The following is a 72,089-nucleotide window of genomic DNA, read 5'->3' as shown; positions in this document are numbered from 1 at the left end:
GCTGGGAGGAGATGATAAAGGGACAACCTAAAAGTGGGTTACACCTCACCATAGACCTACGAATTGGAGAATGCTCATCTGGAGCCTTTTTACAGGACACTGAATTAGCCACCTAGGTAGCTTTACTACATGTCCTTCTGACAAGTTGAACAATAATAACAGCTCATATATACTGAGCACTTACAATGCACCTGGTGCTATGTGCTAACTGTTTTATGTACATGACCTAACAAATACAATCTGCCCTTGCTACTGTGACAGTGTAGGGCTCGCATGATTTAAGCCTGACACAACTTTCTAGTTTTTTCTACCCTACATGCATCCTAACCTGCACTCATACTGCATTACTTTGTTACTTTCTTTTTTAAAATAAAGGTTTACAGATCAAACTAATTTCTCATTTAACAGTTAGTACACATATTGTTTTATGACATTGATTACCAACCCCATGATACATCGGTACTCTCCCTTTTCAACCTTAGGCTCACTATTACCAACTTTCCTGTCCCTTCCTGCCTTCTAGTCCTTGCTCCTAGGCTGGTGTGCCCCTTTAGTATTGTTTTGTTTTATGGACCTGTCTAATCTTTGGCTGAAGGGTGAACCTCAGGAGTGACTTCGCTACTGAGCTAAAAGTGTGTCTGGGGGCCATACTCCCGGGTTTTCACCAGGGAGACTCTTATCAGGCCAGTAAGTCTAGTCTTTTTTTGTAAGTTAGAATTTTGTTCTACATTTCTCTCCAGCTCTGTCTGGGATCCTTTACTGTGATCCCTGTCAGAGCAGTCAGTTGTGGTAGCCGGGCACCATCTATTTGTACCAGGCTCAGTCCAGTGGAGGCTATGGTAGTCTTGGTCCATTAGTCCTTTGGACTAATCTTTCTCTTGTGTCTTTAGTTTTCTTCATTCACCCTTGCTTCAGATGGGGTGTTCAATTTTTGTGTGTTCCATCTGGCAAGGCCCATGTCATCGTTTATGTTGGTGAAAGAAGGTATTTGCAGTGAAGAAGTCATTGCTCTTGCAAAATTCTATCATTCGATCTCTGGCATTGTTTCTATCACCAAGGCCATGTGTTCCAACTTAACATCCTTCTTGTTTCCAACTTTTGCATTCCAATCACCAGTAATTATCGCTGCATCCTGATTGCATGTTCCATCAATTTCAAACTGCAGCAGCTGATAAAAACCTTTTATTTCTTCATCTTTGACCTTAGTGGTTGGTGAGTAAATTTTAATAATAGTCATATTAACTCACCTTCATTGTAGGCCTATGGATATTATCCTATCACTGACAGCGCTTGTACTTCAGGATAGATCTTGAAATGTTCTTTTTGACTATGAATGCAACACCATTCCTCTTCAAGTTGTCATTCCCAGCATAGTAGAGTATATGACTGTCTGATTCAAAATGGCCAATACCAGCCCATTTCAGCTCACTAATGCCTAGGATATTGATGTTTATGTGTTCCATCACATTTTTGATGATTTCCAATTTTCTCAGATTCATACTTTGTTCATTCCAGGTTCCAATCATTAATGGATATTTGCAGCTGTTTCTTCTCATTTTGAGTCATGCCACACCAGCAAATGAAGGTCCCAAAAGCTTGACTCCATCCACGTCATTAAGGTCAACTCTACTTTGAGGAGGCAGCTCTTCCCCAGTCATCTTTTGACTACATCTGTGGAAAGAAATGATGGAAAAGCTCTATATTATCAGTCAGAACAAGGCTGAAGGAACTGTGGAACAGACCATCAATTGCTCATATGCAAGTTCTAGCTGAAACTGAAGAAAATCAGAACAAGTCCATGAGAACCTAAATATGACCTGAGTATGTCCCACCTGAATTTAGAGACCACCTTAAGAATAGATTTGAAGCATTGAACACCAGTAACCGAAGACCAGACAAGTTGTGGAATGACATCATACATGAAGAAAACAAGAGGTCATTGAAAAGACAGGAAAGAAAGAAAAGACCAAAATGGATGTCAGAGAAGACTCTGAAACTTGCTCATGAATGTTAAGCAGCTAAAGCAAAAGGAAGAAATGATGAAATAAAAGAATTGAACAGAAGATTTCAAAGGGTGGCTCGAGAAGACAAAATAAAGTATTATAATGACATGTGCAAAGAGCTGGAGATGGAAAACCAAAAGAGAAGAACACACTTGGCGTTTCTCAAGCTGAAAGAACTGAAGAAAAAATTCAAGGTTCGAGTTACAATAGTGAAGGATTCTATGGGGAAAATATTAAACGATGGAGGAAGCATCAAAAGAAGATGGAAGGAATACACAGGGCCATCAGAGCAAAAAGAATTAGTCAATGCTCAACCATTTCAAGAGGTGGCATATGATCAGGAACCGATGGTACTGATGGAAGAGGTCCAAGCTCTTCTGAAGGCACTGGTGAAAAGCAAGGCTCCAGGAACTGACAGAATATCAATTGAGATGTTTCAACAAACTCATGCAGTGCTGGAGGTGCTCACACATCTAAGCTAAGAAATGGGGAAGACCACTTCCTGGCCAACTGACTGGAAGAGATCCATATTTATGCCTGTTCCCAAGAAAGGTGTTCCAAATGAATGAGGAAATTATAGAACAATATCATTAATATCACACACAAGCAAAATTTTGCTGAAGATCATTCAAAATTAGTTGCAGCAGTATATCGACAGGGAACTGCCAGAAATCCAGGCTGGTTTCAGAGGAGGACATAGAACCAGGGAGATCATTACTGATGTCAGATGGATCCTGGCTGAAAGCAGAGAATACCACAAGGATGTTTACCTGTGTTTTATCAACTATGCGAAGGCATTCAACTGTGTGGATCATAACAAACTGTGGATAGCATTGTGATGAATGGGAATTCTAGAACTCCTAATTGTGCTCATGAAGAACCTTTACACAGACCAAGAGGCAGTTGTTCAGACAGAACAAGGGCATACCGATTGGTTTAAAGTCAGGAAAGGTGTATGTCAGGGTTGTATCATTTCACCATAAATCTGTATGCTGAGCAAATAATCCGAGAAGCTGGACTCTATGAAGGAGAACGGGGCATCAGGATTGGAGGAAGACTCATTAACAACCTGCGTTATGCAGATGACACAACTTTGCTTGCTGAAAGTGAAGAGGACTTGAAGCACTTACTGATGAAGATCAAAGACCACAGCCTTCAGTATGGATTGCACCTCCTCATAAATAAAACAAAAATCCTCACACCTGGACCAATGACCAACATCATGATAAATGGAGAAAAGATTGAAGTTGTGAAAGATCTCATTTTACTTAGATCCACAATCAACCCATATGGAAGCGACAGTCAAGAAATCAAACAACGCATTGCATTAGGTAAATCTGCTGCGAAGGACCTCTTTAAAGCGTTGAAAAGCAAAGATGTCACCTTGGAGACTAAGGTGCACCTGATCGAAGCCATGGTATTTTCAATAGCATCATATGTATGGGAAAGCTGGGCAAGGAATAAGGAAGACCAAAAAAGAATTGACGCCCTTTGAATTGTGGTGTTGGTGAAGAATATTGAATATACCATGGACTGCCAAAAGAACGAATAAACCTGTCTTGGAAGAAGTATAATCGGAATGCTCCTTAGAAGCAAAGACAGCGCAACTGCGTCTTACATACTTTGGACATGTTGGCAGGAGGGATCAGTCCCTGGAGAAGGACATCATGCTTGCCAAAGCACAGGGTCAACGGAAAAGAGGAAGACTCTCAATGAGGTGGATTGAGATAGTGGCTGCAACAATGAGCTCAAGCATAGCAACGATTGTAAGGATGGCACAGGACTGGGCAGTGTTTCATTCTGTTGTGCATAGGGTTGCTACGAGTCGGAACCAACTTGATGGCACCTAACAACAACAACCAGATGGGGTGAGACCAGTGGAGTATCTGAGATGTCCACTCACAGGTTTTTAAAACCCCAAACACTACTCACCAAAGTTGAATGTAGAACCCTTTCTTTATAAACTATGTTATACCAATTGAGCTAGATGTTCCCTGACACCATGGTCTCTACAGCCCTCAGCACAGTAATTTGGTCTCTCAGGGAGTTTGGATGTGCCTACGAAGCTTCCATGACTTTGCCTTGGACAAGTTGTGCTGGCTTCCCCAGTGTTGTGTACTGTCTTACCCTTCACCAAAGTTACCAGTTATCTATTGTCTATTTAGTGTTTTTCTACCCCCCCCTTCATCGTAATCATCAAAGATTGTTTCTTTTTGCGTGTAAACCTTTTCAAGAGTTTTTACAGTAGTGGTCTCATACAATTTTTCTCTTTTGCGATTGACTTATTTCACTCAGCATAATGCCCTCCAGATTCATCCATGTTGTGAGATGTTTTGCAGATTCATCATTGTTGTTTGTTGTTGCACAGTACTCCATTGTGTGTATGTACCATAGTTTGTTTATCCATTTATCTGTTGATGGGCATCTAGGTTGTTTCCATCTTTTTGCTATTGTGAATAATGCTGCAATGAACATGGGTGTTGTGCATGTGTCTATTTTGTGGTGGCTTTTATTTCTCTAGGACTGGGATTGCTGGATCGTATGGTATTTCCATTTCTGGATATAGCAGCAGTACTTAAGAGTTCCAATCTCCCCGCAGCCTCTCCAACGTTTGTTATTTTCTGTTTTTTTGATTCATGCCAGTAATGTTGGGGTGAGATGGTATCTCATTGTGGTTTTGACTTGCATTTCTCTAATGGCTAGTGATTGAGAGCATTTCCTCAAGTGTCTGTCAGCTGCTTCAGTGTCTCCTTTGGTGAAGTGTCTGTTCATTTCCTTTGCCCATTTTTTAATTGGATTATTTGTCTTTTTGTTGTAGGGGTGTTGGGTTTTCCTGAGGATTTTAGAGATTAGGCCTTTGTTGGATTTGTAACAGACAAAATTTTTTTTCCCAGTCTGTAGGTTCTCTTTTTACTCTTTTGGTGAAGTCTTTTGATGAGCGTTTAAGTGTTTAATTTTTAGAAAATTTCAGTTATCTAGCTTATTTTTTGGAGTTTGTGTTGTTAGTTATGGTTTGCATCCTATTACTGCCATGTATTAGGGCCTCTAGCATTGACCCTATTTTTTCTTCTATGATCTTTATAAGTTTGGGTTTTATATTTAGGTCTTTGATCCATTTTGAATTAGTTTTTTTGTATGATGTGCGGTATGGGTCCTGTTTCAATTGCTTTGCAGAATGAATATCCAGTTTTGCCAGCATCATTTGTTACAAAGAATGTCTTTTCCTTATTTGATGGACTTTGGGCCCTTGTCAAAGATCAGGTGGCTGTAGGTGGATGGATTTATATCTGGGTTATCAATTCTGTCCCATTGGTCAATGTATCTGTCGTACTAGTATCTGGCTGTTTTGACTACTGTAGCTGTATATAGTAGGTTCTGAGGCCAGGTAGTGCAAGTCTTACTTCATTCTTCTTCTTCAATAGTGCTTTACTTATCCAGGGCCTCCTCCCTTTCCATATAAAGTTAAAGATTCATTTTTCCACCTCTTTAAAGAATGCTGTTGGTATTTGGCATTCACAGTAGCCCCCAAGAAGATAAAATACTTAGGAATAAGTCTTACCAAAGATGTAAAAGACCTATACAAAGAAAACTACAAAGTACTACTGCAAGAAACTAAAAAGGACCTACTTAAGTGGAAAAACATACCTTGCTCATGGCTAGGACGACTTAGCATAGTAAAAAGGTCTATTCTACCAAAAGCCATCTATACATACAATGCACTTCCGATCCAAATTCCAACGACATTTTTTAATGTGATGGAGAAACAAATCACCAACTTCATATGGAAGGGAAAGAAGCCTCGGATAAGTAAAGAATTACTGAAAAAGAAGAAGAAAGTGGGAGGCCTCACTCTACCTGATTTTAGAACATATTATACAGCCACGGTAGTCAAAACAGCCTGGTACTGGTACAACAACAAGCACATAGACCAATGGAACAGAATTGAGAACCCAGATATAAATCCATCCACATATGAGCAGCTGGTATTTGACAAAGGCCCAGTGTCAGTTAAGTGGGGAAAAGACAGTCTTTTTAACAAATGGAGCTGGCATAACTGGATATCCATTTGCAAAAAAATGAAACAGGACCCATACCTCACACCATGCACAAAAACTAACTCCAAGTGGATCAAAGACCTAAACATAAAGACTAAAATGATAAAGATAATGGAAGAAAAAATAGGGACAACGTTAGGAGCCCTAATACAAGGCATAAACAGAATACAAAATATTACCAAAAATGACGAAGAGAAACCAGATAACTGGGAGCTCCTAAAAATCAAACACCTATGCTCATCTAAAGACTTCACCAAAAGAGTAAAAAGACCACCTACAGACTGGGAAAGAATTTTCAGCTATGACATCTCCGACCAGCGCCTGATCTCTAAAATCTACATGATTCTGTCAAAACTCAACCACAAAAAGACAAACAACCCAATCAAAAAGTGGGCAAAGGATATGAACATGCACTTCACTAAAGAAGATATTCAGGCAGCTAACAGATACATGAGAAAATGCTCTTGATCATTAGCCATTAGAGAAATGCAAATTAAAACTACGATGAGATTCCATCTCACTCCAACAAGGCTGGCATTAATCCAAAAAACACAAAAGAATAAATGTTGGAGAGGCTGCGGAGAGATTGGAACTCTTATACACTGCTGGTGGGAATGTCAAATGGTACAACCACTTTGGAAATCTATCTGGCATTTTCTTAAAAAGTTAGAAATAGAACTACCATACAACCCAGAAATCCCACTCCTCGGAATATACCCTAGTGAAATAAGGGCCTTCACACGAACAGATATATGCACACCCATGTTTATTGCAGCTCTGTTTATAATAGCAAAAAGCTGGAAGCAACCAAGGTGTCCATCAACGGATGAATGGTTAAATAAATTGTGGTATATTCACACAATGGAATACTGCGCATCGATAAAGAACAGTGACAAATCTGTGAAACATTTCACAACATGGAGGAACCTGGAAGGCATTATGCTGAGTGAAATTAGTCAGAGGCAAAAGGACACCACTATTATAAGATCTTGAGAAATAGTATAAACTGAGAAGAACACATACTTTTGTGGTTATGAGGGGGGGAGGGAGGGAGGGTGGGAGAGGGTTATTTACTGATTAGTTAGTAGATAAGAACTACTTTAGGTGAAGGGAAGGACAATACTCAATACATGGAAGGTCAGCTCAACTGGACTGGACCAAAAGCAAAGAAGTTTCCGGGATAAACTGAATGCTTCAAAGGTCAGCGGAGCAAGGGCGGAGGTTTGGGGACTATGCCTTAAGGGGACTTCTAAGTCAATTGGCAAAATAATTCTATTATGAAAACATTCTGCATCCCACTTTGAAATGTGGCGTCTGGGGTCTTAAATGCTAACAAGCGGCCATCTAAGATGCATCAATTGGTCTCAACCCACCTGGATCAAAGGAAAATGAAGTACACCAAGGTCACACGATAACTATGAGCCGAAGAGACAGAAAGGGCCACATGAACCAGAGACTTACATCATCCTAAGACCAGAAGAACTAGTTGGTGCCCAGCCACAACCGATGACTGCCCTGACAGGGAGCACAACAGAGAACCCCTGAGGGAGCAGGAGAACAGTGGGATGCAGACCCCAAATTCTCATAAAAAGACTAGACTTAATGGTCTGACTGAGACTTGAAGAATGCCGGCGGTCATGGCCCCTAAACCTTCTGTTGGCCCAGGACAGGAACCATTCCCGAAGACAACTCATCAGACATGGAAGGGACAGGACAATGGATTGGAGGGAGATGCTGATGAAGAGTGAGCTACTTGTATCAGGTGGACACTTGAGACTGTGTTGGCATCTCCTGTCCGGAGGGGAGATAGGAGGGTAGAGAGGGTTAGAAACTGGCAAAATTGTCATGAAAGGAGAGATTGGAAGGGCTGACTCATTAGGGGGAGAGTAAGTGGGAGTACGGAGTAAGGTGAACATAAGCTTATATGTGACAGGCTGACTTGATTTGTAAACGTTCACTTAAAGCTCAATAAAAATTATTAAAAAAAAAAAAAAGAATGCTGTTGGTATTTGGGATGGGATTGCATTGTATTCGTAGATTCCTTTGGGTAGAATTGTCATTTACACATGTTGAGTCTACCTATCCATGAGCATGTTATGTTTTTCCATTTATGTAGATCTATTTTGGTTTCTTGCAATAGTGTTTTGTAGATTTCTTTGTATAGGTCTTTTATATCCTTGGTTAGATTTATTCCTAAGTAAAAAAAGAGAAAAAAAATCTTCTTTTTCTTCTTCTTTTATTTTTTTAGGGGTTGTTTATAAATGGTATTGTTTTCCTGATTTCCTTTTCATAGTTCTCTTTATTGGTGTATAGGAATCCAACTGATTTTTGTATAATTTTTTTTTTTTTTATGTAGTACCCTACTATTCAGCTGAATCTTTCTATTAGTTTCAGCAGTTTCCTGATGGAGTCTTTTGGATTTTCTGCGTATAGTGTCATATGGGAAATAGGGACAGTTTTACTTCTTCCTTACCAGTTTGGATGCCCTTTGTTTCTTTTTCTTGCCTTATTGTTCTAGCTAATGCCCAGCACAATGTCAAATAGGGGGGATGATAAAGGGTATCCTTGTCTTGTTCCTGTTCTCAAGGGGAATGTTTTCAGCCTCTCTCCATTAAGAAGGATGTTGGCTGTTGGTTTTGTATAAAAAAAAAAAAATTTTTTTTTTTTTTTTAAAGGGTATCCTTGTCTTGTTCCTGTTCTCAAGGGGAATGTTTTCAGCCTCTCTCCATTAAGAAGGATGTTGGCTGTTGGTTTTGTACAGATGCCCTTAATTATGTTGAGGAATTTCCCTTGTATACTTATTTTATTGAGTGTTAATATCAGGAATGGGCGCTGGACTTTGTTGAATGCCTTTTCTATGTCAGTTGAGATAACCATGTGATTCTCTTCTTTTCTTTCATTTATGTGGCAGATTACGTTGATTGATTTCCTAGTGTTGAACCATCCTTGCATAAAAAAAAATTTTTTTGCATACCTAGTATGAATTGCACTTGGTTGCGGTGTATTATTTTTTTCGATATGGTGCTTAATTCTACTGGCTAGAATTTTGTTGAGAATTTTTGCGTCTGTATTCATGAGAGATACTGGTCTGTAATTTTTTTCTTTTTGTGGTGTCTTTGCTTACTTTTGGTATCAGGGTTATACAGGTTTCATAGAATGAATTTGGAAGTATCCCTTCCTTTTCTATGTTCAGAAATAGTTTGAGTAGTACTGGTATAAGCTCTTCTCTGAATGTTTGGTAGAATTCTCCAGTGAAGCCATCTGGGCCAGAGCTTTTTTTCTGTTGGGAGCTTTTTTTTTTTTTTATTATTACCATTTCAATCTCTTGTTATGGGTCTGTTCATATTTTCAACATCATTTTGTGTTAGTTTGGGTAGGTAGTGTGTTTCTAGAAATTTTTCCATTTCCTCTAGGGTTTCAAATTCGTTGGAGTACAGTTTTTATTTTTTTACAGTTTTTCATAGTACTCTGTTATGATCCTTTTTATCTCAGTTGAATCTGTTATGATATACCCCATTTCATTTCTTATTTGGGTTATTTGCATCCTCTCCTGTTTTTCCTTTCTCATTTTGGCCAGTGGTTTGTCAATTTTGTTGATCCTTTCAAAGAACCAACTTTTTGTTGATTCTTTCTATTTCATTTATTTCTGCTCTTATCTTTATTATTTCCTTTCTTCTGGTGTCCGTGAGCTTCTTTTTCGGTTCTATTTGTTTGAATTGTGTAGTTAATGTTTTGATTTTGTCCCTTTCTTCTTTTTTGAGGTATGCATCTGGGCACTGGGTTTTCTGGGTATCTATTGCTATAAATTGACCTCTGAGCACTGCCTTTGCTGTGTCCCAAAGGTTTTGGTATGATGTATGTTCATTCTCGTTTGATTCTAGGAATTTTTCAATTCCATCTCTGATTTCTTCTGTTACCCAGTGGTTTTTAAGCAGGGTGTTATTCAGTTTCCATGTAATTGACTTTTTTTTTCCTTTGCTTTTCCTGTTGTTAATTTCTGCTTTGGTGGCATTTTGATCAGGGAAGATACTTCGTATTATCTCAATGTTTTGGATTTTGTTGAGTGTTGCTTTGTGGCCTAAAATGTGGTCTATTCTGGAGAACATTCCATGTGCATTGGAAAATAATGTGTACTTTGCAGGGTGGAGTGTTCTATATATGTCTTTGAGTTCAAGTTGGCTGATTGTGTGCTTTAGATCTTCTGTATCTTTGTTGAGTTTCTTTATTGACAGTGGTGTGTTGAAGTCTCCTACTATTATTGTAGAACTGCCAATTTCTCTTTTCAGTGCTGTTAGAGGGTGGTTAGATATTTATTATGGTTATTTCTTCATGATGGATCATCTCTTTAATCATTATATAATGCCCTTCCTTGTCTCTTATGGTGAATTCTGTTTTAAAGTCATTTTATGTGAGATTACTATCACCATTCCTCCTTTTTTTTTGGTAGCTGCTTGCTTGATATATTTTTTTCCATCCTTTGATTTTTAATTAATTTATGTCTTTGTTTCTAAAGTGTCTCTTGTAGACAGCATATTAATGGATCCTGTTGTTTTTTTTTTTTTAATCCATTCTGTCACTCTTTCTTTATGGGTGAGTTTAGACCATTTACATTCAGTGTAATAGTTGATAGGTTTGAGTTTAATGCTTTCATTTTGTAGTGCTTTTTTTTGGGGGGGGGTGCTAATGTTTTCTTTGTTCCTCTTATTCTCCTGTGCTGAATTCCTTTTGTTCATGGATTTTTTTCCATTTATTTTGTTTTTGTAGATTTTGTGTTTACTGAGACTTTATGTTTTTCTTCTTTATTTGACAAGTAGGTTTATTAACTTTCTTTGTGGTTGCCTTCAAATTTACCCTTTTCTTTCTAAATATGAACCAGTCTTTGGCTACTTGGTGTTGCCTTGTCTTACTCTTCATTTGAATATTCTATACCTACACCATTCATTCTCTCTTCTATTTTTCTGACATTGTTGTCATTTACAGACTAACCTCTCTGGCTCCCTGTTGTAAATCTTTTTGTATTGATTAATCCTTGAGAGTTCATTACCTAGGTTGGTATACGGCTGATGTGGTCCTACATCCTAGATTCAGGCTGTAGTCTGATATTTGTTCTCAAACCAAAGGACTCCCTTTAATAATTCTTGTAAGTTTCGTTTGGTTTTTACATATTCCCTTAATTTGTATTTATCTGGAAATGTCCTAATGTCACCATCATATTTGAATGAGAGTTTTGCAGGATATATTATTCTTGATGGGCAGTTTTTTCTTTCAAGGTTTTGTATATGTCATCCCAGTTCCTTCTTGCCTGCATGTTTTCTGCCAAGGAATCAAAGCTTTGTCTTATTGTTTCCCCTTTGTATAAAACTTTTTGTTTTTCTCAAGCTGCTCTCAAGATTCTTTCTTTGTCTTCTGTTTTAGCAAGTGTGGTTATCATACGCCTTGGTGGTTTTCTGGAAACCCTGGTGGAGTAGTGGTTAAGAGCTATGGCTGCTAACCAAGAGGTCGGCAGTTCAAATCTGCCAGACACTCCTTGGAAACTCTATGGGGCAGTTCTACTCTGTCCTATAGGGTCGCTATGAGTCAGAATCAACTCGATGGCAGTGGGTTTGGTTTGGTTGGTTTTTGGCAATTTTCTTTTGGGCTCTGTCCTATGTGGCATTTCTTGAGCTTCTTGGATGGTTGGCTTTTCATCTTTCATGATATTAGGGAAGTTTTCTGTCAGCAATTCTTTAATGATCTCTGTGTTTTCCATTTTCTCCCCCTGTTCTGGAACTGCAATCACTTCCAAATTTTTGCTTTTGGTTGTATCCTACATCATTCTCAGGGTTTGTTCATTTTTATTCATTCTTTTTTTCTGATTTTTCCTCAAAGTGGTATCCAAGTATTTTTCTTCAGTGTCACTGATCCTGTCTTCTATTGTTCAGACATGGTCCTCAGACCTTCTATGACATTGTCCATTTCTGAAATCTTGTTGTTTATCTTCTGGATTTCTAATAGTTGCTTTTGTATGATTTCTAGTTGTGAATTTGACATTTTGTTCCTGTATTATTTTCCTGAATTCTTCCATTGTTTTGTCTGTATTTTCTATGATTTTGTCTGCCTTTTCCATGAATTTTTCTATTTTTTACTCATTTGTGTCTGCTTTTTGGTTTAACTCTTTGATAGCTCTGAATATTAGAAATTTTAATTCCTTATCAGGGAGTTCCAGTCCCTTTTCTTCTGCTGGAAAGTCACTGGTGTTTTATTTTGGACGCCTACTAGAACCATCTTTCTTTCATATGTTTTGATATCGTCTGTTATCTCAGAACATTTGGTAGTTATTTTCTTCATTTATTGATTGTAGATTTGTTTGTTTTGTCCTGCTATTTTGTTTTATTTGGTTATGCCTAAGCAGGCAGGGTGCACATTCTTTGTTGTTTGCTTGTCTGTAGGCATGATACTTTTCACCTCCTTGTCCAATGGACAGAGCCAATTGCTCAGCTTTGGTGCAACAGTGCAGGTCCAGCTGAAGGGGAGGGGCTGGGATGGGTTGTTTGTGGCAGGTAGTGGGACCAACAGAGCAGGCCAGGAGCCTTTGCAGGGCAGGTTCCTGTAGGCCATGCCTGTGCTGTTTGAGGGTGCAATGCTCAGTGCATGATGCAGATAGGCAGGAGGGAGGAGAGAGGTTGTCATGTGTGGAGCTAAGTTGGGTATGGGAAAGAAGAAAGGAGGGAGAAACAGGTGCCAAAAGAAGAAAAAAAAGAGAAAAGCACTAAGGGAGATTGCCTTTGGAGTGGAGACACAAGAAACCAAGAAATGAAAAAGAAGAAACAGGAAAAAAGAAAAAGAGAAAATAAATAAATTAAAAGAAAGAAATATCCTTAGGGATCCCACCAGCGACTGGGGAAATGGCTATCAGGCCTCTGGGCACAGCCCATCTAGCAGGGGCAGAGATGGTACACAGCACCAGGTATTCAAGAGACAGGAAAAGAAAGAAAGTAGAGAGAAACGAGAAACCAAGAAATAAAGAAAAACAAAAAGAAAAAGCAATAAATAAATAAAACAAAAAGACCCCTGGGATCCCACCAGTGTAGCAGCACAGACCAGGAAAGCAGTTCCCCAGTCAAGTGGCGCTTCACAGGCTGTCAAGAAGAAGCAAAGACAGCACGTAGAGTGAGGTGTTTGGGATAAAGGAGGGGGAAGAGGTGAGAGACAGGGATGAAACCAATAAAAAAAAAAAAAAAAAAAACTACACCAGCAGCAAAGAAGTGTCACTGAAGGACCCGGCCTGTATGGGCAGGGTACATCTAAATGGCATGGAGCCAGTGTCTTCCAGCTGAGTGTCTGTAGCCTGTTGGGAATCGGCCAAGGCATAGCAGGGGAAGAAGAGTAGGAGGTAGGAAAGCATGTATCTCTGGTTACTGGGTGCTCTGTCTCCTTCTGGGAGCTCCATGAAGCTGCTTTCCTGTACTCCCTGTCTGCTGATTTGTGGCAGGACTCCAAGATGGTGAATCTGTGCTGCGTTAGCTCATGAGGGACCTCACTTCGTATCTCTCCTTGCCCTGTCTTCTCTGTCAGTTTCTTATCCTATTCGGTGCTTGGTTGAGTTCTTTATCTCTTCATTTGATGCTTAGGGTTCCAGGATTGACGTCTGTTTTACTTAGTTTTTCAGGTCTTTGCTGTGGCACGACGGCATGGTGCTTCTGTTTATAGTGCTGTCTTAGTCATCTAGTGCTGCCGTAACAGAAATACCACAAATGGATGGCTTTAGCAAAGAGAAATGTATTCTGTCACAGTCTAGTAGGCTACAAGTCCAAATTCAGGGCACTGGCTCCAGGTGAAGGCTTTCTCTCTCTGTCAGTTCTGGAGGAAGGTCCTCATCACCAGTCTTTCCTTGGTCTGGGAGCATCTCAGCATAGGAATCTCAGGTCCAATGGACACCCTCTCTGCTCCCAGCTCTGCTTCCTTGGGGGTATGAGGTCCCCATGTCTCTCCGCTTGCTTCTTTCTTTAATATCTCAAAAGAGATTGGCTTAAGACTCTATCTAATTTTGTATACCTCTTCAATATAACTGCAACTAAACCATCTCATCACATCATAGCGATAGGATTTACAACACATAGGGAAATCATATCAGATGGCAAAATGGTACACAACCATATAATACTGGGCATCGTGACCTAGCCAAGTTGACAGATATTTTGGGGGGACACAACTCAATCCATGACAAGTGCCATGTTGCTTTCACCCTCCTCTACTTTGTTACTTTTCAGCTTTACTTCCCACTATCTCTTCCACTTGAACGGCCTTCTTCAACTCAGTCTGTCACATTGCTGGCCACCCTTCCAGGCTCAGTTCAGATGCCAACTCTTCCCTGAAAAATTTCCTTGGCAGGGATCTCTCTTCCGTATACCTATAAAACTTCGTACCTCACTCAATGACACTTAAATGCTTTAAAAAAAATTAGTTTTAATGCTCTCAGTTATGATTACAATGGTGAAACATGGCTCATTGTAAATAACTCAAACAATAATGACAAAGTTTTTGTATACACACCACATTCCTCCCATGATTTTAAGTTCATTAAGGACAAGAACTATGTTTTATTCATCATAATATTCCCTCAGAACCTGCCCAATTTGGAGCCAAAATGTCTACCCCATGCTTTGTCCATAGTGAACCAGTTGCTGTCAAGTTGTCCTTGACTCATGGAGACCCCATGTGTGTTAGAGCAGACCTGTGCTCCATTGGGTCTTCAGTGGTTGATTTTTCAGACGTAGATTGCTAGGCCTTTCTTCTGAAGTGCCTCTGGGTAAACCTGAAATTCCAATCGTTTTGTTAGCAGCCGAACATGTTAACCGTTTGCACCATCCAGGAACTCCTTTGTCGTGAGAACTAAATAAATATTTATTTGAATGAATAAATTATGGTTAGGACTTTTATAGCTAAACTAGAGCTGATTTCCAAAAATTTATGAGATTTATGGTAATATTGTTATTTGCCATAGAGTTGATTCCAACTCATGATGACCCCATGTGTGCGAAGTAGAACTGCTCCATAGGGTTTTCAAGGCTGTGACCTTTTGGAAGCAGATCACCATGCCTGTCTTCCTAGGTGCCTTTGGGTGAGTTTGAACTTTCAACCTTTTGGCTAGTAGTCAAGTGCTTAACTGTTTGTGCCCCCCAGGGGTTCCCATAATATTATAAACATGTCTTTATTTCTTATTTTATAATATTTCTTTTCTAGTAAATTCTAATAAAATTATTTTGTTGCTAAACTAATGAAATGCCTGCGCTTTCTTGAAGCGTCAGGCCAACTCCAACTCTGATCATCTGTTATGGCTAAAATACGATTGCCTTTATCTTCAGGCCACTTTAGAGATGAATTATTTAATTCATGCTCAGAACATTTCTGTACCTCGGGTTGTTCACCTTTCAAAATTCCTCAGGTATCTGCAAGAATTTGCGAGTTAAAATATTCCTGGGTTATAGGTCTCAGCTTCATTGAAAATTGACTGCACGTTTTTATCATTAAATCGTGAGCATCACAGATGACTTTCACGTTTCTGCCAAAGGCATGTTTCTTATTAGGCACCAGCTTTTCAGTCTGTCCAATTAATGGTTCATAGCACACGAGGGAGCATTTATTAATTTTCATTTTACTTGTTTTTTGGAGGTTATGAGGGTTAAGGGTTCTAAGCTGAAGTTATTGAAATTTTAAAAGGTGTAAATAGGTAAATACTATGGTTCCTGGAAAAGTGAGACATTTTTCCTTTTAAGCATGTGATTAATATTGCTAATAAAAATGTCATCAGCCTTCCCTGCCAGGGTTATGCAGTTAGAATGACTTGTTGTATGTATGTGTGTGGCTTGCTTTCATATATAATAAAATCTTGCAAGACGCTGCTTGATACTTTAAAAAGAGATGTGCGATGCTATGCTGGAATTCCATAATAATTATAAATGAAAAGTAGCATCTTCCTACACTTTTACTAAAGATTTTGGTTGACTCTATTTGGTAGCTTAAAACAGTGTTTGAGACACAGGGATTTTTCACTCACGCAAGATAAATACTGCTCTGGCTGAAGGCTGAATTTTTAGGAGGCCTCTTTCCCATACTTCTGTGGAGAGATTACTTATCTTATTTTTCAATTTTTTTTTCCATAAGCTGTATTAAGTATTTATTTTCTTATGCTACTACTCATTGTACATGGTATCAGTTGCATACATTAAAATAACTTAATTTCGGCATGTATCAAGCGGTGTCTTTCAAGCATCTTTATGGAGATACAATTCACATACCACACAGTTTGCCCATTTAAAGGGCATTATTCAGTGGTTTTAGTGTATTCACAGAGTTGTGCAACCTTCACCACAATCTAATTTTAAAACATTTTTGTCACCCCCAAAAGAAATCCTGCATCCATTAACAGTCCTTCCCTATTTTCTTCATCCCACCAGCCCCAGGCAACCAAGAATTGTAGACTAAGCAGTGTTTTTAAAACAAATTTTAATTACCTAAAAATGTTAGTGGTTTTATGACATTATTAAAAAACCCAGCATATTCAATTCAATACTCAGGTAATGGCATTTTATTTTTTCAGCTCCTTACAATTTTTATCTTTAAAATGGAGCATTGGGTTTGCAAGGATTTCAAATCCATAGTTGGTAAATACAATAATGCTATGGTTGCTGGGTTTGCAATGATTTCAAATCCATAGTTGGTAAATACAATAATGCTATGGTTGCCTGTGCTGCCTTTTTGGTGAGTACGATAAGAGTTCTATATCCACACCTGCACAAATGCAAAAGGTTAAGTAAGAAAATGGTGGATATTTAAATGGGTAGCGCACAACACACTCACAAAGCAGAATATCTCAGGCAACTGTGTCATTCCTCCTTTTCATTCTTCAGCAACTTCTCCCTCACCAACACACATACACACACACACACACAGAGTCACAGTCATTAATAGTTGAGGATGCAAGTAAGCAGACTTCATGCAGTGACAGCCAGAAGTAGCAATACATGTCCAGTGTTGATATACTCCTATCACGCTATAAAAATAGCAGGTATTGTGTACTTTGATTGCATATACATATGGCTCATGTCTAACTCATAGTGGGAGTCACAAGACATTAGCTAGAGATTAGAAGTGCTAAAACAAGAAGTAGAAATATACAGAATAATATTCTAGGTAGGTGCTTGATTCTACTGATTTTATTAATGGCATTATCAGAAAACCCTGAGGTCATTCATCTATTCACTCATTCATTAACACGTAGGTACTGATTAACTACTACAAAGTAAAGTGCACAGTGTGAGGCCCTGTGTAACAATGAACACCTTAAATTCAGCTTCCTTGGGAAGTGTTGCTCAACTTCAGCACAGGAAAGCATGGGCTGCCATAGTTCACAACGGAGAATCTCCATGAATCATGCATCTTGTCCTTTTTCTTGAAAAACTGCCACTTACATTTTGCAGGAAAACGCAACATAATTGGTATATACCCATCTTTTTTAGGTGAATTAGGCCTTAACTGACAGATAACCCATTTTGTTCTAAAATTCAACAAACTCTCAGAAAAATCTCACTCCATACAATCTTTTGAATATGTCATTTGCCATTTACATTTGATGGCCTTAAGCAAAAAAAAAAAAAAGAAAAAGTTATAGAAAGGTATTAATGCAAGTAGATAATAAAGCTGCATTTTATAAATCTATAGCAGCTTACGGTAATCATTAAAGCATGCAAAAGCCTTTCATCTTCAAAAATATGCAGTGCACAGAATGTCTGCTAAGGTGCATGACAAGTCAGAGTTAAATATATATTAATAAATGAATTAGCTTCATAAATAATAGTCATAATGACATTTTAGGAGACAATAAGTCTGAGGATTGTCAGAAAACGGTTGATGTATGAGCTCCACGTCTCAGTGATTCTTCAAAATGAATAGGCTTTGCGAGATAGTTCAGACCCGCCACCAGCCTATTTCCTTGAATAATTTACTTGTTGTCAATTTGTACAGCCACATTACACATGCAAATTGTGCTGCCTGTGCAAACACCACTTGGAGATGATAAAAACAAATTTACGAAGGCTATAGAAAAAGGATTTATTTCACTTTCTCACCCAGGTCAAGCAATACATGTATCTGACGATTGTGTGTACCCAATTTTGTTGTAATTATATCAGCAAATTATTCCTTATAATCTTATTATTTTTAGCAGTCTCCTTGTGCTTGGGATAATTAGCTTTCTTCACTCAGTGTAAAAACAATTCAACTTGCCAGCCAGGCAGGGCACAGCTCCATTATCTGTTTTGGGTTTAAATTTATTCCCTATATTCTTGGACACTTTGTGTAAATTAAAAATTTCATAGTCCCTAATACTGTACACGCTGTTCATTCAGTGATGAATTAAGGCCCCTAAACCTCTCCGTTTGCTATTAGATATCTCACCCACTTTATATGTTAATCTGTGCTAATGAATTCCACAACCCCTAGCCACAGCGAGATGACTAAAATTATTACCACTTACAGAGATATGCCTTTTTCATTTAAAGTTCAATTCAAATTGTTCCCATAAACAGTCTGCCACACAAAGATACCTCCTATAAAGGAGAGTTACTTACCTAGAAGTAGAGTTCTCTGAAGGTAGTATTATCTTTGGATGCACATTCCCAGGTCATGTGCCCTCACATCTGTGCCACGGGGGGAGAGAATTCATAGCCAATAGGTAAGACTTTCTTTCCTTGGGGCACTTCATTAGCTCAGTAGCCTGTATTCCTTAAGGGTTACTTGTACCACACCCCTTTCTGCAACCAATCCCATTCCTAGCAGAGCAGGCCCAAGCGAAGTAGTCTAGCCGGGCAGTCTAACTGCCAAATGAGAGTGGAAGGACTCATTACCATAAACAATTGTGGTGATCGAGAGGCACATTTTCTGTGCTAAAGGAAGTAACCTGTAAGATAATGTGCCTAGTAACTGAAAAAAATAACCTAGTGTTTTACATGGATTCCAACAAAAACATAGGTTAAGAAATGTAAAATCTGAATTTACTTTTTATACTACAGGAAAGTTAGGAAATAATATTTTCTAATAGAAATAATACATTCTCCTTATGGAAGAACTAGAAAATGTAGAGAAATGAACAAAAGTAAATAAATAAAAATCTCATGTAGTCCCACCCAGTGATAGTAAATCTTTGGAAACCTTTTTGGTAAGAAATTCTGAGCTTCATATATTATTTTATTTTGAGGTTCCTTAATTATTTATTACCGCGAGAAGGCTGTTTACCTAAAGCAAACAACTTGCTTCAAGAGAGTCTATAATAGTCCACCTTTCATAGTGTCCTCTGCTTAAAAAGTCAAAACAACTTCTCAAAAATGAGATTTTTAAAGCCAACGGCCAATATCACTCTAAATGGAGAGAACCTGAAAGCATTTCCCTTGAGAACGGGAACCAGACAAGGATGCCCTTTATCACCGCTCTTATTCAACATCGTACTTGAAGTCCTAGCCAGGGCAATTAGGCTAGACAAAGAAATAAAGGGTATCCAGATTGGTAAGGAGGAAGTAAAGCTATGACTATTTGCAGATGACATGATCGTATACATGGAAAACCCTAAGAAATCCTCCAGAAAACTACTGAAACTAATAGAAGAGTTTGGAAGAGTCTCAGGATATAAAATAAACATACAAAAATCACTTGGATTCCTCTACATCAACAAAAAGAACACCAAAGAGGAAATAACCAAATCAATACCATTCACAGTAGCCCCCAAGAAGATAAAATACTTAGGAATAAATCTTACCAAGGATGTAAAAGACCTATACAAAGAAAACTATAAAACTCTGCTACAAGAAATTCAAAAGGACACACTTAAATGGAAAAACATACCCTGCTCATGGATAGGAAGACTTAACATAGTAAAAATGTCTATTCTACCAAAAGCCATTTATACATACAACGCACTTCCAATCCAAATACCAATGTCATACTTTAAGGGAATAGAGAAACAAATCACTAATTTCATATGGAAAGGAAAGAACCCCCGGATAAGCAAAACATTACTGAAAAAGAAGAAGAAAGTGGGAGGCCTCACCCTACCTGATTTCAGAACCTATTATATAGCTACAGTAGTCAAAACAGCCTGGTACTGGTACAACAACAGGCACATAGACCAATGGAACAGAATTGAGAATCCAGATATAAATCCATCCACGTATGAGCAGCTGATATTTGACAAAGGACCAGTGTCAGTCAATTGGGGAAATAATAGTCTTTTTAACAAATGGTGCTGGCATACCTGGATATCCATTTGCAAAAGAATGAAACAGGACCCATACCTCACACCATGCACAAAAACTAACTCCAAGTGGATCAAAGACCTAAACATAAAGACTAAAACGATAAAAATCATGGAAGAAAAAATAGGATCTACCCTAGGAGCCCTAATACAGGGCATAAACAGAATACAAAACATTACCAAAAATGATGAAGAGAAACCAGATAACTGGGAGCTCCTAAAAATCAAACACCTATGCTCATCTGAAGACTTCACCAAAAGAGTAAAAAGACCACCTACAGACTGGGAAAGAATATTCAGCTATGACATCTCAGACCAGCGCCTGATCTCTAAAATCTACATGATTCTGTCAAAACTCAACCACAAAAAGACAAACAACCCAATCAAGAAGTGGGCAAAGGATATGAACACACATTTCACTAAGGAAGATATTCAGGCAGCCAACAGATACATGAGAAAATGCTCTCGATCATTAGTCATTAGAGAAATGCAAATTAAAACTACGATGAGATTCCATCTGACACCAACTAGACTGGCATTAATTCAAAAATCACAAAACAATAAATGTTGGAGAGGCTGCGGAGAGACTGGAACTCTCATACACTGCTGGTGGGATTGTAAAATGGTACAACCACTTCGGAAATCCATCTGGCGTTATCTTAAACAGTTAGAAATAGAACTACCATACAACCCAGAAATCCCACTCCTCGGAATATACCCTAAAAATACAAGACCCCTCACACAAACAGATATATGCACACCCATGTTTATTGCAGCTCTGTTTATAATAGCAAAAAGCTGGAAGCAACCAAGATGTCCATCAACGGACGAATGGGTAAATAAATTGTGGTATATTCACACAATGGAATACTACGCATCGATAAAGAACAGTGACGAATCTCTGAAACATTTCATAACATGGAGGAATCTGGAAGGCATTATGCTGAGCGAAATGAGTCAGTTGCAAAAGGACAAATATTGTATAAGACCACTATTATAAGATCTTGAGAAATAGAAAAAACGGACAAGAACACATACTTTTGTGGTTACAAAGGGGGGAGGGAGGGAGGGAGAGGGCTTTTTATTGATCAATCTGTAGATGGGAACTGCTTTGGGTGAAGGGAAAGACAACACTCAAAACAAGGAAGGTCAGCCTAATTGGACAGGATTAAAAGTAAAGAGGTTTCCGAGATAAAATGAAAGCTTCAAAGGATAGCGAAGCAGGGGCTGGGGTCTGGGCAACTTGGTTTGAGAGGACTTCTAAATCAATGGGCAAAACAATTCTATTATGAAAACACTCTGCATCCCACTTTGAATTGTGGCACCTGGGGTCCTAAATGCCAACAAGCAGCCATCTAAAATACATTAATTGGTCTCAACCCACCGGGAGCAAAGGCAAAGGAAGAACACCAAGGTCACACGACAACTAAGAACCCAAGAGACAGAAAGGGCCACTTGAACCAGAGACCTACAATATCCTGAGACCAGAAGAACTAGTTGGTGCCCGGCCACAATCGATGTCTGCCCTGTCAGGGAACACAACAGACAACTCCTGAGGGAGCGGGAGACCAATGGGATGCAGACCCCAAATTCTCATTAAAAGACCACACCTAATGGTATGATTGCGACTAGAGGAATCCCAGAGACAATGCTCCCCAGAACTTCTGATGGCACAGGACAGGAACCATCCCCGAAGACAAATCATCAGGCATGAAAAGGACTGGTCAGTGGGGGGGAGAGAGATACTGATGAAGAGTGAGCTAATTAAATCAGGTGGACACGGGAGAGTGTGTTGGCAACTCTTGACTGGAGGGGGGATGGGAAGATAGAGAGAGAGGGAAGAAGGTAAAATTGGCACGAAACGAGAGACTGTAAGGGCTGACTCAATAGGGGGATAGCAAGTGGGAGAAGGGAGTAAGATGTATGTAAACCTACATGTGACAGACTGATTGGAATGGTAAATGTTCACTTGAAGCTTAATAAAAATTTAAAAAAAAAAAAAATGAGATTTTTCAGTCCACAGTTAAAAAATACCTGCAGATAAACTTGATTGACTATCACAGCTGGATGAGGTATGATTAGGATACAACATTGGCTCTTCCCCACTCTCTTTGCACTTCCCTCTTTGCCAGAGGGTCACTCACAGCATTACACACCCATGCAATTTGGATGGCAAATCACAAATGATATATAGTGTGGGAAGAATATCAACTTAGAGGAAAAAATTAATAAGTCATTTTACAATTTGAAACCATTACATGAATGACAGATTGGGCAGGCTACAATTAGCTGAGTTAATATTTGGCAGATTGAAATGACAGCTCTTAACCTCTAATCTCACACAAAGTACTGTATGTAATTCAGTGAATAAAAACCAAAAGTACTTTAATTCATCATATTCTCTGGAACACAGTGTGTTTACCTAACTGCCTCCTATCCATTTATGAATCTCAAATATGAGTTTGTTTCCTAGCAGGAGCATGCCCAGAAAAAAAAAAAGTGAAGTAGGTAATGTTTGTTTTCTGTGCCTCAACCATCCTCAGAAGGTTCTCCTTCCTTCCCCGTCCCACTCAGCTTTTTCCTTTCTTCTCGGGTGACTTGTGGCCTGCTAGCCTTCTTCTCCAAAAGCCCCTCCCTGCCCCCCCCTCCCGCAAGGAAATCAGCTCATCACTCAGTAACAATGCAGGGCATGCAGTTAATAGAGCTTAATGTGTTTTCACTTCCAGGATTATTTTCTTTTTGACTGAGACAAACCCTGGCAGAAATATAGAGGAGAGGAAGAAACACAGAAAAAAAGGAACAAATAGAAAAAAACTAGCAAGACTGTAGATTTAAATATGACCATGTCTATAATTATATTAAATGTGAATGCTCCAGATACAATAATTAAAAGACAAAGATTGTCAGACAGGATGAAAAAGCAGGACACAAGTATATATTATCTATAAGAAACTCACTTCAAAGGTAAATGTATAGATATGTTACGAGTCAAACAATGGAAAAAGATATGCCATGCAAATACTAATCAAAAGAAAGTTGGAGTAGCTATACTAATATCAGACGATGCAGACTTTAGAACAAGGGCTATTACCAAGGATAAAGATGACTTACATAATGACAAAGAGATCAAATCACAAATAAGTCATAAAAATCCTAAATGTATGTCTACACATGGAAAAATGTAGCTTCAAAATATTGGAAGCAATAATCTGATATAAATGAAAGGAGAAGTAGACAAAGACAGAATAACAGTTGGAAACTTCAACATTTCTCTTTCAGTAATCAATTAAAAAAAAAAATCTGTAAGAAAATCCAAACACCATTATCAACCAACTTGATCTGACATTTATAGGACAATTCATACAACAACGACAAAATCCACGCTGTTCTTAAGAGTACCTGGAACATTCACTAAGAAAGATTATATTCTGGGTCACTGAGTAAACCTCAAAAAATGTATAAGAATTAGATCATACAAAGTATATTTTTTGACCACAGTGGAATTAAAATAGAAATAAATAACAGAAAAATATCTGGGAAAAGTCCTGAATACCTAGAAATTTTATGTTATACTTCCAGAAGACCCATGGATAAAAGAGGAAGTTATAAGGAAAATTGGAAAATATTTTGACCCATATCAAATGGCTAAAGGAGAAAAACTATATATGATAATCCCAGTAAATTCAGGAAAAGCATTCGACAAAATTCAATATTTACTACTGATAAAACTGTCAGCAATCTAGGAATTAAAGTGAAATTTTCTTACCTGATAAACTTCATCAACCAAAAAAAAAAAGACCCATAAAATAAAAAAAAACCTACAGAATTCTTTCTCCCTAAGATAAGATTAGGTACAAGAGACAAAGATGTCTTCTCATCACCCCTATCCAATATCATACTGGAGGTCCTATTTAGCAAGAACACAACAAAAGAAACAAAAATCATACAGACTGGAAAGGAAGACACAAATTTGTATTGTAAATGCACTAAGAAATGAGTTAAGTGAGGTTGCATGACAAATGATCAAAATTGAAAAATCAATTGTATTTCTATATAGTAATAATAATGAAGAATTTGAAAACGAACTTAAAAACAGTACCATTTATAAGAGCCTCAGAACCAGGAAATATTTATGTACGAATCTAAAAAAAATACAAGATCTATATGTTGAAAACTATAAAATATTCATGAGAAATTAAGGAAGACAGAACCAGGAAATATTTACATATGAATCTAAAAAAAATACAAGATCTATATGTTGAAAACTATAAAATATTCATGAGAAATTAAGGAAGACCTAAATAAAAGGAGAGGTAAACTGTTTATGAATTGGAAGACTCAATAAGTCAGCTCTTTCCAAATTGATTCAATGCACTAGCAATCAAAATCCAAGCAGTATATTTTTGGAGAAATTGACAAACTAATTTTTGAAATTTTATGGAAAAACAAATGAACTAGAATTTCCAAAACAGTTAAAAAAAAAAAAAAAGAACATGATTGGAAGACTCACAGTAAACCAAAAAAAAAAAAATCCGTTACCGTCGAGTGGGCTCTGACTCATAGCGATCCTATAGGACAGAGTAGAACTGTCCCAGTGGGTTTCCAAGGAGCAGCTGGTGGATTTGAATTGCTGACCTTTTGGTTAGCAGCCAAGCTCTTAACCACTACACAACCAGGGCTCCAAGACTAATACTACGACCTGATTTAAAACCTTACTATAAAGCCACTGTAATTAAGATAGTGTGGTATTGCATAAAGGTTATCGTATGTACATAAATCAGTGGAACAGAATTGGGGGTCCCGAAAATAGATCTACATATGTACAGCCTATTTGATTCTCAACAAAGGTGCAAAGGCAATAAAATAAATAAAGGGGTTTCAAAAAATTATGCTGGAACAATTAGACATCTAGATGCCAAAAAATAAACCTTGACTTATGCTTTGTGTCGTATACATATTAGCTCAAAATGAATCACAGACCTAAAGCCTAAAACTATAAAAATGTCTAGCATAAAACAGCAAAAAGAAAACCCAAAAAACTATGTGACTATGGATAAGGCGAAGATTTTTTAGACATAACACAAAAAGGACAAACCAAATAAGAAAAAATTGATAAATTGAAATTCATCAAAATTAAAACAACTTTTACTCTTTGAAATACACTGTTAAGAATATCAACAGACAAACCACAGACATCATTGTGTGTGTGTTAGGTGCCGTCTAGTCGGTTCTGCTCATAGCGACCCTATGGAAACAGAACAAAACACTGTCCAGCCCTGTGCCATCCTCACAATCATTGCTATGTTTGAGCCCATTGTTGCAGCCACTGTGTCAATCCATCCCACTCCTAGGTATTACCCAAGGGAAATGAAAAACTTTGTTCACGACAAGCCTATATGTTTTTCAGCATCTTTATTCATAATCATTAAATTGGAAACAATCCAAATATCCTTTAGTGGATAAATAAACTGTGTTATAGCATGAGATGAAATACCACTCAGTAACAAAAGGAATAAACTACTGATACACACCACGATATGAACGAACCACAAATGCATTATGAAATAGGCCAGATTCGAAAGACTACATACTGTTCCATTTTATTTATATGACTTCATTCTGGAAAAGGCAAAACTATAAGGACAGGAAACATCTTAATAGTTGCAAGAAGTTGGGGGTGGGAGAAGTGGTTGACTACAAAGGGACATGAGGGAACTTGAGGTGATAGAAATATTGTGTATCTTGATTGTCATAGTGGTTACTGGACTGGATGTGTTTGTCAAATCTCACAGAACTGTATACAATAAGGGGTGGTTTTACTCTATGTAAATTATACCACAAAAAACCTGACATTGAAAAAAAAACAAAGGTGAAATAAAGGTATTTTTTAGATAAAGGAAACCAAGAAAAGTAGTTGCCAGCAAACCTGTACTACAAGACATGCTACAGGAAGTTATTGGGAAAGAAGGTAAATAAAACCAGATGGGAACTCAGCTGTACAGGATAGAATGAAGAGATCAGAAATACTAAATATGTAAGTAAATATAAATGATTATTGTTTCCTCTTTATTCCTTTAAAACATGTAATGATTTAAAGCAAACAACACTGTATTGTGGGATTTGCAATGTATGTACATGTAGTCAATATGGCAACATCAAGGATGGGTCAAGAGCAGTAACTGGGTATGTACAGTTCCAAGATTTCTACATTTGACATGAACTGGTAAACATTACTAAGTAGACTATGAAAAGTTAAGGATGTATATTGTAATTCCTAAAGTGACTTTTAAAAAGTAGGACAAAAAGGTACAGTATATAAATTAAAATGAAATGCTGTAGGGGACCTAGAAGTGAGCTTGGAAAGATGGAAGGAATTGTTGAAGGGATGGACAAAGTCTCAGAGCTTGGAGGGCAAGATGGAAAGTCTTTGTGGCTCAGATCTGATTTGCTTTGACAGGCTGAGAGCAAGTCTATAGTTCCAGACTGTAGTAATGGAATGTGCTTTTGTTAACTGAAATTAAATAGGAAGTAAATGCATCCAAAGTTTCAGACAGAAAACAATTTGAAAAAAAAAAATTCAAAGACAGAACATAAGGGTAAAATCATGTGAGGCAGATTATTCAGGATGGTCGCTCAATTTAGCAAATGTGTGGTTTCAAGTAGTCATTTCTAAATAGTTATAGGAAATCCAGAATAATTATTGCATTAGAGAGAATGTTGTAAATATGCAACATTAGCTTCCCAGGTCATAGAAGATACTGCCACAATGCAGTAAAACCAAACAAAATAAATAATAAAATTTGAATAAGAAATTATGTTCCTTTGCTTTGAATGCTGATGGGTGAGAGAAGAACAATCTTAGACTAGGAGGAGGGCAAAAAAAACAAACCAAACACACTGCCGTCGAGTCGATTCCGACTCATAGTGACCCTATAGGAGAGAGTAGAACTGCCCCATAGAGTTTCCAAGGAGCACCTAGCAGATTTGAACTGCCGACCTCTTGGTTAGCAGCCATAGCACTTAACCACTACGTCACCAGGGTTTCCTAGGAGGAGGGAGTGGGTGGAATATTTGGGAAAGGTTTTGAAGGGCCCTTCTGGACTCGTTCAAGGTGAGATGCAAATTCCTCAATTAGTTATTTCACTCTAAAACTGACACCTTGCTTTTTCTTCACAAGCACATCACTGCTTTGTGCTTGGAAGTCAGGATTAGTGTGGTGGGTAGTGGCTTTCATGGGTCACAAAAAAAGATGGAGAACAAGACACTGAGCTGAAGCTGGAAAAGAGGTTCCCAGATGATGTACCAAAAACCAAAAACCCTATTCTGTCGAGTTGATTCCGACTCATAGCAACTCTCTAGGATAGAGTAGAACTGCCCCATAGTTTCCAAGGAGCGCCTGGTGGATTCGAACTGCTAACCTTTTGGTTAGCAGCTGTAGCTCTTAACCACTACGCCACCAGGGTTTCCAGATGACGTACAGTTGATTCTAATAATTCCTGGTAATTAGGTTCTTTAAGTCCCCGCAAGCACTGAATTAGCAACTACTGAGCCAGGATGTTCGACCTCAGCTGGAAATTTCCTGATTTTTTTTTTTTGTTTTTTTTAAGTCCCCGCAAGCACTGAATTAGCAACTACTGAATCAGGATGTTCGACCTCAGCTGGAAATTTCCTGATATGCATGGGAAAGCTAGACAGTGAAAACAGATTGAAGAAAAAATGACATGTTTGAATTGTGGTGTCAGCGAAGAATATTGAACATACCAGACTGCCGGAAGAACAAACAAATCTGTTTGTGGAACAAATCACCCCACATTTACTAGATACCTACTATGCGTCAAGCCCTGTGTCTTTGAAGGAATTAACAATTTTGGGGGGAGACCTACCCATGATCGAAGCCAATTCATTGGTAATTAACAAAAAAAATTTCATGTACGAGTCCCTGGGTGGTGCAAACGGTTAACATTCTCAGATGCTAACGGAAAGGTTGGAGGTTTGAATTCACCCAGAGGTGCTTTGGAAGAAAGGCCTGGCAATCTACTTCCAGAAAAAGCAACCCCTGAAAACGCTATGGAGGGCACAATTCTACTCTGATACACACGGGGTTGCCATGAGTCAGAATTGACTGGACAGCAACTGGAAAAAGACAATTCCATCCAGCTTCTTTTCCCATTCCTAGGAATTCTGTAGTTCTTACATCAGGAAACCCTGGTGGCATAGTAGTTAAGAGCTCGTCTGCTAATCAGAAGGTTGATAGTTGGAAATCCTGTGGGACAGTTCTACTCTGTCCTGTAGAGTTGCTATGAGTTGGAATCACCTCAAGGGCAACGGGTTTGGCTTTTTTTTTTTACTTACATCACGGACTTCACAATTTTAGTACTTGTGGTGTCAAATACATCATTTACAACCATTTTACATGTCTCAATTAGCCTACAGACTTTTTGACAGAACAGGCCAGTTCATATACTTCCTTGGTGTCCTCCATAACCCTTAGCACAGCGCTGAGCATTGGGCACTTAGTAAGGGCCATGTAGATGCTGACAGATTATTTGCTATCAACATTTATGTAGTCCTTAGTTTTTATGTGTGAGGAAAGGAAACTAATATTATTGAGCACTGACTACATGCCAGGCTGTGCGAAAAGCTTTACATGTGTTCCTTCATTTAGATTAATCAGGCCATGGGGTGTTTCTGAAGCTGAAGATATTAAGAAAAGGGGGATTACCATAGACGTCAAAGTAGCAAATCAGGAATGATTGAAGAGGATGCATCTGATGGGATCTGGTTGCTGTCTAGGTACTAAGCAGGAAGGAGAGAGAAGAGACGTTTTACTCTGAAGCCTCTTTTTTTAAAAAAAATTATAGTATTTTATGGTGTTTTTGGAGAAAATTTACACAGTAAATTAGCTTCCCATTTAACAATTTCTATACAACTAGTAACATCATGATAAATGGAGAAAACATTGACACTGTAAAGGATTTCATTTTACTTGGATCCACAATCAACGTCCATGGAAGCAGCAGTCAAGGAAACGAAGGTGTGTAATATCTCATTTTGGTTTTAATTTTTCTAATTACTCATGAGTCAAGAAATCAAACGACATACTGCATTGGGAAAATTTCCTGCAAAAGAGCTCTTTAAAGCGTTGAAAAGCAAAGATGTCACTTTGAGGGCTAAGGTGTGCCTGACCAAAGTCATGGAATTTGAATCTCCTCATATGCATGTAAAAGCTGGACAGTGAATAAGGAAGACTGAAGAAGAATTGATGTCTTTGAGCTATGGTGTTGGCAAAGACTACTGAATATACTATGGACTACCAGAAGAATGAACAAATCTGTCTTAGAAGAAGTAACAGCCAGAATGTTCCTTAGGAGGGAGGATGGGAAGACTTCGCCTTACTTTGGACATGTTATCAGGAGAGACTAGTCCCTGGAGAAGGACATCATACTTGGTAGAGGGTCAGTGAAAAAGAGGAAGACCCTTAATGAGATGGATTGACATAGTGGCTGCAACAATGGTCTCAAGCATAACAACAATTGTGAGGATGGCACAGGACTGGACAGCATTTTGTTCTGTTGTACACAGGCTCGTTATGAGTTTGAACCAGCTCCACGACACCTAACAACAACAAACATATTGTTCAGTGATATTGGTTATATTTTTCACAATGTGTCAACATTCTTATTATTTCTATTCTGGTTGTTCTATTTCCATTAATCTGGCTTCCCTGCCCCACTTACCTTCTCATCTTTGCTTTAGGGTAAATGTTGACCATTTGAACTCATATAGATGATTTGTTAAAGGAGCACAGTACTCACAGGTGATATTACTTTATGTGGCAAGTTGGGATTTCTCAGGAATCTCCCCTTAAAAAAGGCAGTGTGTGACAACGAGAAAAGCAGGCACTTTAGAATCCAGTGAAACCACTCCACCCTGGTTCTGTACTTTACCAGAGGGGTGACATTAGGCAAGTTTCTTAAATTCTTGAAGCTTTAGCTTCCTTATCTGTAAAAAATAACTACCTCGTAAGATTAAGGAGCTCTGATGGTGCAACAGTCTGCTGCTGACCAAAAGGTTGGCGATTTGAACCCACGCAGTGGCTCCACGTGACAAAGACCTGGCAATCTGCTTCCGTAAAGATTACAGCCAAGAAAAACCCTATGGGGCAGTTCTACTCCGACACATGGGGTTGCTATAAGTTGGAATAGACTCAAGGGCACCCAACGACGACAATTTCATAAGATTACCCCCCCCCAAAAAAAAACCATTGCCATCGAGTCGATTCCAGCTCACAGTGACACTATAGGACAAAGTAGAACTGCCCCGTAGGGTTTCCAAGGCTGTATTTTTTATGGAAGCTGACTGCCACATCTTTCTCCTATGGAGCAGCTGGTGGGTTCAAAAGCCAACCTTTCCGTTAACAGCCTAGTGCTTAACTACTGCCCCACCAGGGCTCCTTTGTAGAATTAACATAAATAGATGCAAAGTACCTAGCACACAGGAATGTTCAATAAACCTTCCTTTTCTGTCCTCTCTCCCTATGTGCAACTTATTTGACTTGAAAGGCCTAGACATGACCAATAAAAAAAGTACTTTCTTTGGCAACATCCTTTATCACAGAAATTCTGTTTCCTCAAATATCAACTCTTGCTGATGTCCTAGTGTTAGCTGTTCAACCTATTTCCAGATCAACATTATATACAGATGCTTTGGTTTTCAAGTGAAAAAAAAAAAAAATCCAGATAGAGGAATTATCATTCCTTAGTCATGAAGACTCAACTCCTGAAATGCAGAACTGTTCTCTATTCTGTTGTACGTCACTAAACCACTATTTCTTCAATGCTGAAAAAGAGACATTTTTCTACAGAGGGAAATTATTTCTCAGTTTCAGCAAGAAGCATATTTATTATATTTTCAACAAAGTTGTATTCACTTTCCCCAACTAAGAATTATTTAAAGGATTTCATTTTATTTGGAAAAATTTTTCATTAATCAGAGATTTAGCAGCCACCAAAAAGAACTCCACAATTAATCTTTTATAACACAGATATGACTTGTAATCTCTACACTAAGAAAAAAATATTATTAAATATAAGGGAAATCTATTCATAAAGTATAATATTTCTTGGCAAAGAAAAACTGCTTTGTGTTTTTTAAAAATATGAGAGTTTAAATGAAATTTACATGTTTGAAATTAGTGCCAGATGCAACACAATTCAAGATTTAAACACTAAATTCACTAGCTGCATCAGGTATTTCACTGTGATTTAGTAAAAGACATTCAACAATTCTGTTCCATAGAAATTTCACAGATACAAGTATTTCATTCACAAAATGCATGGCTTGGCAGGTTTCCAGGGCAGGAATTTGCTGAAGGGAAGGCAAATTTATTGATTAAAATAAATCAAACGACTAACATTTCCCCCCCAAACTGGCAAAAGAGTAATAGAGACAAAAAAAGTTCAACAACCAGAAGCAGAAGAAAAGTCTGACCCCATATATGCTTATTATAGGAATCCAATAATGTCATAGAGTAAACAATCAGAAAATTGAGAATTCTCAAATTAACATTGAGGAAATTTACTTTAAAATGCATGTTTTAAAGGTAGGACTTTCCCCAAACCCTCGATATAAAATCTGGAGTATATGTTTGGAGTACTCTCCTTGGAAACTCTTTAGAACCATTTTACTGTCCTAGAGGGTTGCTATGAGTTGGAACCCACTCGATGGCAACTTTTTTTTTTCTTTTAAATCCCTTGCATATTTGTATGCACTTAATAATGAATATTCTTTGATGGAATATACGTAGAAACAACCAAAATAGTTCTTAAACATGCTAACATTTCCTTCCTACGCTGGGATACAGTTCTTCCCCCTCCGCGCGTTTTCTTATATAATTGTCATACTACTAGAAGTTCGTGCCCACCGCCATCAATTCCGACTCATAGCGACCCTATAGGGCAGAGGAGATCTGCCCCACAGGGTTTCCAAGACTGTAATCTTTACGGAAGCAGACCGTCACATCTTTCTCTCGAGTAGATAACGTAGGTATTCTTATTATTACAAAAACGACTAAGAAAATGGAAGCATTTCTAAAATAGCCTCACCTTCCATCACTATTTTATTTTTCCATCCTATAGCATCATTCCATTTTCTTCACAACGCTTTTTCCTGGTGTGCATTTTCCTTGCTTATTTTCTATGCTCTCCCTCCTCTCTCCAAGGCCTAAAACAGTGCCTGGCACTGAAAAGGAGCCCGGTGAACCTCTGGCGAAGGCCACACAGCTGGTCAGGGAAGCAGCTTGGACTCATCAACAGACTCAATCAACTACTGCAACGTTGCACTCTTCAACGCGAGCAGGAAGGACTGTTTTTTGCTAAACGGAGATTGGCACGGGCCTGGTACAGAGCGGGCGCTCACTAAATAAGTGCAGAAAGAAAGAAAACGAAAGAAGAGAGGAAGGGAGGATGAATGAATGAATGAATGAATGAAAACGTTCCCAGAAGGGCCTAGAGCGCGTCGACAATGATTCTCCCTCCTTGTGGAATGAACTCAGTTCAATGTCTAAACCAGCACTTTCTTCACTGTGACGCACAGGCGTAGGGCAGGGACGGGAGAAAGATCGAAGTCTTCAAAAACATTGAGAAGAAAGGGAAAAAATGTGAGAAAGAAAGAAAAAAAGGAAAAGGCAGCATTTCTTTATTCCAGTTTAGAATCGGAGCTAAGCCGGTTGCCATGGCGACCCTATGGTTAGGATGGCCCCCGCCCGTTGGCTGAGAGGTCAGAGCCAATGAGAAGGCGGTATGTTGACGCGCCCTTAAGATGGCTGCCCCGCAGTTGTTTCCCGAGCGGTGAGTACAGCTTATGGCGATACTGGTTCCGGGCTGGCTTCGCCTTCGGCGCGATCGCTGCGGGAGGGTCCCGTGCGGGCAGGCCAGGGAGCTTCTCGGCTGAGTCGCCCCGGAGCGGGCTAGAAAAGTCGCCGGCCGGGTCCCACGGGAGCGTCGGTGGGGCTGGCCTCGGAAGGGGCGTCGCAGCGCCTTCCCCAGCCAGTTAGTGGGAGAGGGCTTGTGTCTCACCCCAGCCACAGTGTGAGGGGGTGAGGAGGCTCTCGATCTGGAAAGCAGGCTGGGGTTTACAATTGCTGTAATCCGGAAAACAGCTACAGTTAATGGGAATGTCAGCAGGCTAGCCATCCTGCAGTGGTACCTGGGGCGTTGAGTCCCGAGCCGGGAAATCAGGGGAGTCCTCACGTTTGGGGATTGGAGTATGGCATTGCAGCCAGAGAATCTGCAGAATTCCAGGTTGTGCAGCCTGGCAGGAAAAGGTGTACCTTACTAAAGAGCCACCCCCTTGCAGTCTTCAATCTTGTAAGTATCCTCACAGCGGCATGCTCTTGGTGAATTGTAAATCTTTCAGTGCAGGGTCTTGGGTCAGGGGAACTGTTTGTCTTCACTTATCCAGGCCTTGACTAAACAAACAAGTAAGCACTCTCCGCCATTAAAACATATGCATACATGCAAACTCCTGCTAAATAGTTTATTTGGATAATCAGACAGGTAAATTAAATCTGAAGTCAGGCCTGTTATTTGCTTGTACTTTCTGTACCTTTTTGAGAAAAGGAAGCACATCTCTTTCATAAGAGTAGGTAGAACATTTGTATTAATGTTGGTGATACACGCTTAAAATTGTAATTAAGTAACTAATTCCAAGTCACAGAAATTGATTATTGCGTAACATTATTCAACACGATCTTCAGATTGGTGGGTGGTAGTTTATGATTATGATGCAAGTAAGGTTAAAATCAGATCGGACGTGATTCAGATTTCTGTGATTATTTCAAATTGAATACAGAATATGGGAAATAAGACAGCTTCATACGGTGAAAATGGAATTCACATTCTGAAATATTAAAAATAGGAGACATTAAAAAAAAAAAACCCAGACCTTCTCTTAGCCCAAGACAGGAACCATTCCCTAAGCCAACTCTTCAGACAGGGATTGGACTGGACAATGGGATAGAAAAAGATGCTGGTGAAGAATGAGCTTCTTGGATCAAGTAGAAACTTGACAGTATGTTGCCATCTCCTATCTGGAAGGGAGATGAGAGGGCAGAGGGGGTCAGAAGCTGGCGGAATGGACACGAAAGGAGAGAGTGGAGGGAAGGAGTGGGCTGTCTCAGGGGGAGAGCAATTAGCAGTATGTAGCAAAGTGTATATAAATTTTTGTATGAGAGACTGACTTGATTTGTAAACTTTTAGTTAAAGCACAATAAAACTTACAAAACAAACAAACCACATATGATCAGGAAAAAAAGGAAACATTTATCCATTGAGGTGTTCAGGTTGTATCCTTTGGGTTTTGTTTATGAGCAGCTACCTGGTCTTCCAGAAAATATGACATTATCACTCAGACCTCTGGGTGTGATTTTGATGTATGTGATTTAGGTAGGATCCTACATAGCTCTCTGTACTTAAAAGGTGAGAAAATTGCTCTTTTTAACCCGATTTCAATTAGGTGTACAATTACAGGTTATAGTCATTCTTCAGATCCACTCTCAAATCTTTTGTCTTAAAGAATACATTGTTACTTACACAAAAAAACCCTGCTCTCTAAAAGTTTATAATTTAAACCCATAGGGTTCTACTTTTATAAAATAAGTGGTCACAATGCATTAGGCAAGCCAGCTACCTCATCTACAAAAAGGGCATAGAGGTAATTCCTGCCTGGAAGGGTCATTGTGAGGATTAATGGTAAACACTGCCTGTTGTATTGTCTGTGTGCCTGCTTTGTTTCCTCTTTCTGTTTCTTCTGCCTTCTGTTGTAATTGAGAGTTTCCTGCCCCTCCCTTTCTCCAAAGCATCAAACAGGACTAAAGTGCAGAGTCCTACCAAAAACTAGCCATCTTGACTGGGGGCTGCTCAGTAGAGGAGAAAACCCTTATCTGCTGTGGTTCTGAGGTTTAATCAGTATTGTCTGAGACCAGACAAGAAGGAGTTGCTGCAGCAAGGAGTGCGATAACTGGGCATTTGGGGCACATGTAACATTAAGATCCATAAAGAAATATTTAGGAGCTGCATGATATCTCAGAGATCATCTGATCACATGCTTCATTGTAAACCTTAAGAATGGAGACCCAGAAAAGTGCAGTGGCTTGCCATAATCATGTTGCTCAGGACTGGAAACCAGTCTTGACTTTCAAGGCTGTGTTTCTCCCTCTACACCAGTGGTTCTCAATCTTTTCACAGCCAAGGCCCCTTTTATTATAATTTGATATCTTCATTGATACCATATTTTGAAAGATTGTGTCTACCAAATGACATTAATTTTTTTCTTTTATCAAAAAGCAGGACTGTAACTACCAATCCGAGCCTATGATGAATATGAGGTGAAGAATATTGTGTCACTAAGTGTAAGTCTTCTCACCAAAAGGTGGGTGATACTGTCTCATTGGGAGGAAAAAGAAAATATGCTGGGCTCCTTGAATACGGAAATTAGCTTAGAGACCACCATTACTGTCTTCATAAAACTCTGTAAAAACCTTAGCTCAGGAACTGCCGAACTGTGTCATGCTCCCCTTGATGCATTGCTGGCTGCCCCCGTGTGCTAAATAGTGACTGTGTTGGTTTTCAAGGGCAAGAGAAAGTCCAGCCATTCAGACTAGGAGAATACATAAATGTTTCAGTTCAGAGTAAATTGTCAGTCCAGGACTAAAGGCATGTTCTGTGTAGTGCCCACAGAATGCTTTTTGTAGAATAATTGTGGAACGGAATAAATCTTAACTCTAGAGCTAGAAGGGGTATGAATGAAGGAGAAGGTGATATTTAAAACCACAGAGAAAAAAAGGGATCCTGAATCATTTACATCTTCCTTGGGGTCAAAATGATTAAATGAAAAATTATTTATGTTACAAACTAAAAAATGAAACCCTGTGAGCTAATACATGGGTCGTTACATGGACCAGGCTATAATCTACCTTAACATTAAGTTTCTATTTCTCTGGTATACCACATCTCTTAAGAATGGTTGAGTGAATTTTCACCACATTTATTTAAAGGGAATATGGGACTATCTGCTTTAAAATAAAGGAATGCAATTTGAAAGGCATGGAGGGGGAGGTACTTAAAAAAAAAAAAAAAAAAATAGAGTATCATCTTCCAGAGCAGCCCAAACGGAAAACAAGACGTCGGATATAGGCCAGCTAGAAAACGTATCCATGACATGTATGTGCTGTAAATAGAAAGTGTTTTCAAGTGTGAGCCTCAAAGCAAAATTCACCAAGCAGCCACTCCAAGTTGGCAGATTTACAGTTGAGCTGCTGCTTACATGGGCAGCTCCATGTTGCAGGCTCCAGAGGGGGTGGCAGCACTTACTTGTGTTTAACAGTGGCCACTGTGTTTCCAGTGCTTTTTGTTTTGTTATTTTTTTAAATCACAGAAGAGTGGTACATCACGTTAAAGAGTTTCAGGAACTGAATTCAAAAACATACCTTATTTGAATTTTGCCTTGTTTTATGGATTTGGAACCAAATTCATATTTTTTAAAAGTTATTTTAATTTTTCTTTTTCCTGTGGGTACACATAAGAGATTATTGTACCAGGCAGATGTCACACTGAAGACAACTTAATGCCACATTGGTGAGAGAGCTAAAAATAGATAATTTTGAGAAAGTTCGAAATGAATCTAAAATGGATAACTGCTGAAGGGCCGATGCCCCCTCCAGGGCGCCTGAGACTGCTCCCTCGGTTGAAGCACATTTGGGTGACCAGAGCACACTGAGATGCAGAAGCAGAGGTCCAGGGGGACCTGGGCCCCTGCCTGTCTGAGAGGCACATGCCTTTCATGGACAATCAACAGTGAAGTCCCAGCTGAGAGAGATTTGGCTGCTGATAAACAGAACCTGCTATGTGTGTAGAATATCATCACCATGAGGTTTGGGAATTTTGCCTGTTTTGTACACTACCATCCCCAATGTCTTGAAGAGTGCCTAGCGCACCTGAAGCAACAGAGGAAGGAGAGTCAGGAATAGAAGGAGGATATGGGATGTGTGGCTAATTGCCTCCATGAACAACTTTGCCACGCGACCAGAAGAACTGGTTCAGTCCCCGGCTACTATTATTGAACATTTTGATCAGAGATTCTATAGAAGAACCCTGATCAAAAGGGGGGAAATACAGAACAGAATTTCAAATTCTTACGGACTCCAAACATCCTGGAGCCATGAAGGTTGGATACACCCCTGAAACTACTGCCCTGAGATAATCTTTAAGCCTTAACCAAAAATATTCCCTCAGGTCTTCTTAAAGCTAAACAATAGTTTAGCTTAACTAGTAAAAAATGTCTGCCTTGAGCATTGTGCCCTTTTAAGAACTATTCTATTTGGGATCAAATTGACAACAGCAGCTTGAAAGATTAGGTAGGAACCTTAGGGGGCAGTGAGTTTATGTTAATGAGGGAGGAACAAGCCAGAAAAAGAGGGTGAGAATGGTCGCACAACAGTGTCACTAAATGGTGCATGCAGAAACTGTTAAATTGGTGTATGTTTTGCTGTGTATATTCTCAACAATAAAAAAAAAATACAACAGAACAAATAAAATAAAAAAAAAAAAGGGTGCCTAGCACACAGTGGACTTGCAAGTGTTTTTGGAATGAATGAAAGATGCCATGGGACAGGGAAAACACAGTCGTTTCAAATATAGAACCCCAATTATGTTAAGAGATCAAAGTCTGAAATAAGTCCTGAAATAGAGAGTGAGCCCCAAGGTGTGCTATGGTAAAGTCATATTGGAGCCAGTTACTGCCCTCTTCCCCTGAGTTTGCAGAGCAGTAGAAGTATTTTTATTAATGATGTAACATTCATTTTTCAATATTGGCATATTTTTAGATTAAAAAAAAAATTTAGATGGACTATTCCTATATAGTTGGTGTAATTACTAGGCACCTGGGGTACCATTTAATGTTTTAAAACCTTTCTATGTGGCTACTTTGTATGTCTAAATTCATGTTTTTTCCTGTAGAGGAAAAGATGTGGAGTGGGCTGCTACCTCCTGGACTAAATGAAAGTGATGTCGAGCTGAGTTCTGAAGACGAAGCCAAATCAGAAAACTCTGGACTTCACTTACTGGAAGCTGAAGAAGATCAGATGACTAGAAAAACAGAAATCTCAGATTTCCCCACAGATGGACCAAAAACTGAAACAGAGGCAAATACAAATGCATATGAAGAATGCCCTTCCGGAATTTCCTTGCATACGTGGAATGTAGGTCTTTTCTAGCGTGTTCGTACCAAAGCCTAGGCATCTATGTGAATGCATGTGTGTGTGTATATGTGTGCTCCATGGTCAGAATGTACATGTTCTTGGGAGATAATAGGTGGAGAAGATTCGCTCAGGGTAATACTTTCACTATTCTGGGGATCTGTGGTCATAACCATTGGCGACTAGGTAATTGCTTTCATTTTTGCTTTGTTTTCATAACAGAAGAAAGGGGAAAAAACACACAGCTCCTTTGCCTAACACGATACATGAGGAGTTTCTAACTTAGTTTTATCCCTTGTTTATCAGTATGAATCATTGAATTTTATTCTCAGGTGACCACATGACTTAATACTTTGAAATAAATGAAGGTAGAAGCACCGGTTGTGAGAGTCTCAGGGAATAGAGTATCTCAAGAAGAACAGCTGCCGTTAACTTGATAAATGTTAGAACATAATTGTTTTTACTACCCAGCAAGTTTATTTTTAAAATACATGCCTTGCTTCTCCTTTTTTCCCCCCAACTTTTATGTAGAAATTTCAAGAACTGCATAAAAAACATTCTGAACAGAAAACCTCAGCTTCAAGATTCAGGAGGAAAAAAAGAAAACGCTCCAGGAAAGGTATATTAATTCAGATTGTCAGTAGCGCTAACGTTAAAATTTGACTTAATTGAGTTCAGTAATTTCTTAAAAACATAATTTTGAAATAACAAATATATGGGTATTAACACTTTATGAATTCTTTTCAGGTAAATTGAAGAATGAAGAGACATCTTGTAGGTAGGTAGATTTTAAAATATTTACCGATACTAGGCAGCGTTGTAGAATTTATATCTATCTCTGAAACTGCTCAAATGTAAGACCTAGTTGTAATATAATTGTAGTGGCCAGTTGAAAATAGTAAAAATAAAACTGAGCACATTTTGTATAAAGTATTATCTGTCTTCTTGTAGTGAACAATCCTCAAATGAAACCCAGTGGAAGGAGCTTACTCAGTATTTTGGAGTCAATGATAGGTTTGATCCCCCTGTGAAAAAGAAAAAAATTGACAAGGTAGGATCTTTCTTCTTGCATATTGTATTAGCCAGTGGGATATGTTTGTGAGTAGGCTTGCCTAAGGTACTTGTCCTCATTAGTTAATTCAGTAAAAAAAGTGCCTACTATGTCCTAAGCTGGATGTGGAATACCAGTTAATTTATTTATGAACATGATGGAAGTAAGTAATAGACATCACAAGTAAATACGTGTTATAGATCAATTAAAAACCATTAAGGAAAAGAAAAGGATGTTGTGAAGAAATTATAATAGGGGCTGCACTGTAGCCTGAGGATTAGGGAAGGCCTTTGTCAGAAGGTACAGTTCTCTGGGACCTGAAGAAGGAGAAGGAGCCATCTGTAGAGAGAGTGCTGGTGCAGAGGCAATCACATGGGCAAAGATAAGGTGGGGAGTCATCCTGGGACATTTGAATAGCTGGGAGAAGGCCAGCATGGTTGGAATGCAGTTAGCTGGAGGAGGGTGACCCAGCATAAGACTGGAGAGGCAGGCACGCAGGCAGGGAGGAGCCAAACTGTGTGGGATCTTAAAGAGCATAGTAAGGAATTTGGATTCTACCCACAGTGCAAAGGAACGTCACGAAAGCATTTTAATTCAAGGGAGTGACATGAGCTAATTTATGTTTAAAATGATTGTCCTGGCTATTATATGAGAATGGATTGTAGGGTGCCGCAAATAGATGAGAACAGACCAGTTAAGAAAGGCATGAGATGATGGCGGCTTGAACAAGAGTCACGCTGCTAAAGATGGAGGAAGGTGGGGGGATTTGAAGTATTCTGTAGAAGTAGGATCAACAGTATTTGCCTCTGGCGTTCTCCTAGGGTGGTGGGGAGGGCTTTTGGGGTGAGGTGGGAGAGAGAGCCGTTTAAGAGTTTCCCTGAAGTAGCGTGAAGATTTGGGGTAGGAAAAGATTTTGAGTGGGTGCTATCCGGAGTTTAGTTTGGAACAAGCAAGAGAAGGCTGTAGGTACTAGGAGTCAGGAGTTGGGAGGAGAGGTGTGGGCTTGAGATACGCATTTAGAAGTCTTCAGTACATAGGGGATCTTCATACTTAGTAGTTGCTTGGGTGAATGAGCAACCTTCACATTAGAGGAATGCTGACTGGCTCTAGGAGCATGAAAATCGAGTGCTGAGTTGTAGGGCTAGAGGCACAGGGGGCTGTCCGTCTTAGGTCAGTCCTTTATGCATGTAGACAAATGATGCTGCTTTCATGGATCTTGCTGTAGACTGCTGTGTGTACTTAGACACCTTTGCCATTTTCTGGCTAATCAGTGTTTTCTTGAGAAAGACCTGATTTAAAACCCATTGTTGTGTGTATCGTGTCATTCAGGGTGCACACGTTAAGGAGCGATCACACAGAATTTTACATGTGAATCTTTTGATTCCAACTTTGCAAAGAATCCTTGTCATCCAGAAATAGTCCCTAGGACACTGGGGACTTGGTACTAGGATTGCTTTCTACCACAACTAATTACTGCTACTGAGCAATTTCAGTTTTACAATGTTCAAGCAGGTGCAGAAATGGTAAGTTTCTTACAAAAAGAGATCGCTGGTAAAACCCAGACTTTATTATGCCGTTCTCTGTTCTCCAGCATCGCTGCAGAAGGGACTGGTCACCATTTTAAAGTGAAACTGCCCTGCTATTGACCCTTGTTATTCTGGTGGCCTGAGCAGAGGGATCATGTGACGGGGGCTACTCTTGACTAAACCAAGTCTGTTCCAAAGGGTCAGGGAAGATGATGATGGTGACAGCAGTAGTCTGTGTGTCCTCCCTGGCAGACTGCTTTAGAGCCCCTGCCCTGACTAGATTGTTCTTCGGAGGGAACAAATGGTTAAATCTTGGTTCTGCCAGGAAAAGTTTTTTAAAGTTTTACTTCAGGTGGTCTTTGATCTTCAGTTACTTACAGCATTTGTCATGTTCTCTCGAAACTGTACTGACTTTGGACTGTCTAAGTTGTTTCTCAGTGAAGTGGAAGACATGAAATTAACTTTTTAGCCATTGTAAAAAGCAGAAATTCAGCAAGTTTTTTTTTTTTTTTTTTAACTATCTATCTATTAGAGTGTTATTATTACCCTACTTACATGAAATTGTACCTTCTTGGTACTGGCTGGATATGGCTAACTCTTAAAACATTGTCTAGAATTTGTAATTTGTGTGGGGTAACTTTAATAAAGGAAACTAGGATTCTTTGTGCAAATGTTTAACTTCAGAGAAAATCCTTTGAACAACTCAGTTTTGGGAATTGGTGTTATGTTTCACATTATCCATTAGATGTGTTCTAGGAAAAAAGTCAAATGCCATTTTGAAATGAGACCCCTGTTGTAAGTCCTTCTGTAATCACCCACAATTGATCTCTTTCATATGTTTGGATTTTCTTAAATGGTAGGCATTCCTCTATAGAAATGAAATCTGACTAAGAAAGTTGTGACCATCTTCTAAACAAGGAAACTGATCGTAAATCTATAATCATAACAACCTTATATGTGCCCAGGATTCTGCCAGCACTTAGTATTCTATAAGAAAACTCAGGAAGGATTTAGTGAAGTCAAATTATTTCATATTCTCTTGGTAGTTTAGCATAATTGCATGCCAGCAGGCTTACCCTCATTCTTTGGTTTGGGGTCACGGTTTTACATGACACCCCCTTTGCTGTCATGCAAAGTGCTGTGGTGCTAAAGTCTCTATCACCAGTCCAACAGAGTAAAACGCTTTAATGAATGTTCACATTGGAGAAACCAAGATAAAGGCTAGGAATAAATATAAGTCCACTGATAAACACTGCTGTTCAGGAGTCTGGAGAGGACCGTGGAAATCCGGGCTGCAGCTGGGTTTCCAGTCCATTGTTTTGTTTCTCTGGACCAGAGGCTGACCTGTTACCGCACCTCACAGAGCCAAAACAAACTTCTGTATCTTGTGTCTATCATGAAGCCTTTTTTTTTTTTTCTTTCTTTGGAGCACTGCCAACTAAACTGTTGGCTCAACCAAGGATGTGTATGTACGACACTGCTGTCACCTGCGTCCCAGACAATGCAGAGAGGCTGGTGTTTTTAAGTGTAATCTTCCCAATATCCAAAGCTGTATTCAGATGTTCTTTGTATTAAATACAGCTATAATTGTGTTTCTGGCAGCAGTTGTGGGACTTAACTAATAATTCTGTAATCACAGCATAATTATTTTGAATCTGTGTGGGAATTTCTTTCGAATAGGTTTCACTGTAATTGTCTCAAATATTCTTTAATTGAATCAGTTTGATTAGTTAGCAGTTATTATTGGAGTTTATATGTACCTAATGGATACTTTTTGACATGGAAAATCTGAAGTACGTTTGATAATTTTTAGAGTAATTGCACAATGCCTTTTTTTTTTTAAGTTGTTTTAAAAGGAAAATGTTATATAATTTAGCTTTTTTCAAACTTACGTTTCCTCAAAATGCTTTTTCCAAGAAGAATGTTATATGGAAGTCTAGTACGTGGAGCTGGTAAAAGTCGGGCTGTTCTGAGTGGCAGTAGAGGGCCAGGGAAGGGGAGTGGGCAGGGATGCCTTGTAGCGGTACTGTGATGGTCCCCTGGATCCATGACAGAGCATTTTCCCGTGATCCCTGTAGGGTGGGTAGATAGGGTCAGTATTATTCTCATAACATAGATGAAGAAACTGGAAGTTCGGTGTGCTTTGTCTTAGAAAAACAGAGCAGGTGAGAAATGAAATGAGACTTTAAACCCAAGTCATTTGGTTCCAATCTAAATTGTTCCATAGTAATAGCCCAGCTTACTTTTTACTTAATCTGCCTCAGTAATTTAAATGGGTGTGGCATATATAAAGCTAACAGCATTATATTCTTAGCTCTTTTTTTCCTTCTTCTTTATGGAGTGATTGCCTATTTTCTTTTTTTAGGTATTTAGGTCTAGTGACAGTATGGCAGATGCCATTGGAGGATTCATTTGTACTAAGCTTTAAAAATATAGTATTGGAATGAATAAATATTTAACAATGAAATTTCCGTAGAAATATATTGTGGTACAGTTCAATGTAAAACGCTTTAATCACGTGTTAAAAGATAGTCTGCATGTACACATGGATGATTAGACCATAGTGTTAAACCTAGTACCCGTAAGGAACCCTGATGGCGCAGTGGTTAAGAGCTTGGCTGTTAACCAAAAGGCTGGCAGTTTGAATCCACCAGCCACTACTTGGAAATCCTATGGGGCAGTTCTGCTCTGTCCTGTAGGGTCACTATGAGTCAGAATTGACTTAATGGCAACGGGTTTAGTACCCATAAACAACTTAGGTATTTGTAGTGGTGTCTCTGACATCTGCAGCAAAACTTGTGTTAAAGGTTTCTTGTAACCTCATGGGACCCTGTTAGATACTGGCCTTGGATGAATTTTCCCAGCTGTGCCCAAGTTGCCATCACCTCTAACTTTTTTTCTCTGTATTGAGATATTTCCTAAGTTAAATTTTTATTCCGGCCAAAAGTCCGCTTAGAAGCACATGGGAGCCCTTCAGAGTAGCTGTTTGTAAGGTGGCAGCGCCTGTGTCCCCTGCCATTTGTTTGTGGCACATCCTGGATAATTCAAATGAAGAATACTTTGGGGTCCAATATAAAACTTAAAAAAGCCTAATACCCAAATCTTATTTCATGAGATTCCTTACTGGCTCAAAGTTGAATTTCTTGGTTCTTGCACTTGGGTCTGAGCCCTTGAAGAACTATGGTGAGGTCTGTAGCCACATAGAGATAAGCCTTTTCTTTGTATTAATAGTATCCTGTTATTTCGTTAATAGATAACTGGATAATTTAGATGATAATATGCATAGCTATCATTTATTGAATAGCTGTTATATTCTAAACACTCTGCTAGGTATGTTACATGCATTAGTTTTGACCCTTACCATAACTATGCAAAGTATGTGGCATTATTCCCATAGGAATAATGATAATGATGATAATGAAGCGACTGTAACCCATAGGGGTTTAGGAACGCACCCAGGGTTTCCTGGCTACTAATAAGTAGAGGAACTGAAATTTGAACCTGGCTCAAACCTCACTGGCCTGCTCTTTGTAAACTTCTATTAACTTTAAGATCTTAAGGTGATGGAAATGTTTTACATAAGAATGCTTCTTACCAATATAAGCATTTTAAATGAATTTGGCATATTAATATCTTAAAGAAGCAGGAAGTTTGGGTGTACACATAGAACCAGAAATTTTTCAGAGCCAAAAGGGACTGTTAGTTTTTATTTAAATAAATTGCCAAAACGAAAAAAAAAAAAGAACTGTTACATCTAGCAATAAACTTTGTTGACATCTTTTAAAACTTGTAAATAGAAAATGTAAATAGAATTCTAGGAGGGAATTTTGGCCATCCAAGCCAATCCCCTCATTTTCCTTGAAGTAACTGAGTTACGATCATGAGTCCAGTACTTCATTTACCTGGAGTGACCGTATCTCTTAACTTCTAGTCCAGTGCTCTTTCTACTATGCCACACCATCTCCCTTAGAGGCTGCTCTGAGTGGCTGGGGTAATGGGAGTCGTCGATGGTGAAGAGAGAGATTGGCAATTTTAGCTCATTTATTTTTAATTGAAAATTCTATCTGTAAGCACAGCAGTTTATATACTTTGCTAGAAGAGGAGAATGTTCTTGTTTTCCCTTTCCTGATACCAACTTTAAGCTGTGGTTCCAGGGAACCAAGGAGAATTAGCAAGCTGATATAGCAAAATAACTCAGTGAGCAGGCCAGCAGACCAGTGGGCATTGGTGGCAAAATAGGAGTGGGCTCCTTTTCCCTCACTGATCTTTCTAGGTCTTGGAGTAAAGGAATGCAGCATCCAGGTCTTATATCATCCCAGGAAGCCTAGGTAATTGGAAGGGAAGAAAAACATTGCTGCTGTGTGGAATAAGCAGGACAGGTTCAAGACTGGATGCTGTTAGTGACCAGGTCACTGTGATGAAAGATTGGAGGAGTTAAGGTCTGGGTTGAGGTATCAGGCTACCCTGTCCAGAATTTGTGGTGTGTTTTGTTTGCTCATATCTCAGGAACATTTGAGGAGATACCTAATATTCTACTCAGGAAGAAGAGGCCATTGTGTTAGCATTTCTTCGATAAAGCAATGTTATTTCTAATACAATAATAATAATACATATAAAGTTCCATGTGTAGGGACTGTGCCAACCTCTGGGAGGCTAAGACGCAGAAGATATTCTTTATGCCTTCCAATAGTGTTCGTTCTAGTACAGGGATGATTTATATATTGTTGTTGTGGGCCACTGAGCCGCTTCGGACTCATAGCAACTCTATAGGACAGAGTAGAACTGCCCGTAGCGTTTTCTAGGCTGAAATCATCATGGCTGCAGATTTCCAGGTCTTTTCTCCTGCAGAGCAGCTGGAGTGCTCGAACTGCCAGCCTGCCTTTAGCAGTCGACCACTTTAACAATCACACCACCAGGGCTCCTTAATTTATACATAAATAAATGCAATAAAATGTGACTTTTTTTTTAACCACAAGAGTATTATTACCCCACTATTACTGGTGTGGAATTCTCTTGGGAAGGCCTCAAAGCAGTGGATATGTAATAAATGTCCCCAGTTTGGATGGGCCCCTTTTGTTCCTAATGCAAACATAGATTACTGCACTGTGGGTATTAACTCAGTAACATAGGCTGAGTGGGTGCCTCCTGTGTGCAAGGAACTGGGCTAGCTGCTGGGTACATAGGAGTAGTGATACACAGTTTCTGTCATTATTGAGTGTAGAACTCGAGGAAGAGAGACACACACCTTGCTGTAGTGTTTCAGGCCGGGAAGTACCGGAGAGAGACATGAAGCCCAGTAACAGCAGTGGCAAGCAGTTAGGGACTGGGCATGGGAGGGTGCTACAGGGCCCACAGGGATAGAGATGAGGGAGCTTGCATAGAGCAGGTAACATTTGACATGGGTCTTAAGGGACAGTTAAGATTTTTCAAAGGGAAACACATTGTAGGCACAGGGAACATTCAGAGAATGGTAAATGTGGCCAGAGACTAGAAAGTATAGTGTTGGTGAAGATGGGGCTGAGAAAGCATTTGGGGACCCTATTTTGAAAGGTTTTGAATGCTATTCTAAAGGAGTAAAGCAGTGATAAGTGTTTTAAGCTAGGCGATGACATGATACCTGTTTTAGAAAAATAGAAGGCCAGTTAGGAGCTAGTTTTAATATTCTAAATAAGATGATGAGACCCTGGAGAAGGGCAGAAGGGACAAATGAAGGGTTAAAATAGGAGTAAGAGATGGAGAGGCAATGGAGATAATAGGACTCTGTAAGAGGTGTTCAGCTCTGGAAGAGAAGCAGGGTAGGAAGTAATGAGCTTGTTTCCACACATAATAAAGACCCGCCTTTGTGAGGCCTTCAGTATGAAGGTGACTAGTAAGTAGCTAGAGATGTAGCTGTTGGTACAGGTGAGAAGTCAGATGTTTTGAATTATTCAGAGATGTAAGTCAGCTTGCTGAAGCCTCAGGACTGAGTGGATTATTGGAGGGGAGTGTGAAGAATAAGAACTAATGAAGGTCAATCACAGAACCTGGAGGACTGCTGTAACTAAGGGGCAATAAAAGGCGATAAGGAGTGTTAAAGGAGTTTTAAGATGGCTATTTGGGGCTATTTTCAACATAAAACGAAAATCCTCACAACTGGACCAATAAGCAACATCATCATAAAAACCCAAACCAAACCCACTGCCGTTGAGTTGATTCTGACTCCTAGTGACCCTATAAGACAGAGTAGAACTGTCCCATACAGCTTCTAAGTTTATAAATTTTTACGGAAGCAAACTGCCATATCTTTCGCCTGCGGAGCAGCTGGTGGATTCAAACCACCAGCCTTTTGGTTAGCAGCTGAGTGCTTTAACCACTGTGCCATCAGGGGTCTGACATGATAAATGAAGAAAATATTGAAGTTGTCAAGGATTTCATTTTACTTGGATCCACAGTCAACACCCATGGAAGCAGCAGTCAGTAAATCATATGACATATTGCATTGGAAAAATCTGTTGCCAAAGACTTCTTGAAAGTATTAAAAAGCAAAGATGTCACTTTGAGGACTAAGTGCGCCTGACCCAAGACAAGGTATTTTCAGTTCCCTCGTATGTATGGAAAAGCTGGACAACGGATAAAGAAGACTGAAGAGGAATTGATGCCTCTGAATGATGGTGTTGCTGAAGAATATTGAATATATCAGGGACTGCCAGGAGGACAAACAGATCTGCCCTGGAAGAAGTACAGCCAGGATGTATCTTCATGAACTCCGTTTCTCCATCCTGTAGCCTCCAAGAATCATCTCCCTCCCCAAAACTAATCCCACCACGTGTGCTCATAACCTCATCCATTTTTACATGTCACAGGGACCCTTCTCTTTAACTTTTCTCCTCTCTTTTTTTCTTCGTCTTTACCGCACAAAATGGAACAACACAGCCCCCTTCCCTCACACTGCTTTCTTCTTGTGTTGCTTTTTCATCTGTTTCCTCTAAAACAGTGTCTATCGGTTTCCTCCATGTCACCTCCTGTCCAATCCTCTATTCCTTTTGGCCTCATTCTTCTGAAACTTTCTCTGCAGTCATCAGCCACACCCTCTGTTCTCCTTCTACTTGATCATCTAGTCTGTCAACTAACTTCATCCTTGTTTTTCTCCCCCTACAACTCCCATGGCCTCCCCTGAAGTAGGAGGTGTAGTTGTAATGGCTGAAAGGGAAAGAGGTAGGCTTGAAGGTATTTGGAAAAGTGGAAGAGACATATAACATCTCCTTAGGGAAATGAGCTTCCAAATGAAGACAGAAAGCAGGTTCCCTGGGTAGAGGGCTGCGATAGGTGGAAAGACGGAAGAAGCTTGTGTTCAGGGAGAATTTCAGACTGTGAAGTTTGAAAGGTGGAACTTCCAGGTGATGTGTATAACATGGCCTAGGACAATGCTACTGAAAGCACTGGTCTGCAAAAAATAGGGAGCTGGGCACTACGTTCTTCATTGAGGCTAAGTCTTGTTGCCTCTCCACTCACCCCCTCAAAAAGTCAGCTGGACAAACCTGTACTTAGTAATGTGGTTGATTTGCATTTTGGCTTAAGCACCTTGCCTCTGTGTGGACCAAAATAAACAGCTCATGGACCAGCCCTATTTGCAGACCACACTCGGAGACCACACTTGAACTGTGACCTGGGGTAGCAACAGAACAGTCCCTCCCCACAGGGTCCCCCGCCCCTACATCTCTGGCTGGGGAATCCTCCTTCAGGTCCAGGCTCAGCAATGAGATGTTAGTATGATCTAGTTAATTTAACAGATAACATCTGCAAGGAAAACTCTGTTTCCCCAAATAAGGTCACATACATGGGTAGAGGGGTTAGGATTTGAGCATATTTTTTTTTTGGAGGTGGGTAGCACAGTTAAATCTGTAACACACATGGTGATGGCCTTGTCACTTACCCACTCTGGGACTTGGCCAAGTTAGTGAGTCCAAGGCTCCGTTTCCTTATCTTTAAAGCAGGGTGACAATATTATCTTGTGGAGTTGTCACAAAGAATAAATGAACTTTCTGGAAGTACTGAACTCATGGTTACATATAATTGGCACTCCATAATTTTTAATTCTTAATAACTTCCTTGTTATTAAGGGAAAGGACGGGCTTTGGGGTTACAGAGACTGGGATCTGCAGCTCCTTTGTGTTTGTTAAAGAACTTACCTGCCCTCAGATCAGCTAGTGAGGCTCTGAGCCTTCCTCTCCTCATCAGTACCTGGGGATGGTACCACCTCTCTTAGGGGCTTGTTGTGTGGTCTAGTACGTAATGCATTTGGCATAGTCCTGTGACATAGGCTTTGCTCAAATGTTCGTTTGCCTTTCTTTCACGCCTTTCATTTTTAGGTTTCTTTTCTTTCTTTTTAGTCAGGTCTTGAAAAGAGCATAGACCAGGCTGTGGAAGAGTGGAACATTGAGAAGGCCGAGGATCTCAGCAACCAGTTGGCTACTCGAGAGGTAAGCTAAACTGATGACAAGTTTTCTGTATTTCCAGATTTTCAAAAAAAATACGCATTTTTTTATGACTGAGTAAATTTAGTATTAAACTATCTCATCCAAAATTTTCATCTCGGTCCATTTTCTTCCGTTTTATCTTGCTGTGTATTCTGAAATACTAGGTTTTATTTTTGTCCTTAATGTTTCCTTGTTATTCTGGTCTGAAACTTATGCCAGTGGAAGAAGAAGGAGCCCTGGTGGCGCAGTGGTTAAGAGTTCCACAGCTAACCATAAAGGTTGGCAGTTTGAATCCACCAGCTGCTCCACTGGCATCTTTAATTCAGATTAACTCTCCCTGAGGGCAGCTCTGTGTTCTAAAGTCACATCACCTCAACCCTTTCTTAACCCTTGCTCCCAGACCTGCTTCTTACTGCATAGTCTGCGCATCTCCATTAGCCGGAAAGATTTTCAGCCTTTTTTCCTGTAATTTATAGTATAAAATTAATAGGCATATTGGGTGTTCTTTTTCTAACTACACAAGGCCACCACAGGAGTTCTACGTACACCCCTGGGGGGATAGTCCTCCCCAACTGAGAATCGCTACTAACTAGTGCTAGGCAATAGATTGTTGTTGTTAGCTGCCGTTGAAAACAGGAAGAAAATAATTTTGCTCTTTTCCTTCCTGCCTTCTTTTCCTCCTTCTCCCCAGCCCCAAGTAATCACTAATCTTATTTTGTCTCAATGATTTGCTGTTCTAGATATTTCATAAAAGTATTTGATCTTTTGCATATGGCTCATTTTACGTAGCATAATATTTTCAGAGTTCATCCATGTGGTGCCATGTATCAGCACTTCATTTCTCTTTATGGCTGAATAGTACTCCATCGTCTATATACAGTGTATTTTATTTATCCACTCATCTGTTTATGGGCACTTGGGATATTTCCATCTTTTGGCTATTGTGAATAATGCTATATTAAAAAAACCTTTTTTAATGTTTTCTTTTTCTCCTAAGCCATCATTTCCCTCGTTCCAGCTTATGATACCTGAGCTTTCGGTTTGACATTACTCTATTTCATCCTTAAAGTGGCTGCGTTTCGGCTTCATTGAGTGTAGTCTACCGTTCGTTGGATATCAGAGCATTTCCTTACTCAGGAAGATACTACATCTTAATGAAATGAATTTGATGGCGTGTTAAATGATGCCACGGATTCAGTAGCATTTCAGTGTTATTGGTTGTTAACAGTGCCTTCTTCAGTGTGAGTGAGATCGGGGCCCTTTCCCTACAGATCAACTTTGAGCCAAGATCACCTTTAAAATTCTGTTCTTAACAAGCATAGCATCTACTGTTTGTTAGTAACTAGACTATTTTGGCACTTGAAACTTCTTCATAGAAGTGTTGTTAGAAATAGTGATTAAGTTTCTTGGCCAACCTGCAAGTAGAGTTAACCCACAAGAGAGCAAAATTATGCTAGTAGTTTATTTTATCTCCAAAATTGGGGGAGTTGACTATGGAAATGTCAGGAAATGGTGGGGAGGGACAGTGCTTGTGGAGTTGGAAGAGACTCCAGTGGATAGATATCATTTGTGGCTGCAAGGATAGGGGTGCAATAGGACATCTCATGATGGGTGAGAAGAGAGCCAATATAAAACGCTTAAATTGAGCGTTCTGTGCCAGCATAGAAGGAGCCTGGGGGTGCAGTGGGTAAGCACTCGGCTGCTACCCGAAAGGTTGGCAGTTCAAACCCATGGGAGAAAGATGTGGCAGCTTGCTTCTGTAATGATTTACAGGCTTCAAAACCTATGGGGCAGTTCTCCTCTCTTCCATAGGGTCACTATGAGTCAGTGGGCTCCTAAATGATGCCCTGGGATGGGATGGGGTTATCATGTGACATTCTGCCCACCACCCACCCACTGCCGTCGAGTCGATTCAGACTCATAGCGACCCTATAGGACGAAGGAGAACTGCCCCATAGTTTCCAGGGAGCGCCTGGCGGATTTGTACTGCCAATCTCTTGGTTAGCAGTCGTAGCACTTAACTACTATGCCACCAGGGTTTCCAATTCTGCCCACCATTGGTTGCATATTAACTCCAATCTTCTCTACTCTACTAGTTTTCACTGGTGAGCTTTCCTTTCCCTTTCTGTTCTCCTCAATCAAAACATAGGGAAGAAGAGCCTTATTGATTTCAGAAATACTGTGCCTCCTTTGAGGATATTGTCATACTGCTATTTAAAAAATGAAAATTATGTACTTCTACTGACTAGGTATTTTCCATTTGTACAAAGACAAAGCTTGGTTATTTCTTGTCACACTTAATAACAAATGAGATTGGTTTAGAAATACATGATATTTTGAGCACTTATAAGGATAGTAAACGTTTTTTTCTCATGTTCTTTTTCTATACGAATGTAATTCTTTGTTCTGGTAAATATAAATTAAATTTATTCAGTGTGGGATTAAAGAATTCTGATTAAAAGAAAAACAATAATTTGAGCCCTGTTCTTTTCCCTGTCTAAGTGGAAAAACATGTGGAAAATGTTTGCTGTTCAGACACAGACGTTGGAGAGATACTGATGCTATGTTAATTAAGCACCCGTGAAGAAAAAGTAATCGAGATCGAATTCTTGAATAAATAGTTTGAGATTTAATTTTTCGTATTTATCCCCTTGGTGACAATCACTGTGAATATGGGAGAGGAGATTTTGAGAAGTAAGTAATTGTGAGTTTGGGGCAGAAAGCTTTTATGAATGAAATGTACATGTGCGTGGTAGGTGTCCTTTTGGAAATCAGGTGTATTGGTTTTTAATCAGTACCATTTTCTTTTTTCAAGAAGCAGTGACTGGGACCTGCTGATAAAGCCTTTGCTCAGAGGCACAGATCCCAGAGTTCTTAAAGCTTTTTCCAACCATAATAAGTGAAACTAATTTTTGATGTTTGACATCTATAAGCCTGTGAAACCAATAGGACGGCATCAGTGTTAAGAAAAATGAAGCCAAAAGTAGAACCATGTCTGCGAACAGGCCTTGAAAACAGTTCCTCAAAAACACAGTGTGCCAAAGTTACGGCTGTCAGCACTCTGTCTTTGTGGCACAGCAAGTGTGTATTTTTCCAGAGTCACATTCCCTTAAATTAATGCTGACATTCAGGATGTATGTGGTCTGGTTTGGGGAATGGCTCCGGTTTACATGTTTGAAGCCTAGACTGTACTGTCAGCTTTGGTTTTGCCATGTAGTATTGAGGATTTGGGACTACGCCTCCTGTTGGTTAAATACTTCTTAGTTGTTTATAATCTTGGAGGAGAGATGAAATGGAAAAATATATTTGGGTTGTGTAATACTGATGAAACTGTTCTAATTTTGAAAAAAAAGGAAGAAGGTGAGCTCTTTAAAAATAATATATAGTGTGCAAGTATTTGAGCATATGTGTAGCTTGTTAACCTCAGGCTTGAGTTGGAAGTACATTCCATTCACTGATGGCGATCCTCGAAAATGCCAACCTTTGGTCCTGTGTCTTTTCTGACATAGTCCTTACAGTCCATATTGTACCAATTTATAGGAACCGGAAGAATTTAAATAAAATTTAAAAATTACTGAAGCCTAGATTTAGTTAAGGAGGCAGCAGTTAGGTTGAATCTTACATTTCAGAAAGAGAATTTTTCTCTAGGCATCTTTGTGTTAACCTGTGTAGATTAAAACCAACTTGGTTTGGCAGCAGAACAGTGAGTTTCTGTCATCAAATGAATCGCACTAGACCTACTGCTCAGTTGGATTTTAGTTACACCTGTACAGTGTTAGGGCAGAAGTGAGCAGGGAATAGAGGTTGCTTATGGTTTTTGCATTGTATTTATTTAGAATCTAACCAAAGTATCACAAGTATCAAGGATGAAAAAAAAATCTCATTTTAATAGTATCATACACACACACACACACACACATATTTGCGTGATGAATTAAACTGGGAATTTAATTTTGATTTTGTTATAGAGTACTTAAATTTTTGGATTGCAAAGCAGAGGTAAATTAGCAGTGTTGAAATATAATAGTTTGTTAATATTTAAATCAAGAAGGTAGACATGGCTCTTTAAAACTAAGGCTAGACCTGATTTCGTTGTATTCTCTGACAGCTGACTGAATTAAAGGCTCTCTAAATTTGGGCCAATTATTAATTTGTAGCCTGAACTCGTAGAGCAGTTTCCTAGGCAGTCTGAAGGTGATCTCATTGAACAGGTGTATGTACACTTGAGGAAATAGTTTCTGGATTCCTAACATCTAAAAAGTAGTTATTTATCAAAAACGCTTCGGATGCTCTAACATTCGCTTTAGCATTCAGAATTTTTCCAGGACAGTTTGTTGTTAGGCTTTGCTTTCCTCAAAAGGTTTCTGGCTACAGTTCACCCTTTTCATTTTGGTTGGCTTTCTGTAGGTGTAAGTGTCACGCTGGCATGATAGAATAGGAGCTTGAAGGCCCACATCCCCTCCAAAAAAAAGAACCTCCCCATATAATAACAGTTTTGACAGATTTACTTATCAGAATACCATGAACATTACCCTGTCTAAATTTTTGAACTGGAGATGTGGTCAAACTTGATAACTTTAAAGTGATTTCTAGACCATGCTATTTTCAAAGCTACAATTTTTAGGGAAGGTTTGTGCAGCAAAGAAAAAAAAGCTGAATTGAAGACATATTACAGTGAAGCAAATCATGTGATTCTAAACCCTTGATTCTGTAATCCAGAGAGCAGAATTGTTTTCTTCCTATGTTTTGTGAATACTTTCTTTGGGTAGAAATATCTTGACAACAGTGTTTCCAAGGTATAACGGCTTGTTCAGATATGAAGCTGAACAGTGTGTTCCAATTAGCTGTTATAAGAATTTATCCCTGGAACCTGTGACCCTGGTGAAGGATGGCAGGCACTTTTTATTTTCTTAATTACTGTGATTTCTAGCCACCGAACATTGTGCATAAACAGAGTAAAAATGCATGGACTATTATATATATTAAGAATTTAAAATTTAATATCTCCACATTTGCTGGTTCCAGGGATGTGTACAAAAAACAGTCTAACCACAGGTTTTGCCCTAAAAGCAAAAGGTTGTTTTTTACTTAAATGATTATTTCATACAGTCATCTGTGTACAAACTGTCTGGCGAGATAGATTTTATTTCTCTCTGTCAATGTGAAATACAGTAAAATTTTACTGCTCTGCCTTCTGTTCCTTATTTATTCATCTCCTCCCTCCCTGCCTTCCTTTCTTCGTTTCTTCCTCTTCCCAGGTAGGCAGTAGGGTTTAGGACCATTTTCTTTGTGGTATATTTCTCTGGTAAGCAATGGTAAAGAATACAGGACACCGGAGAGGAAAAAGTCCTAGTGGAATAGGCCTTTTTTTTGCTGGTCAGAAGCTTGGTCAGCTACCTAGAGAGGTGGGAGCTCTCAGCTTGGCAAGGGGCACGTGTGTCTGTTGGGGGTCATCAGGACTGACTTTTGTTAACCTCGGTCATCTCTCAGTGCTTTTTTTATTTAACTGTACCTCTGTATATCACTTTATGGTCTGAGCATAGTCAGGAGCCTTTTAAATGGTTATTTTAATTCTTTGAAGCCTTGTTCTCCTTAATTCTTAGAAGCAATTCAGCTATTACGTGTAGATGAACAATTAGCACGATGCATGGAAGACAAGCAATGTCTGTAGAGGTAAGGGAGGGTCGAATTCCTTAACATTGGGAATCTAAAGATGTATTCATTGCCATTCAAAAATGTGCACAGCCTTAAAGATGGAGTATTTTAACATTGCAAAAATCAGATAGTACTCAGCGACAGAGTCTCTCTGGGGTTTTTAGGTGTGCCTCCATCGACTCATCGCGGAGGGGTGTTTGCTTTTAACCTTTGGGTGTGATTGGGTGCTCACCTGGAGAGGCGTTCCTCATGCTCTCTTTTAATTATGTTTATCTGTGCTTTTAACAAACCTTGAAAAAAAGATTTCAGATGTTACAAGTCTAATTAAAGAGACAGACAAAGCAGTTTATACTGTAGATTTTTTCTGCAGTTCAATTAATCAGCATGTTTTCTCTTTTAATTAAAACCATTTTAGTAAATTAAAGCCCACAGCAAAACACATATATAATTTGTTTGTAATTAGCTCTTAATTGGTGGTAGTTGAAGCTTAGCACCCTTGGTTTCTTTCTTCATGATTGCCATTTTATTAGCAGCCAGTCATTAATTAATCTTTTTCTAATTAGCTTATAAAACTGTTGATGGCACATTATTGTAAATGTGCTTTTAAGTTCAAAGCTTGTTAATAAGCTTTCTTAGAAGAACAGAGATAAAGAAATTGCTGAAAACAGTACTACAGTTCTTTAAAAAAACTGTCTTATGGGGACTGTGTAAAGCATCTAACAGCTTATGGTTAATTTTTTAATGCTTTTTTCCCCTATGAATGGAGTAAGTTGCCTGAATGTAAATGTCTATATCCAGGAGTAATTTCAACAGTAGAACATCTTTTCTCCCTCATTTGGAATACTGTAATCTACATATAATTTGAAGCCTTAATAGTCATCATTAAAACAGGTGTTATGTAAACTATTTCACTATGAAATCAAAGTCGAGTATAGGAATCAAACTATATCTTCACACACCTTATGGACCAAATATATACATTGTATACATTGCAAGGTGGTTCATATATATGATATATAATAAAATATATAAGCAGACATATATACATATATATGTATATATATCTTTTTGATGTATTTTTAGAATAGGATTTGTTAGGTTTTGCTTTAAAATAAAAACCATGTAGCTTTCGGTGATATGAAATTGTAGGGTATAAAAAATGATTAGGTGTATACATCCACACACACACACTTACTACACAAGCATGTGCAAACCTGGGCGTGCACATTTTAAGATGACAGTGCAATTAGGCTATTTCCTATAACAGAGAGAAAATGACTCGATTTAAAGTCAGAGTTTAAATGACTGGACGTGGCATGGCTTATTTGCTGACAATAGAGAGAGCTTCGGCATCTCAGGTGTGACCATGGAGAGAAAGGTCCCCATCCCAAAGCAGACAACCTGAATTTACTGTAGCGCATACCGTATCGCGTTGTGGTTTGCATGAAACACAGCAGCCACAAAGTACCCTTTCCTGTAATGTCCCGCCAGCTCCGTAACTGCGTGGCATCCGAAGCTGTTTACCAATATTAGCACAAAGGTTTGAAAGTTCCAAAAATGACAGTGTTATCAGTCAGTGGAAGTGCTTTTTCCTACTTGCTTTTTGAACTTTGCATATTATTTCAACTTGGGCTATTTCTTTGGTTGTTTTTTAAAAGGAGGCATTTTATGATGCCATGCAAGAGACACTAGAAAGGGATAGCTGACAAGGAAAAAATTAAAAATTGGATAAAAAGTAAATGAATAATGTCATATTACTAAAAAGATGAGAGGCTAATTTGTGCCGACTTTTTGCTAATTTTGTTCAAGCCTCAAAATGAGGAGCTGTCACCCGTTCTGTGTAGCACTGATGACAGTGCCAATGATCCATGAAATAAGCTGCCGCTGGCTTTGTTCTGATAAGAATGAACAAATCTGCACAACGTTCGGCTCCCAGAATCTCATTTTCATACTTGCATGCAGGCTAAAAGAAATAAGCTGTTTGCAGGCTTGATTAATCAGACATTGGAGGGGTTTTTGTCTCTTTGATCTCTTTCGTCTCCTAGGTAACTTGCTTGACATTAATGTTGAGCTTGAGTAAAGACAATCAGGAATTGTCGACCAAACTGATATAAAAATTAAAGACCTTAACACTTTAAGTGCTCCAGTAATGGTTCCGCTTTACTTCAGAAAACATCTGTTTTCATTTAATTAAAGAACAAAAGAGAATGGCATAAATATTTTTCATAGAGACCTATTATTCCATCAAAAGTTAAAGTATGATAATTGGTATTTTTAAATAAGTGCCTTGAAAGTGTTCAAAAGGGAGGAAGACTTCATAAATCTGTTACAAGCTAGCAATTTTGAGATGAGTAAAATATTTTATGAAATGGATAAGAAGTTTACAGTTAAGCCAGATTAAGCCGCTTTGAATCAGATGCTTCAAATGATTATCCAACTTTATACTGGCAAGATTTTGCAAGGAAAACTAACTTTATTTTGAAAGTTTGTCTTTTAAAAATCTGTACTGTATTACAAGGACGTGCCATTGTGTCTATTTTACAGGCCTGTGTGGTTTACACTCGCTAAACCTGTAAAATTGAAAGGAATTAAAAAAATGTCGCCGTGCTCTTGCTTGAGGTTATGCAGCCGCTTTTACAAATCTTCCAAGTGGCTGTAAAGATGAATGCCTCCAGGGTCCAGCCAGGGCCCTGCTTTTCCAACCAGCTAAAGCCCTTATCTTAAATCCAAGCAAAGTACCATTAATCTTTTTGAAAGACCTTTTATGGCTTTTAATATATCCCAAATTAGAACATTTTACACCCTTGGTTCCTGAAATATGGTGATAAAAAGCCTTTAGAGCTTAATTTTCCTTACCACGTGCTCTGACCAATTTGCAGTTCTTTGTGATAATGTTTAGACACCTTAATTAAAATGCAGCAAAATATTGGATGTTCTATATGGAAAATGCTGGTACTTTGGCTACACATACAAAAACTCCTGTATATATTTTTTTCATTTTAAGAAATTTCTTTCCACATTGTGTTGCTGTAGTTATCTGATGCCCCGAAACAGTTTTTTAACATAAAAACCATTGACCAAGCTTTTGTGATGTTTACATAGGGCATGAAGATGGCATTTTTCTTTTTGACAGAAGCAAAAGGGGTATTCTTGTAGGCCTATATTATTTGTTTGCAACACTGAAACACGGGACGATATTCCTTTATATTCTGGCACTGGGATTAGCCGTCTTGCCTGAAAAAATGCATTTCTTCTCAACTCTCTCTTCCATAGGTCTTCGTATCCCGTAGAATGAAAAAACATTTCCATTCTTCTTTCTTCACAGAAATAAGTGAAACACGTTCATTTTAAGCATATGAAGGACACTAAAAAGGATATGACTTTTCCTCATCAGTACAAGCTAAAAGATTTTTCCCATAAAATATGTAGACCAGGCCTGTTTACTGTGCATCAGTTGAAGAACATTCCATTTAGCCTAGCCCAAGGTAAAATAGAGTTAGAAAATATATCTTTTACAGCCACAGGTCTGTCTGTGTACCCAGTCGCTTATTATATTTACTTAGCTCACAAAATTGATGGCACCCTCTCATGTGAATACTTGCTTAATGTGTTGTAATGAATTATTTTTAACAAGTTTATACTGTCTTAAGGAACATTTGCTCTAACTCTGCTTTGGTGCTGGGTTGGCCTTAGTGCTACTGCAGAACCAAAAGCTTTTACATTCTCAGAGTACCTGGCCTCGTGGAGACGAAGAGGCCCCTGTCCAGACACCGAGGTGCTCTTCTTTTGTCTGTTCCCAATCCAGAAAACCCGTATTGGGAAGTTTCAATAAGTTCAGAACGCCAACTGCGGTAAATCCCGGTAAAGCCAGAACCTGTGTAAGGTGGAAACCTGTCGGAGAAGGAAAACGCAAACGTTTTCCACTAAAAAGAGCAATAGAAAGGTGGTAAGACTGCATCTGTCAAAGGCAGAAAACAAGAATAAAAACAAGGCAGTCCCATTGAGTTCTAGCTCTCACAGGTTTCACTGTATATCTTAATTTTACAACAATTTTGGAAAATAATTTTATTGGATGGCTGGTTAATGGTTATGTGGCAGAGATGGTTCAGGTCATTTTTGTTTCTTACACAAAGTGTAGGCTCAATTTAAATATAGGACCAGCTAGCTGCGTGAGTCGTTTTTGCAGGGGGTTACGTTATTTTTAGGGACTTAGCAAAGCTATATCATATAACAGATTTGCATTTGACGTATCATGCATCAGAATGCAGTTAATGGAAAAATATAGATTTCTGTATTTTATCATTTGGGGGCTGGGGATGGGGAAGAGACTAAATGTTCCACAGGAATGTGGAGAGAGCTCTCGCGCATCTTAAACCTGCATATCAAGTGATGCTTTGTGGCAGGAGTAAACGCTCATAGGTGCGTTTCCTGCTCACCAGACAGCCCATTGCATCCCCGTATTTCCCAGCCCCGCGTGTTTAGATGGAGCCATGTGAGCAGTTCCTACCAGTGGGCTGTGAGCAGACAGACTGTGTCACTTCTGGTCTAAAGGATTTAAGAGCCAGCGTGAGACCTCCCAGCTCACTCTTCTTCTGCCATCATGACCCTGAAAGCCACATGTCAAGATGGTGGCACCACAGGATAGAAGCCCTGCCAATCCAGAGTAGACTTCAGGTGAAACAAGAAATAAAAGTTGAGCCAGTCAGTTTGGGGATTTGTTTGAATCTGACAGGTGCTAACTTGATTTTTTATATTTTTGACAAACGGGTGGTTTCTCAGTGGGTAGGAAATCCATCTTGATGAGAAATTGTGCCACAACATCCTGCCAGAAGTTCATTTTCTCCTTAGATGATGATGCTACAGGCCTTTGGTTCTTAGCCTTTTGTGGTGGTTAGTGACATTGATTAACTTTTCCCTGATTAAGAACCAGTAATGAAAAGAGAACCAAAGAAACAAGGCCAGTATTGAAGCAGTCACATGTAACTAAAAACCCTTTCTCCCTGGGCCCCCAGTTTGCAAGTAAGCCCTGTTTTGTTCAACACTGTCACTCCAGCACCTAGAACAGTGCCTGGCAAACCAATGCATTTGTGCCCTCGGTAGTATTTGTTGAATGAATGGTGTCCTTATGAAAAAAGATGGTAGCAACAGTAGGGCTGCTAATATTGGTTCAGCATTTGGAGAGGACACTGGGATTGGTTTTCTTGCCCAAGTGGGCTCTCACAAGTCAGAATCCATCATTCTTTCTTCAATGGCTTTTCTCTGGGCATTGACCAATTCAGCACCTTGGTTTAATTGTCAGGTTGCTTCCATTCTTTATGTATATTCTTCCTTGGGCTGAAAACCCAGATCTATTTTTGTTCTGATTAATGAACTCTAGTCAGGGCTTGATTACGACTTGTCTGTCCACCCTAAAGGAAATTGTTCTCCAAGGTAAGCTGGAAGGAACGTCAAGCCTGCTGTCCTAAATTGGCTTCGTGTGCTTTTGACCTCCTACCTGCCTTACTATGTATGAACAGATCCGTACAACCTGGGCTTTAACATGTTGACTTCAGAGTGGCTTCCGGGTCATTTCTTCTATTCCACAAGTCTACTTGTCCTTTAGAAGAGATAGGTGAGGCAAGGAACACCAGGAAGAGATTTTTAGTCTTTGTTGTTTAAACTGGGTCTTATCAGATACTTTGAGCAGTCCACGTAGGTGGGCATTTTTAAAATAAGCCCACGAAAGCTAGAAGATAGCAGTGTGCCTGTGCTGAAGAAACTTGCTGAGAAATAGCTCTTGCAGCCAGAGAGCTGTGTAGAGCAAAGAATGAGGACTGTAAAGTGACAGCAGAGAAGCTAAAGGGCCATCGAAATACAGAGAGCAAAGATGATTTGGGGTTGAGTTAGTGAAGACTTCCAGGAGGGGGATTCGTTTTGAGTGGACCTGCAGGACTGGCAGTTGGGCATAAGTGGAGCCTGGACAGAGGGACTGGCAAAGGCCACACACAGGTGCTGTGGTCCTGGTGCCCAGCCTTTCCACCTTTTAGCACTCCTTTTATTCTTTTTTTTTCTCTCAGTGAATTAAAAGCAGTTGCCTGTCTTACAAAGTACGTTTATGAAGGAGTAATTAGCTTTCCCATATTGTATTAATCACGTCTATAACTGCCAGTCAGAGCTCCTGATGAGCAGGAGATAACTGGTGTGACCATACTGAGTTGCCGTAATTCTAGCCCAGAGCAAAGGCACTTGATGTCTCTGTCAGTCTGTGCAGTCTTATCAGGGGTGAGTTCCCGTTGGGCCTACCGAAATGTGAAATGCCACGCGCCCTCATCACCACCTTCATGGACCCTCAGGCACCTGGGTTTGGGCTGGATTGCCATCCAGGAGACTGAAACAGTGAGGATGAAAGGTCACTCGGGGGTAAGGGAAATACAGCCCGGGGGGTAAGGGAAATACAGGCAGTCTCTGTGTATTCGTTATACTTTGGTTGTTCGAGGGACCTGAGTAAGAGGATTTCTAAAATCTAGACGTGGTTTTCTTACCCATGGGTTCTTAAGTATTTGTATTGTAATTTTTGTATTAGCTGGAAGATTTATTTTCACTATTTTTTTTTTTTTTCTTTTTTACAATTCTTAGCTTGGAGTTAAAATTGCCAAAGCTATTGCCTGTCACAACTTTGTAAAAGCCAAAAAGGAGGCTGAAAATTCACAGGTTGTTCGAAAAAAGAAGAAACTTGCATGGGGGTAAGGTTAAGATTTTTCGCAGTAATTCTACTAATTCCATAGGAGTTTGAGAAATCCTGCTCATACATTTTGTGAATCCAGTTTGTATGTAATTTTGATTCATTTTGTTCTGTCTCTGAATGTTTATCAGCTTGTAAATATGGAGGCATTTCTTCCTCCTGTTTGATGTTTAGTTTGTAATGGAGTCTGTGAAAATTTTTTAAGGTTGCTTTACTTTGGGCACTTAGTAAACATGTTACTTTAGCAAAAGTAATTATTTTACTTTAGAAATAAATCAAGATTTTTATGCTCTTCATTTTAGATTTGAAGCAAAGAAGAGATGGGAAACCAAAAGCAACATGGGATATATGTAACTTGCCAGAGTTCTTCAGGATCTTTCTAGACTTCCAAGTGCTCAATTTACTGAAGAGATTTTCCTGCATATATTAAATACGTCAAGAAACTGATAGAAGTAGATAAACAAAGTCTAAAATTTGGGAGTTGATTATCAAACCTTTTCAGTCTTTTTCTGGGGAGCTTATCCTATTGAAGCGGAGTTTTCTGTGATTGGTATGAGAAATCTAAGCATACACAGAGAAAGAAATGATAGAATTCATTTATTTATTTATGTAGACCTATAATACAGTCAGTTTTACTTTTTATCCATTTGGTATAACGTAGCCAGCGAGCTCCTTGAACTTTCTTGTCTGTACTTGGTTTAACTGCACTTATTCTGGAATGTGGTTTTTAAGATTGGTATTTATGATGGATTGGTCATAAGTGCTAAGGAAGTCTCACTTGATTCTGTCTTTCACCACTGACTTTAATTACCTTGATGTTATAAAAGTTATTCTTGACTCTTTATTGAGAGGCAGTAGAGGTGATATGTCATAGTCACATGGTAAAAGCAATTGATTAATTTTTGTGTACTTTCAGATATAATACTTCAATAAAGAACATCATATACTGTAGTATTTGGGGGATGATTTAAATTCAGCCCTGCATGGAACTGTCTTCCTAAATCTTTCTCTCAGCCATGTCATTCTTTAAATTATGAAATAGTTCTTAGAAGAGAAAATGGTGTAACTATATTAAACAGACAGTTATAACTCAGGACGGTACCACTCTGGACCTTCTAAGAATGTGGTTTGGTTGTTTTTAGCTCGTCTTCCTGTTACTCCTTAAAAGATTAAATACTCAGGATAAAGAAAGAATTAGTACCATACAAAGTAGTTTTCATAGTGCATTTCAGAGTCCTAACTGGGAAGGGCTTTGAGAAACCATATAACAAGCCAGCAAACGAGACCACAGTCGGACACTGTGATGGCCTTGTCAGGCCCTTGGCCTTTTGGCACTGCCTCGTATCCATGCTCACCGTGGTTTTCAGCAGTTCGCCTCCCTTTCTCAGCCCTCATCAGAGGTTCTTTTTGCTAGCTGTCTAATATAAACGTTCTCTGGGTGGATAATATAAATTCAGGAACATATAAAATGAGTCATGATTATACTAATCATTTTGTTACTTTTAGTCTTGTATAATAGTAACATTATACCAATTTATGGTGCCATGTTTAATGTTTCTGTGTTCCAGAATAAATGAATAAATAACTAGTTACTACTTAAGAGAACAAAGCTCATTTCTACTTGTTTGAGAAAAGCCAGTATAGAGAAAGCAAGGTTTTAGAAGATTGTGTTTCTACTTACAGAAACCATCATCAAAAGGTATTCAGACTGAATATTGTAAGATCTTACTTGTTATGATTTGATATTTCCTGTTCTGTTTTGTTGATAGAACTATGTACTGCTTGCCTAGAACATCACATTTCAAAATCCTATAGATGAAGACTAACTTATAGGGAGGGGCCTTTCCTCTAAAAACCCCTGTGCGGGGAAAATCCACTACACAATCCAGTAGTTTTGTTTGAAACATTAAACATCTCGTCTTTGAACAGGCAGATACATAGGGTCCCGAGGTGGGCATTTCCCCTTGGCCTCAGCCTCATTTTTCTTTTTCTTCTTTCCACATCCTTCGAGCATTGAGTGATCCTTGGCAGGCACTCGTCACCACTCTTACCATGTTGACTCCTTGCACAGTGGCCTCTGGTAGGGCCTGATGGTGAGAGCCCCTGACGAGAAGGCCTTCTTCAGCCTGCTGCCGTGCCAGCAGTTGCCCCTCAGTGCCCTCGGCAGGATGCTCACCTAGAGGGGTGCATTGTAACTCACTTGATAAGGGGAGCCATCTCGTAAGCCCACACTCCTTGGGGCATGGTTTGTGCAAAGCTCCAAAGCATTCTGGTATAGCAGGAAAGTTAAGGACATTAGGTATTGGGGACAGGAGGAAGGAATGAAGGAGTGGAAGACGCTGGCTGTCTTGGGTTGGCCCTGCTGGCATATTATTTGGGACTGGTTTTGTTTCACCAGTTTTAATGTGAATTAGACATTTTATTCATTAAAGCAGTCACATGGGGCCATTATTCCTAGACTGCCAGGGTTGCCCAAAGAGTGTCCTCCCCATTCTGGTCACATTGAAATACGGATTGTTTTTGGATTACTAATAACTTGAGTCCCTGAAGCTTCGACATGTACTCAGACTACCACCAGAATGCCTGAGTGAGATTAGTAACATAAACGTCAGTTACCGTTAACTGAGATGACTATGTTTCAGGCCATCGGTATGGCATTAATGTAGCAGTGATTTACTGTTTAAGTACTGTAGGCTAAAACAACTTACTAAAGAACCGTAATTTTGAGCTTTACAGCGCTGATTTTGAGAAGTAAAGTTGGTAGTGCATTCTTGTTTGGGAGCCCTGAGGATGTTTCTAATTTTCAGCAGAACATTCTGTTTCTTTCACCGAAAGGAAAGTTTGAATATATAATCTCAGGTTTGTTATAATTAGTTCTGATGACAGAGTTAAATACATCTCCGAGACTGTAAATCAGTAGTTGAACAGGTTTTTGCAACTGATTGTAAATCTCTAACTCCGTGTTTTAAACACACTTCGTTTTTTAAGCAGACAGGTACGGGAGAGGCAGGCCAAGGACAGGGATAAAATGTAATCTGAACTTTGAATAACAGCTTAGAACTTCACATTTAAAACCTATTGATTTCTTTGATACCTTTTGTCTAAAATGTTGTCTTTTAAATATTTTAATGAATTTATTTCTTTATTCTCATAAGAATATTTTAATTCTTAAAATATGCAGATATAATTTTCAAAATGCTCAAATTTCCAGTTGTTAGGTAAAGATATCGATTTTTTAGAAATGCTAACTATGAGACATTTTGTATGAGGTCAATATTTAAATAAGCTGCCAATTGTGGCTTGTTTTTTTAAGAGATAATAAAGGTTGGAACATTAATTGATGCCATGTCAGGCCCCATTTTGGAAAATTTGCTTAGTGAAACCTAGTCGTCAGATTCAGAGCCCACTTGAAACAATTCAAGTTTTTCCATGTTGGCAGAAGTTGCTTTTATTTTTAGGATCTGGCAGAGCAACAAATGCTTTGCATGTCAATTTAATATTTTTTCAAGCCAACTGTTTATTCATTGGCTTAAAATTTACACTCTACTAAAGTCTTAGTCCCGACTTTCATGAAACAAATAGTAATATTTGGACAAGATATGTACATGAAAATCTTTTCCAAAACCAAATGTAGATTGGTATTTGTGGCATCAGTGCCTTCTAACACAGAATGGATCCAAAAGTACTTTGAAAAGTCTAAGGCATTTTAAACCCAGGGAAATGTATTTCAAGTAATTAATTTTTATTATGAAGTGATCACAGTGTCTTTCAAGGTTTTCACATTTAGGTTAGTAGGAGCCCTGATGCTAGAAAATAGAGTATGTGTTAGAGTAAGTTGTAATAAACTCTCAAGAGATTACTTTATGAATGTATATCAGTATATCAAGAATAGATCTATTCTTGCCCTTTGAGTCATACTGAGACAATAAGACCCATTTTCCATTTTTTAAGTAGGGAGTGTTCTGTATATTTTAATAAATGAGCAGAACTGAATTTACTTTTGTCTTTATTATTTTATTCTCCCACCACCCTGCTCACCTTAAAAGATAACAAAACAAAGTACATCCTTGATGCGTAATTAGCTCAGAGACTTACTGGGAAAGAGCTTCCTGACTTCAGCTGAGAACCTGGCAGCATGTGGCAGATCAAGATTGCCCTGACGAATGTTTAAAAGGTGTCAAACCATTTTGCTCTAGGGTGAAGCTGAGTCGTGTTGCCCCTTCAGCAGCATCTTTCCTCCTCGGTTTTGGAGGTGTGTGTTCACTTTGCTAGAACATCTTCTAATACAGCAGTGCTGCTGGAGTAGCTTCCTGCTGGAGTAGCTTCCCGCCATACTGGCTTTTGTATTCTTGACCCTGGGAGTACAAGTGTACAGCCTTTTGGTTGCGTTGCCTGTTAATTGCCATGCAGTAGGTTGTATCTTTAGATGTGCTTGTAAAATCAAGAATTAGCTGAGGGATAATTAATCTTTTTATTAGTAACCCCTTTTTAGATTCAAGTATAAAAGCTTAAAAAATTTACAAGTGACATGGCATTTTTTAAAAATTAGAATTTAAGTACTTGCATTTTGTATCCAGACGGGGTTTCTTATGTAAGGAAGCACAGAATAGAAGACACTAGAAGGGGAAGGGAGGTAGTGGTTGAGAGGAGCGTCGCTGCCTGGTGCTCCCACAACAGGCCTCCTGTGCCTGTTCACTGGCATCATCCTAAAAGCCCCTGCCCACACCTCCTCCTGGGCCCAGGGCTGCCTCCTGCTGAATTGCTGCAGGGGGCCTGCCAGGTGACAGGTATGGAATGAGGTAATCTTTTCCCACCTCTAATTTCTGAAGGGTGTGTCTGTCCAGTTATTACTTGTTCATTGAACTTAGATTTAGAAACGAACAGCTCCAGTACAAGCTGTAATTATTGATGTCTTTCATATTCATCTGTAAGTTCTGGCATTTGATCAAGAAGTTAATATATCACTTCATCTTTAGGCAGAATGTGCCTCAGCTATAAATGTTTTATTGTTTGATGGATAGCATACAATTCTGACTACCCAGAGTAAAAAGTGTTTTCATTTGTAATGTGGGAGATACTAGAAGAAGTAAATTATGAATGTCATAAGGAATAGTGAAACAATGAAGCTTTGAATTTCTTTGAATTCCTCCCTACATAATATCTAAGGAACATGTACTAAACACCTACTAACGCTAATAAGACATTAAGCTCTTGTGGATACAAAGATGACTAAGGCATGTTCTCTGAAGTATGCAGTCTAATAGAACATATAGGTAACGTAGATTTTGGACAACATGATTTTCAGGTAGGCTATTAGAAAATCAGTGACTTTTTGTTTGCTACATACAAAGAAATAATCAATGTGTAATAAGTAACCTAAAAAAAAAAAAGTAACCTAGACCTACAAATATTAGTTATGTGAGTATATTCTCTCTACACCAGAAGGAATATATATTCTTTTTTTCACTAATTTAAAAAAGACAAGCAGTATCTGGGTGACTGAGAAGTGTAAGTGGCTTCTTAAAACCCAAAATCTTTTAACAAAAACAGTCTTAATTGTGACATGAAAATAGACCATGGTACCCAACAGCAGCAGTACTCTAGAAACAGTGACCATAAGGTGACTTGAAATCTGCAAAGAACCTGAGCTTGTATCACTTCAGATGGTTTCCTGAATGTAAGACAGTAAGAAGAAAACCCAGGATGCCAAGTTGCCTGTCTAGACAGTTAGCTACAGTCACAGCTCAGTGGTGGAGCCACACTTGCTCACCTTAGAGGGAGTGGGACCGTAGAGGTGCGGGTCATTGATAGGCTAAGACTCAGAAGTGAATGCAGATGTCTGTTTTGCACATGACTCAGGCTTTTTAAGCTTTGAGTTTGTTTCTTAGGCTACATCAACATGTCCTTTTACATCAGAATGGCTGTGTCATAGCGCCTGCCCATGTTAGGTAATGCTAGCTGCTGCAACAAATACCGCCCTCCCCCCTCCCCATATAATGATTTGAACACAGTAGAAGTTTATTTCTTGCTCGCAAGACGAGGATATTCCTGTCAACAGAGGGCTCTGCTCCATGCAGTCATTCTGACACGCAGGCAGACAGCAGCTCTGCCATCTTTCCTTTGTACCCTGGTTGTCACTATCTCAGTTGACCAGAAAGGGGAAGAGCGCTTGTGGGAAGTTATGGGTCTGGCCTGGCAGGGCAACACATTACTTCTGCTCGCTTTACACCAGCCAGAACCTTGTTACCTCACCACACCTTCCCAGGGAGGCCGGGAAAGGTAGACTAGCTGTTTCCCAGACAGTACAGGAAACACCTTTTGGTAAGTAGCAGTATCTGCCACATTGCCTCAATCATGTATGTAAAAAAAAATCATGTATGACTGACTTAAATAACTTCAAGTTTTGCTGTGGCATGATTTGAGTAGCACAAACTGCTGTGTGTAATACATGTGGTCGTTTTCACTCGGATTTGTTGACAGAATTGAGTCAAAATAGCCAGTCATATTACCAGGTGGTATGCACAGAGGGGTCCCCAGGAATTATTGCCATGTATGATCGGTGCTGAAATAGAATTACCAGCTCAGTGGGGCTCCAGTAAGAATGTAGTTACCCTGCAGAAGTCAGGCAAGGCTTCTCGGCAGAGGTAATGTTTAGTGTAAGGCACAAAGGGCGACTGGGATTTCATCAGGTGGACCATTTGATGCAAGAGCATCCCAGGCAGAAGGTGCAGCGTGACACACGAGGGGCACAGCAAGGAGGTTAGCATGGGGGGGAGTACTGGGGTGAGGAGGTGGAGCAGCAGAAAGACATGATGCTGGCAAGGGTGGCTGGAGCCAGAGCACATAGTTTTGTGAGATGCTAGGAATTTGGATAAGCCTAGAGAGTGAGGGGGGATCAACACATACTAAATAAGAAATACGTTCACTTTTGAGGAGTGGTGGGCTGGAAGGAAGCATTTCAACAGCAGGGGGAAGAAACTATGAAAGCCTAAACCAGTGTGTTGGGGATTGAGAGGAAGGCATGAAGACCAGATGTGTCGAGGTGGTAGATTTGACAAGACTTGATGAGAATCTGGGTGAGGGGAAAGGAGAGGTGTGGGCAGGCTTGGGTGTCAGTGTGGGTAGCTGTGTGGGATGAGGAAGGTGGAGGAGGAGCGGGCTTTTGAGTAAGAGTGATGTAGGTCTATTTAGACATCCTGTGTGAAGGCCCCCGGGGACATCCTTCTGGAAATGTCCAATCAGCAGTTGTATATTGAGATCTGGATGTCAGAGAGAGGGTGAGTGCAGGAGACAGGCCGAGGAAAGAGGTTTAGAAAGGAGAACACCAGTTAGATGTCTACGGCATCTAGCTGGTAATTAAAGCTCTGGGTGTGGACGAAACTGCTTAGGGCATCTTCAAGTGCAAAAAGAGAAGAGGGTAAAGGACAGTCCTTGGGTGTGAATGCATGAGAGGTTGGTGAAGGAAGAGACAAAGGATGTTAAATGGGAACAATTGGAAAGAAAGAATCAGAATCAGCAGCTAACAGGTCGAAGAAAGATTTATAAAGGTAATGTGTCAGTAGCAACAAATGCTGCTGAGCTGTCAAGCAGGATAAGCGTGGTAAGGTGGCTGTTAGAGTTGGTATCAGAGGGGCACTGATGGTCTTGGCCAAACCAAAGATTAAAGCCATGTTCAAAATAGGCGGTGTCTTAGGCCAAACCAAAGATTAAAGCCATGTTCAAAATAGGCTGGTTTCCAGAAGCAGCACCTAAGGTGTCTTGGGGAAGTGATTTATTAAAGGTGTGTGTGCACTTCAGGAAAAACTAGTAGGGGAGGGAATGAAGCAGAATAGGGAAGATAGGAGTTGGGCAGGGTACAACCTTGACCTGGTACCCAGGGGAGGGCTCTGAACTTCTTTGGAGGCAAGGGAGCTGGCCTCTTGCACCCTTAGGTCAGTCAGCCCATGGCTGTGGGCTTCAGGGTGGTGGGTGGGAGTGGTAGTGGGCAGTGGGGCTTCGCTCAGTGCAGGGCAAGTCTCCAGAAAGAGGGGCAGCTGTGCACTGTTAGCTGGGGGATGGGTACACGGACTGGCATCTGCCAAGATGAGTGGGGTGTGTGTGCACACACCCACATGTACACTGATCATGGCATCGGGCTCTGATCTATCCAGGGGAGCCCTCTTTGGACAAGCAGTGTGGGATGGTGGCCTTGAAGTCAGAATGGTTTAAATAACATGCAGCTTGCCTGGTTGTCATGACTAAATGAGAGGTAGACATGACTGAGAGTCCTGGATGGATGCCTGCTGGATTTGAAATAATAAATGCTGTGATTATGATTTCAAGAATGAATGTGACCCTTTAATAATAACCCTCCCTGAGGTGGTATGAAAATTAGCTGTTTAAATACACAAAAACTCATGAGCACCTACAACTGGATAGCGCTGGTATTATACAGGGATTTGGGCACCAGAAGCACTGGAAGAGGAAACCATCTACTATAGTACGATATACTGAAATATATAAATATCTATCTCTGTAGATAGAGATAAATGCATAGACATAAACATAGCAGTGTCCCCCAAAGTAAGTTACATGGAACCTTGCCTCATGAAGAAAAACAGGTTTCTGTGGTTGGATACATTTGGGGAATGCTGCAGGTTATCTCCACTGGGACCCTGACAATCACACGAGCCCACTGGAACTCTGAGAAGTCACTAAACCTGGTGATCTTTGTTGAACCCAATCCCAGTGCTTCTCAGTTTGATTTAACATACGGTCTTGTTTTTCACCTAACATTTATTAACAATTCATGTAATTGGTCAGGACACTTTGGGAAACACAAATCTATATAATAGCCCCAAACCAAAAACCAAACCCAGTGCCATCGAGTTGATTCCGACTCATAGCGACCCTATAGGACAGAATAGAACTGCCCCATAGAGTTTCCAAGGAGCGCCTGGCCGATTCGAACTGCTGACCCTTTGGTTAGCAGCTGTGGCACTTAACCACTACACCACCAGGGTTTCCAAGCAGCAGTCAAGAAATCAAATGATATATTGCATTGGACAAATCTTTGCAAAAGATGTCTTTAAAATGTTAAAAAGCAAAGATGTCACTTTGAGGACTAATGTGCGCCTGACCCAAGCCATAGTATTTTCAGTCACCTCATATGCATGTGAAAGCTGGACGATGAGTAAGGAAGACTGAAGAAGAATTGATGCCTTTGAATTATGGTGTTGGTGAAGAATATTTAATATACCATGGACTGCTGGGAGAATGAACAAATCTGTCTTGGAAGTACAACCAGAATGCTCCTTAAAAGCAAGAATGGAGAGACTTCGACTCATGTACTTTGAACATGTTATCAGGAGGGACCAGGTCCTGGAGAAGGACAGTATACTTGGTAAAGTGGAGGGTCAGTGAAAAAGAGGAAGACCCTTGACGAGATGGATTGACAGTGTCTGCAACAATGGGCTCAAGCATAGCAAGGATTGTGAGCATGATGCAGGACTAGGCAGTGTTTCATTTTGTTGTACATGGGGTCACTATGAGTTGGAACCTACTCGATGCACCTAACAACAACAACAGTAACGTTTCAGACTTTATAACAGTCCCCTTGCTCCAGGGGAGCTTGTCTGGGAAAGGCTTCTGTGTATTCCCCCTTTTGTGTTTGTTCTGAACCCTTCTGTCTAGCTTAGCCTTCCCTTACTTTAGGCTCATTTTAAGCCCCCCTACTCCCAAGTTTTCCTTGGCTTTTACCTCCTCTCTCCCCTATCCCACCCCAGGGCATAGAAATCAAATCATCAGAAGCCATTGGTTTCTGAGCCCAAGCCAGACCTACTGAATATCCAGGAGTGGGATCTGGATCTGTTTTGTTTTGCTTCAAAGCTCTCAGGTGGTGATTCTCATGCAGATCTGATGGTACAGGTTTGCAAGCCAGCAATTTACATAGGCTGGAGGGAGGGAGGGAGGAAGGGATGGATGGATGGATGGATGGGTTTGTGAGCATGTAGGTGGACAGATATATACCTGTCCTTCCAGTTAAAGATTGTGCTATTTGAAGTCTTGATGTCCTTAATAAATATTCATGACTGATTGAGAATATA

At 39.5% G+C, this 72,089-nt stretch overlaps 1 protein-coding gene across 6 annotated transcripts; it reads left to right on the top strand.

Moving 5' to 3' along the window:
* The first annotated feature begins 33,137 nt into the window (after positions 1-33,137).
* FAM204A (family with sequence similarity 204 member A) lies at positions 33,138-66,951 on the top strand. Of its 6 annotated transcripts, none has more exons than XM_049855340.1 (9): positions 33,138-33,190; positions 35,687-35,751; positions 38,357-38,598; positions 39,127-39,214; positions 39,343-39,373; positions 39,547-39,646; positions 49,542-49,631; positions 61,899-62,005; positions 62,307-66,951. In XM_049855340.1, exons 3-9 carry the CDS (start codon positions 38,365-38,367, stop codon positions 62,356-62,358), a joined length of 702 nt encoding a protein of 233 aa, XP_049711297.1. In that variant the 5' UTR covers positions 33,138-33,190; positions 35,687-35,751; positions 38,357-38,364; the 3' UTR covers positions 62,359-66,951. The 6 variants fall into 6 exon arrangements, with proteins under 6 accessions (XP_049711297.1, XP_049711294.1, XP_049711296.1 ...); XM_049855337.1 differs by having other exon boundaries at positions 35,687-35,771; positions 62,307-66,950; XM_049855339.1 differs by having other exon boundaries at positions 33,140-33,190; positions 35,690-35,751.
* The last annotated feature ends 5,138 nt before the right edge of the window (positions 66,952-72,089 follow it).

The sequence above is a fragment of the Elephas maximus genome, chromosome 16 (assembly GCF_024166365.1).
Source record: "Elephas maximus indicus isolate mEleMax1 chromosome 16, mEleMax1 primary haplotype, whole genome shotgun sequence".
In the NCBI taxonomy this organism is placed as follows: Eukaryota; Metazoa; Chordata; class Mammalia; order Proboscidea; family Elephantidae; genus Elephas; species Elephas maximus.
The sequence above is the reverse complement of the archived record's forward strand: the minus strand, read 5'-3'. Positions and strand labels throughout refer to the sequence as shown.

Coding starts and splice junctions, on each gene's coding strand:
- FAM204A (XM_049855340.1), top strand. CDS start 38,365: ATGTGGAGTGGGCTGCTACCTCCTGGACTAAATGAAAGTGATGTCGAG. Junction 38,599..39,126: donor TTTCCTTGCATACGTGGAAT/GTAGGTCTTTTC, acceptor ACTTTTATGTAG/AAATTTCAAGAACTGCATAA. Junction 39,215..39,342: donor AAGAAAACGCTCCAGGAAAG/GTATATTAATTC, acceptor AATTCTTTTCAG/GTAAATTGAAGAATGAAGAG.